Here is a 51,722-nt window from a genome sequence, read left to right as displayed (position 1 = left end):
CAACACAGGCGTGGGTTACATTTGAAAAAGCAAATAAAAGCAGCACGCTGTGATTTGTGGCTCTATTGACTCATCCAGAACTCAAAGTCGTTGAGGAAATCCAATTCCTCGTCAACTAAGCTGAATTTTGACTGAAACATCAAGTCAAAATGCTGCAATATAATCTCCACAATCTCCCGGGAGACACCACAGGAAGAGTGTGGGAGAGTTAAAAATTACACTCTTCCTGTTCCCGTCTAAACACAGACATATTAAGCTTTAATTATTCTCTCCAGTGGCTTTGTAATTAGAAGCCAATATCAGGTAGAGCAGCATTATTGGTTACTCAAGCCAAACAGATGAGTTCTACACATCACCCTTCCTGCTCTGCACAGCTATGAAGAACAGCAGGAGGTCAATTAAAAATCCAGCCCACAGGCCAAAGAGGGGCAGTCTGAAGTTAGCCAACTCACACTCAGGCTGCTCAAATTTCTGATGACTAAGAACCAATTCACAGAGTCGTCATATGACTGAGAACATGCACACAGCAAGACTTTTAGTGTTTGTAATGTGTCTGTGAACAGGAATCAATGAGGGAAGCCATAAACAGAATCAATAATGGTACTGGTACAATTTCATCGATATACTATTTAAAGAGCATATAAAGATCATTTTAGCTTGATTTATTACTACTAGTGTCAAAGGAAAAGCAGGTTCAGTGAAATATTGTTGAGTAGAAAAATGATTTTATTTCACAACTTTCAATCAATAAAATTACTTTATTCCAAACTATAAAACCATCTGCAATGTAATGTGAACAAAATAAAATTCAAAATACAAGTACATTTCTGCTAGAATTAGTGAAATACCTGCATATATAAAAGGATAAACTATGCACGCAGCATTTTCATTTCAAATACTTCAAATCTTACTACAGTTCCAGGTATTTGGTGATAAAAGGTTAACTCGATTAATTACTTTAACTTTTTTTCCTAGTTCTGTACCTACAGCTTATTGCAAACAGGGTTTATAAAAACAACAATAAACTCAGGACATGCAGTGTCTTGGATTTCTTTAAATAATATTTGCTTAATATGCTGCATTTTATACTTCAGCACCAAATAAAATGTCCTGCAAAAAATACAGACATGTGCTGAGAGGGAACCTCCAGCACAGGATCTCTGCCTAATGACTGCTTTCTGACCATCTCTCTGGCCTTTTCAAAACACACTGGGTGAGAATATCCTGAGGGAAGTATCATTATTGTTTCTCTAATGAGCGGAAAGGATGTAGAGAAGGAAAAAAGAGAACTTCTTCGACTCTGTGGAAGTCATTTCAAGGATGCTACCCTGAGAGAAGTGGGGAGAAGTATTTAAAAAAAGAGAGGCATGCATCTGCCTGCGAAGGTGTCCCAAACATATACAGTATGAGCTATATGAAACCAGATCAGACAGAAACAAAAATAAAAACCTGAATAAACGCAACCGCGTAACTGTTACCAACATTTCTGAGAACGTGAATGGATCAGTGTCTGTCCCTTGGTCTTGGGAGGTGTATCTGCAGCTCTTAAACTTCAGCTCTGGTAGTTCAGTCACCATTGTAGCAGAGTCCCTAACTGTTGAAGGGTCTGGTGTTTCTGCCAGGATAGTGTTCTGAGTACTGGGCCTCCATTTCCTCCATCCAGGCCATGCTCCAGTCCCACGCAGAAACAGGCTCCAGTTCGCCGAATGAGTCGCCTTCTGCATGGGAAGATGGGTACAAGGCGCTGAGGGGGGAGGCAGGCGGAGAGAAATCTAAACACAGGAGAGGACAACATGTTGACATTTCAATATCAAGCATGTGTCTGTGTGCGCGCGCGTGAAACTCTATTTGCCTTCGGAGAAGCAAGAGTAAACATTTCGAGCCCTCTGAGGAGCACCTTTCATGATGATTCTCAGAGGTGAAACGAACATTTTGAAGCTTCTTTGAAGCAGCAGTTTGTCCCTGAAAAATCAACTTTTCTAATTTGTTTGAGGCTCTGAAGCAAACCGAGCCAATTCACACCAACCACTTTGTGCAGTCCAGTGGTAGCAACAAATTTCAAAGAGCTCCGAGCTCACGTCCAGAAACAAAACACAAAAATGACGCTGAAGCCTTGAAGCTATACAGGCTCTGCCAATTAATGTGAGAGTGTGAAAGTGCACCAATCTGTGACAAGCCTCTTCCTGCTGTTTTCTTAGGATTAATCCACACTGTACCCTTCAAGCTAGGTCTCAGATAAGTACACTGAACCTGCGTGTGCACTTAACTGCACAGACCTTTTTTTTTTATTGGTAACTGTAAAGCAAAATATTTTAAATGTTACTGAAAAAACAACTGATAGGATGTCCTGAACACCCAGAAAATTTCACTTGACATACAATAAAAGGAACCAATGACCTGATTCCATCATTGCACAAATGTTAAAAACAGGTACGGTTTGGTGTCAGCTGGCTGCATGTGATCCACAGCTTGGTACTCAAAGTAACTCGGAGTAATTGCGAGGGAACATAATCAGCTGCAGAGAAGCCACTTCAAGAGTTTTCATACTCTGTGAGAGTGTGAAAATCAGCCAAGGCAGAACGTTGCCAAAAGTGAGTGTAGTGAGTGGAATAAAGCTGCACGGACCCCGAGGGAGGGCAGGGTGACTGATGAGTTGATAAAGAGGGAAGTAGATGACTCATCTGGAGGTTCAATCTGCTGAAAGGTCCCTAAGTAATTGCCTGGTGCCACTAGATATTAGACTGAATGAGTTTTTGTCTTTGCACAGGGGGCACATGGACCAAAACAGAAAGTCTGCTCAGACACGTTTCTGCACACAGTGAGACATCAGAAATATACGAAGAAGACCAGAGAGGCCAAGCTACTTCCACAAAGCATTTTCACAACATTGCAACCCTCCATACCAACTTAGGGCTGCTCTGCCTTACCATTGAGCATCTTTCATAGATGAAAGGCCCCATCTAGTGGGGGAAAGTGGTAAGTACAACAGCGTTAGTGGTTTTGCACTTGTTTGTTTTCATCCATTCCAATAGTGACTAAAAGCAGCAGCTCACAGCTTTGTTTATGTCACATGAAAAATCAGTGATTCTGCACATGGAACCTGAACTTTTGTGCTATGAGACAACAGCATGAGATAACTTTATCATTTCAAAGTTCAAAGTGTTTTTTTAGTAACTGAATCATTTGATCTTTGTTTATTTATCATTCATAAACAAATAATAATGCTCCAAAAGATAGAGCAGTTTATGAGGAGTCACTGGTAGGAATGAACTAAACCGAACCAACGAAGAGTTACACACTTGCTAACAACACTGCTCTGTATAAGTTCTGTGTGCTACAGGGCTCCACTGTGCCTCTATTATTTTGAAGGTCTGTGGTTTGATCCCCTGTTTCCTCGAGTCCACATGCTAAAATGAGACACACACTTGTTAGAGTGTGTGCGTCTAATAATTAGCAAAAGCTTAGGGCATAGACTAAAGTGCTAAATGAATGAATGAACTAAAAAGTACGACATAAATATGAGTCTGTTTATCCTTTAGTAAAAACTATGAGCCAGTTTATGCTGACTTAGGCTACGTTCACACTGCAGGTCTTGATGCTCAATTCCGAATTTTTGATCAAATCCGATTTTTTTGTCTGCTCGTTCACACTACAAATAAAATGCGACAGCAAACGCGCTCTAGTGTGAACACTCAAAGCGGCCGCATGCGCAAAAGAAGACGTCACACACAACGCGCTCTGTTTAGACCCAGAGCAAACAGTATTGTCTGACTGATGGCCGTTAATATAAAGACTTCGGACTTCACGTTTCCCAATTTTTGCTTTAAGTTATTTTGTTATTTACATAATAATGTAGATAACCTAATAATTATCCTTATTGCTGTTTTAGAGGAGCGCTGCTTCAAAGGATAGTTGCAGATTTCTGTCAGAATCTGCAGATTATACAGTACAAATAAAATGTTCACGTTTCTCCAACGTCGTCTTCCCAACAGTTTCACCGACATCTACGCTGGATGGCCAGGAAGCGTTCACGATGTCTTCTCGGGCGCTTCTCCGGCGCTGATAATTGGCGTCTGTCGTGTCAGTGACGTAAAAGACGGATTTAATGCGACATGACCGTTCAAACAGCAGTCGCTTTCTAAAACATCAGATTTGTAACGGATTCAGGACCACATACGAAAGTGACCCAGATCGGATTTGAAAATATCGGATTTGCGCCGTTCACACTGTCATACCATGATTGGATATGGGTCGCATAGGGTCAAAAAAATCGAATTTGATGCGCTTTCGCCTGCAGTGTGAACGTAGCCTTATTGGTATTTCTCCTTCTTAGGTATCTTTTGTCCTGATACTATAAAAACTAAAACAAATCCTTCGGAAAGCAGCCTCCAAATTGTTTTCTTAAAATATAAACTTTTTAAAAACAAATGTTTTCCTGAGTAAATGAGTTTAAAACACAGACAAAATATAGATGGGTGACAACACTGAACACACTGATGGTTCAGGACTACAATTTGTTGAAAGTAGCAGATTAAAAATAAAACTCCACAGGATCACTTGTGGGAGTTCTGTAGTTTTTTAAATAGTATTTTATAACTTAACCCCACCCACTAAGTGCCGTGGGGTTAGGTTAACTGGTCATTCGTAGTTAAATCTCATTCATTTCCACCATCATCTCATGAAAACGGTTTTTATAAATTTTTTTGCCGCAACTGATTTTCCTATTTCAAAAGTGACATTTCTTCTGTTTACCTGACAAAGAGGCTCCGCTCATGCTCTCCGCTGCCATGGCCAGGAGATGAGCAAAGTTGGCACTGTCATTAGTGTAGCAGCTGTCCACGGAGCTGATGAGGCTGGTTCGGGCACTGGACAGGTTGCTGTCCATGACTGAGCTGATCGTGTTCCACAGAGAGCTGTCCCATTCGCTGTAGCAGGAGGAAGGCGAGCTCTGACGGCAGGCATGACGGAGGCTATTTAATGGAGGTTCGGGCTCAGTGAAGGTGTCGTGCACCTGAGCAGAGCGAGTCGGCCCACAGATATAATTCAGCGTCGAGGCAAAATGATGGGACAGGGAAGGACGCTGCTCTGGCAGGGCACTGCTGACACAAAGGAGCAGAATGGTCAGCTACAGTAACTGTGCATGCACCTGTATGTAGGCTGCATACAGGAGAAACTAAGCCGATACGCAGAATAATATCATGGAATAGTCATTATAGTGTTCACCTCTGCTCAGTGCTGACTGTAAATGGATTCATTATCGCTTTACCTCCATCTCTCTGGTTTAGGAGTGAGCTCCAGGTACTCGGCAGCTTCCTGTGCTGTCAGCATGCTGCCCTGTTCATTACTCTGTGACACAGAAGATAATGCAGTGGACAGGTGGCTGTAGGATGGGAAGCTGTTCTTGTTGCTGGGTCCCAGTTGTCCATGGGGGCCTGATGCAGGACACACTGACTGAAGAGAGCCCATGTCCATTGTTAGCTTTGTGGAACGACTAGAGCTGAGGGAGACGTAAACAGACTGTAAGACTTGTGTCTTTTTTTTCTGTCAAACAACCTTTAGAAATACAGGAAACCACTGTATACATCACACTGTATAAATGGTATCACTGATTTTTATGCTTTCTTCTCACATTTTGTTAAACATAACGTAACACAAGCTTAACAAAATAATAATAATTTTTGTTTTATTTATTTTAATTTTAATTTTTCTTCTTGTTACTATGTGGAGTGGTATATTCTAATTGTAAATTTGTTGTTTGGTTTGGGTTAGGACCGGAGATAAATGTTAATGTTGGTTTGTTCCCTGATTTTTGGTGCCCACTTGTAATATAAATTGGATTGTAGATAGGGGGCAGAGTTTAATGAGAATATTTTCTTCTTCCTGCTCCTTTTCACACATGGTTGTAGTGCTTTTGATAGTGTGGTTGGTTTGTTTGATTTTTTTGTACCAAGTGTGAAATAAATAAATAAATGAAATGAAACTACAAAAATAAACAAGTAGTTGAAATGATCAAAATGTTCTGCATCAGGCAGCTTAATTACTGGAAGTACTGGGATCAGTAACAACCACAATTATAAATATACAAGGTGTCATCAGTTAATGACAACTTTACTGGTAACCCTTCCAAACTAGCAGTCTTCTTGTGTCCTGTGTTTTAAACTCAGTGTTACACATATCTGCAAATAGGATCCTTATCATTGTTCTCCTTAAGTGTTTCCACTAAAGTGGGCACTTTCTGGGACAGAAACATACTCAAAGGACGGAAGTCTATGTCATCGCTGGCCATTAATGGAAGGCTAAAAAAATAGAAGATACATGGCAGGAAGCAGGAAAACTTTGCTCGATTTTTTAACATTTCTTCTAGTTATTTGCATAAAACAACTGAAACACTGCATAGAAAGAAATATTAAAATACACACTACTGTAATGCTTTGCAACCAGAGGGGCAGGACATATCCAGGAGGTATGAGAGAAGGTGGGAGGATTTGTACTGTTGTAGGATATTTACAATATAAAGCGAATTGAGGAAATTGTTGTTGTCGTCTGGTGCTGTAAATAAAACTGAACTGAATTTCAGTCTTTCATTCTGGACTAGCTAGCTTACATTTTCAGATGGCTAAAAGTTCCCACTGTGACAAAACTAAAGCATATTACTGTCCAACTGAGTGAACCACAATCACATCTATTTAACATTTTCAGAGTTTGAACAGTGTGTCCCAAACTGACTTGAGGGTCATATTAACGTTAATCTCACATGGCTTTGTGACAGTGACAGCTAGTGTCTGCTACAGATGAGTAAATACATTCTGCTTTTATCAGTGGAATTGGAGAGGTTACAAAAACAGAGGTTTTACTGTTGAAGAGTTTACTGTTACTCTTCAAAAGTATCTGAACAAACAACCTCACAGCCTTAGAGTTAAAGGTAGTCTGCATTCTAGCTGCACTATAGGAAGGAAATATCCTGTATTATATTGATAATATACTACCTTTATGCCAACTAAACTATCCTGAAGGCTGACGTATACACTGGTTTTTATAGGGTTATCTGAAAACCTGCATTGTCAAGTCTAATTTTTCAGTTGCTGATGAGGAGTCAGAAACAACTAAATCTGTTGTTTTTTTTTTCATTATTCCCCTTCTACACAGCACCTGCATTTCCCAGAACAATATCTCCATTCAACCCTCTAACGCCCAGTCTGAGTGTTTATCTCACCCTCCATCTGAGGTGAGGCTTTGCGTGTCAGTGGCGTCCTCGGTGGGTACTGGGGGAGGGGGCAGCAACATGTCCAAAAGATGTAGTGATGCTGAGTAATGCAGCAGACGAGGACAACCCACAGGTTTACCACTGTCTGGATGTCCACCTGGATACACCATAGCAAACCATAGCAAAGTATAATTATCCAATAATTCCTTTTATTCCAGATTCTATAAGCATCATTTTAAATTTCAGGACTACAAAAAAGTTGGATCTGTGTACAAAATGTTTCTTACACATCCACTAGGTTTGTGGACAATAATGATTTAATTACACAGATTTAAAGTACCGTGCTGGAAAGCTGGTATGTGACTATGTCCCTGGGTTCTTGTTGAAAGTATAGGGACACTGCTCACTGCATGCAGCTCTGTGGAGAAAACCAATTGGCCAATTCACATTACTCAAGAAAGAAAGAAATTAACACTGCATTTACAGCTATCCACTGCTCCATATCTACCTTTCTTGCTGTGGTTCTTTTCCCATGATTCCCTTAGCACACCCATCTTGGGCTGGGGTCGTATGGCCTGTTTCCATGGCAGAGCCTCCCTGCTGATGATGGGTGAGGGCTTGCTGGCAGGGTGAGTAAATATCTGGATAGTTTCGGCTCCTTCTTTGTGGGGCAAACCATGAGACAGTTTAGTGACACGTCCCGGACTGTTGAAGGTCTTAAGACCACTGCCCATGAGGTCCACGTAAAAGGTGCCGTAGACACCGCAGCTATCGGTCACAATGGGAACGGTCGACTCCAGGCAGCTGCTGTCCTTCTTGGATGAGACTGGGAGGCCTAAGAAAACAGAGAGATTTATAAGAACACAAGTAGAACAAAAGGCTGCATCCAAAATTGCAAAATACTGTATCGGTTTAAAAGGTTTCTATGTTTCACACATTGGGCCACAAAGTCAAGCTCGGCAGTAATTCCAGGAATGAGTTGAACAAACACAGCTGTCAAATCTTATATACGACGAACTATCTGAGCGGCTTTAGCCTGCACACAGATGCCTAAGAATCTTACAGATGTAGCACCTTCAAGCTGTTCTACAACCATCACCACCCGGGCACTTCTTTTCAGGCTTTGTCTTTCTAATCACTGTAGTAGCTGTGGCCATTAAGGCCTGTTCTGTTCTACTCTGGGTCTTGCTGCTCCTTTCCCTTCTTGCAGCTTCATGTGGCACAGCCATAAGGTGGTTAGCAGTGTCACTTCCTGGTTTGAACCCCAACTGGAGTTTGCAACTCTGTGGAGTTTGCATGGTCTCTCTGTGCCTCTAGGTATTCTGGCTTCCTCCTATAGTGAAAAGGCATGCATACTGGGTTAACTGGATATTCTAAAATGACTGGATGTGAGGAAGCTAAAGATGGTCAATACAAGAAGCTCTACATAAATGTGTCTGTTCATCTCAAACAGTGCTGTCATAAAGCTCCGCCCATGTTTGGATCCAGTCTTTACATTACTGCCATCTTGTGGCTACATTTAGGTATTGTCACTGAAAGCTGTGCTTATGCTCACTGGAAACTGAGCACAAAGTATACCGGCTCAGCTGTCACTGCTCTGGAATCAGCTAGGATCTCCACTTTGTATGAAAACGCAGTTTGCATTAGCCAGTAAACATGCTTTGGTGATTCAGCATCAGAACAGTTTCAAATTAACATCCAATTAAATGTCTGCCCACCTGCTGTGCCAACACTCCACAGTCATTTTCATTAATATTTGGATTCCCCGCATAGATATTGACAGTTTACCATGTCACACACGACTCACACCTTTTAATTCATCTGATCTGTTGTTATTAATACATCTGGTCCTCAAAGGACAGCCATGATGCAAACATATGCATTAAAAAAAGGTGATGCTGAACATTAAACAGAATATAAAGTACTTAAAATGAGCTCAATATTAAACATATCCAGGATTAATAGTAATTCTTTTAACACCGATGGAGTGTTTACAGTGAAAATAGAATATCAATCATATATATTTCATTTTTGTTTGAGCAATTTGTATATATTAAAGCCATTTCTTATATTTTGTAAACTGTGTAATATATATTGTATTATTTAATTAGTTCAGTCTGTTACTGTTATTGTCTTGAAGCAAATGTAGCCAAATAATTTCCTCAGGGATTCATAAAGTATTCTGATTCTAAACTGCCTTTCTGTACCACAGTCACCACACACCTCTCGTGTACATACAATGTTACATACAGTGTAATGTCTATGTGAAAATAGCAGATGTTGTAGTCCAGTAAATTCAAGCCAGCAGCACAATTTCAGACAATGTCCTAACCTAATTCTCCAGATTGTTTTACATGATGTCTGAAAACAGTTTATGTAGCATCATCAGAATCATAGATTGATTTTTTTCGTTTCCTCAACAGTAAGCAAAAAATCTTTGGTGGATTTTAAGAGGTCACCACGAACCCAAACAAGTAAATCTAGTCAGGTCTGCTGTAGGACAGCAGTTTGAGAGAAAGAAGTCATCATCAGTCTACTGTTTTGCAGTCCATACTCACTGGTGCTTCGGATTCCTGGGTGATGCTGACCTTGGGCCCATAGGTCATGGTACTTTTGACTCAAAGAAGGTCTCCAGCCTCCGGGGATCCAAGGTGAATCTGGAGCTGCCATCCTGGAGAGAAACCAAATCAAACCAAAATGAACTCGCTGTAACCAAACGTCAAATATTAGAGACGTTTTTATGCTGTAACATAGATTCATTACCTCCATATAATATTTATAAGAATCTCACTTTGTGTTCTCTACCATGGATACTGTGGAATTCTTATTAACAAATGGTTTTTTACTTTTGAATAGTACAAAACACTCTGACAGTGGAGGGGAAGATGAAGCATGTTCGATCCCCGTCTGCTCCAGTCTGCATGCAAGCTACTAACCCCGAGCTGCTTTATATGAATACGTGTGAATGTTTGGTAGGAGAAGTGCTTGTGCGAGTTATGTAAAGCGTTATATAAGAAGCAGTGGTGCTCTAGTATTTACCTAACCATAGTCATGTCAGAGGCTGGCACATCCCGAGTTTGAATAAGAAGGCAGCAGTACTGCAAACCATGCAATGATGGAAGCAAGAGAAAAAAAATGAAGGTAACTTGGAACAATTTTGAACTTTTTTTTAGAGTGAATGCAGCCATCTATGAAGCGCCTCGAGGCGACTTTTGTTGTGATTTGGCGCTATATAAATAAAATTGAATTGAATTGAATTAAATTGAGGGGTTGGTGAGTTTATTTTCTACTAAAAGTTGTAACACCATTTGGTGGTTTCTGTTCAATATTTTGTGATGCTCATGTTTCGAAGGGTTAGGTCATTCAGTAATTCCTGTGTAAAGTATTGAGTCAGTAAAAGGAGTCTTTCCCTTTAAAGCTCACACAGATAGATTTAGGAAAGTGGAGGAAAAGTGAAGAGGACTGGTTCTTCCGTAGTGCTTTTCACTAACATTCACAGATGAACGCATTACAGAGAGTTCAGTATCCTGTCCAAAAATGCTTAGTCATTAAGTTAAGGATCTGACCATCAACCTTCCGATAGGCAGAAGACCTGTTCTACCTTGTACCTACACTACCCCCCCCCCCCCCCCCCCCCCCCCCACACACACACACACACACACACACACCTTTCCCAGGTGAATACTTTTAGGTGGTGAAAACAGATTTTGCTTCTGTTCAGCCTACTGCTTACTGCCTGTGCTTCTTCAACACGCCATCAACTAAAAGCAGGTGTTTTTTGTCTGTAAACAAACATCTAAGAGAATGAATGTAATACATTTAACCAGCTGTCTTACCAACACTTTAAAAGCTGACTTGCTGACTATAATTCAAAGTGGTTTGTATACATTCAATCCACACTTGGTTTTAGTGGGTTGAATGTATTCCTGTCACTTTATTGTCGCAACAGAATCGAATATGCATCTTCTTTTCATTTTACCTGTGTTTTATAATGAGATCTTCACCGGCTAGTCTTCGCAAACCTAAAAATAAAGGAAGATATAGTATCAACAAAATATGCATATTATTGTTTATCACAAAGCCTTTGTGGGTGTATTGAAGGTTCAGCTTTTTTCTTTTTACTATGGTGAACATTAAAGCCTTAAACTCATACCTTTAGCCTTGCCAGGTCTTGGTATCAGCTGACCGGTCCTGCTGTGGCGTCTGAAGAGACAGATCGCTGCACCCATCAGAACACACCACAAGACGGCGCCGATGCTGCCGAGCAACACAGGGTCCTGAAGAAAGGCCAGGACCGGGGACAAACGCCGCCTCTGGCTATCTGACTCGGGTAGTCCACCTAACTGTGAGTCTGAGCAGCAGAATGGAAGCACATTATGAATGAATACAACCCAGTCTGAGAACACACGCTGGTCTTTATCTGTCCTGATACAGAAATAAAAAGTTGACAGCTGTATTGCTCACTGATGACAAATCCATGAGGGTCACTCAGCATTCCTACTCCAGCCCCATTGACTGCTGCTATGGTGACCCAGTACTGCTTCCCTTGTTTGAGGCTAGAGATATGAAGGCTCAGTTGGCTACTATCCAAAGTCCAGTTTTGGTACTGCTGCTCTTCGGGCTCCACACACCACACCTGAAGAAAGTTTGCATCTTTAAGTGAGATTGAAGCTTGTATCCACCCCAAACATGATCAAAATCATTTGTGTGGATAAAGCTTTAATCACTAAACAATTCATCAGCTGCTCCACATGGACATACCAGTAACTGAGACTCCAGTTATACAGAATAAAACATTCCTACTAAGAACCACGTGCTCTTCTTTATTAAATATTTAATATGTCTACAATACAACACATTTCTTCCATCACAAAGTTTGCCTCAGAATCTTAGTGCACAGTGATTGGTTAATCTGTTTCTTGTTCCACTTGCTGATTAATTCTTCCATATATTTGTATGCAGGACTGTTTGTATCCCATGTTTCCCTCTTAAAATGACTCCAGCATGATTCGTTACAATCTGTAAGGATTTATGTTTCCCTGAGGGTTTCAACAGTCTGCTGAGCAGATAACTGTGTCGTGCTGTCCTACTATAATTACCTGGTATCCCTGTAAGATCCCATTGTGGGTTACAGGAGGAGGAGGCTCCCAGCTCAGATGGATGGTGTTATTCTGCTCATGATTGACTGTTACTGACACAGCCCGAGGAGAGGCACTGGGCACTGTAAACAGAGCACTTATAATTACCAGCAAAACACAATGAATATTCTCAGATCACAAAGATAAAGTAAAAACCTTTGTCACCTGTCTCAGAAACTCTCAGGTGCCGGGTGTTGCTCTCCCTCCCATATAAGCCACTGCCATAAGGCCGAACTTTGAAGTCATACTTGTAGCCTCTCTTTAGGGGGCCCACCTGAGCCTGGAAGCTGGGGAATGTCACCTTCTCTGCTGCCCAGTCTGAGCTGGCAGTGAGCAGAGAGCGATACAGAACCTCAAAGCCATCAAGGTAATGCGGCTGCGCTGGGAGTGACTGGAGCTGGTCAGGGAGAAAATACAATGTGGATCGTGTACGTGTCATACTCCTGCATTCTTTCTGACACGTGGTGCAACAGCTTTCCCTTACCTTCCACTGTACGAAGGACACGTTAGAATCAGGGGCCATGACGGTGACGTTCTCCAGAATCACACGCAGGGATGACAGCTCTTTGTGGAGGTCTTTCTGCTTAGTGTTGGCAGCCTCTGGAAACACAAGTGGTTTATTCAAACCCATTGCATTAACCACAGATGATTGCGCCAGATTGTGCAGTGAAAATTCACTAGCCAACGTAGCCTAGAGCATACTTGTTTCATGAATTCATTCACACAGCAAGAATCTACCGCTGACATAGAACTGCAAGGTTTCTTTGAACACAAACATGTTCCTAAAGACTCTAAACTTACATTACAGATTCATAAAGTCTTTCCACTGATACTTCAAATCCCTCAATTGCTAACCAAAGGATAAACATCATTCTTCATAGGGCTGGGTATCGTCACTGATTTCTAGAATCGATTCAATTCCGATTCACAAGGTCCCGAATCGATTCGATCCACGATTCAATTTAATTCGATTCAATTCAATTCGATTTGAATCCGTGAAATTTTGACAGTCAGATATATTATAATTCAGATCAGTACATTTACATATTTTTGTATCTATAAAAAGGAAGCTGACACTTTCCAGGCTTTATCAAAGGTGTGAGCGTCACAGCAGATGCCTTTGTGTCAAAGTAGCTGAAGATAAAACACAGAAAAACATGAAGGTGATTTTCCTGTTCTGGGATTTTATACAAATATTCTGCAGTACATCAAAAACGAAAGAAAACCATTAATCAACACATGAACATTCAATTCAATTCAATTCAATTTTATTTATATAGCGCCAAATCACAACAAATGTCGCCTCAAGGCGCTTCATAGATACAGAGAAAAGCCCAACAATCATATGACCCCCTATGAGCAAGCACTTTGGCGACAGTGGGAAGGAAAAACTCCCTTTTAACAGGAAGAAACCTCCGGCAGAACCAGGCTCAGGGAGGGGCGGCCATCTGCTGCGACCGGTTGGGGTGAGAGAAGGAAGACAGGATAAAGACATGCTGTGGAAGAGAGACAGAGATTAATAACAGATATGATTCAATACAGAGAGGTCTGTTAACACATAGTGAGTGAGAAAGGTGACTGGAAAGGAAAAACTCAATGCATCATGGGAATCCCCCGGCAGCCTACATCTATTGCAGCATAACTAAGGGAGGATTCAGGGTCACCTGGTCCAGCCCTAACTATATGCTTTAGCAAAAAGGAAGGTTTTAAGCCTAATCTTAAAAGTAGAGATAGTGTCTGTCTCCTGAATCCAAACTGGAAGCTGGTTCCACAGAAGAGGGGCCTGAAAACTGAAGGCTCTCCCTCCCATTCTACTTTTAAATACTCTAGGAACAACAAGTAGGCCTGCAGAGCGAGAGCGAAGTGCTCTAATAGGGTGATATGGTACTACAAGGTCATTAAGATAAGATGGGGCCTGATTATTTAAGACCTTGTATGTGAGGAGCAGGATTTTGAATTCAATTCTGGATTTAACAGGAAGCCAATGAAGGGAAGCCAAAACAGGAGAAATATGCTCTCTCTTTCTAGTCCCTGTCAGTACTCTTGCTGCAGCATTTTGGATTAACTGAAGGCTTTTCAGTGAGTTTTTTGGACATCCTGATAATAATGAATTGCAGTAGTGTAGCCTGGAAGTAATAAATGCATGAACTAGTTTTTCAGCGTCACTCTGAGACAGGATATTTCTAATTTTAGAGATGTTGCGCAAATGGAAGAACGCAGTCTTACATATTTGTTTAATATGTGCGTTGAAGGACATATCCTGGTCAAAAATGACTCCAAGGTTCCTCACAGTGTTACTGGAGGCCAAGGTAATGCCATCCAGAGTAAGAATCTGGTTAGATACCATATTTCTAAGCTTTTCAGCGCCGAGTACAATGACCTCAGTTTTATCTGAGTTAAGAAGCAGAAAGTTAGTGGCCATCCAAGTCTTTATGTCTTTAAGACATTCCTGCAGTTTAACTAATTGGTGTGTGTTATCTGGCTTCATGGACAGATAGAGCTGGGTGTCATCTGCATAGCAGTGAAAATGTATGCTATGTCTTCTAATGATGCTGCCTAGGGGAAGCATGTATAATGTAAACAGAATTGGTCCTAGCACCGAACCCTGTGGAACTCCATAATTAACCTCAGTGTGTGAAGAGGACTCTCCATTTACATGCACAAATTGGAGTCTATTAGATAGATATGATACAAACCACTGCAGTGCAATACCTGTAATACCTACAGCATGTTCTAATCGCTCTAATAGAATATTATGGTCAACAGTATCAAATGCTGCACTAAGGTCAAGAAGGACAAGCACAGAGATGAGTCCACTGTCAGAGGCCATAAGAAGATCATTTGTAACCTTCAATAAAGCTGTTTCTGTGCTGTGATGAACTCTGAAACCTGACTGAAACTCTTCAAATAAACCATTCCTCTGCAGATGATCTGTTAGCTGTTTGACAACTACTCTTTCAAGGATTTTTGATATGAAAGGAAGGTTGGAGATTGGCCTATAATTAGCTAAGACTGCTGGGTCTAGAGATGGCTTTTGAGTAAAGGTTTAACTGCAGCCACCTTGAAGGCCTGTGGTACATAGCCGATTATTAGAGATAGGTTGATCATATATAAGATCGAAGAATTAATCAATGGCAGGACTTCTTTGAGCAGTTTTGTAGGAATGGGGTCTAAAAGACACGTTGATGGTTTGGAGGAAGTAATTATTGAAGTTAACTCAGAAAGATCGATTGGAAAAAAAGAGTCTAACTTAACATCAATGGTACTAAGAGTAGCTGTAGATAATATTAGATCTGTGGGATGATTATTGGTAATTTTTTCTCTAATGATAAAAATTTTATTTGTGAAGAAGTTCATGAAGTCATCACTAGTTAACGTTAAAGGGATGGTTGGCTCAACAGAGCTCTGACTTTTTGTCAGCCTGGCTACAGTGCTGAAGAGAAACCTGGGGTTGTTCTTATTTTCTTCAATCAGTGATGAGTAGTAAGCTGTTCTGGCTTTGCGGAGGGCTTTCTTATAAAGCAACAAACTATTTCTCCAGGCTAAATGATGATCCTCTAAATTTGTGACACGCCATTTCCTCTCCAGATTACGAGTCATCTGCTTTAGGGTACGTGTTTGAGAATTATACCACGGGGTCAGGTACTTCTGATTAGAGACCTTAGTTTTCGCTGGAGCTACAGTATCCAGAGTCGTACGTAGTGAGGAGGTGAAATTATTAACAAGATAATCGACCTCTGTTGGGGTAGCGTTCAGATAGCTGCTCTGCTCTGTGTTGGTACAGGGCATTGACGATGATAACAGTGGCTGGATTATATTCTTAAACTTAGTTACAGCGCTTTCAGAAAGACATCTACTTTGATAAAGTCCACTCTCCACTGCTGCGTAATCAATTATTGTAAATGTAAATGTTATCAAGAAATGATCAGACAGGAGAGGGTTTTCAGGAAACACTGTTAAATGTTCAGTTTCTATGCCATATGTTAAAACAAGATCTAGAGTGTGATTAAAGTGGTGGGTGGGTTCTTTTACATTTTGAGAGAAACCAATTGAGTCTAACAACAGATTAAATGCCATGTTGAGGCTGTCATTTTTAGCATCTACATGGATGTTAAAATCACCCACAATAATTATTTTATCTGAGCTCAGAACTAAATTAGATATAAAGTCTGAGAAATCAGACAGAAACTCTGTGTAAGGCCCAGGTGGACGATAGATGATAACAAGTAAGACTGGTTTCTGAGTTTCACAGCTGGGGTGGACAATGTTAAGCATCAGGCTTTCAAATGAATTAAAAGTCTGTCTTGGTCTTTCATTAATTAATAGACTGTTGTGAAAAATTGCTGCCACACCGCCCCCTCGACCTGTGCTTCGAGATTTCTGGTAGTTAGAATGACTCGGGGGTGTTGATTCATTTAAACTAACATAATCATCCTGCTGCAACCAGGTTTCTGTAAGGCAGAGTAAATCAATTTGTTGATCAATTATTAAGTCATGTACTAACAGAGACTTGGAGGAGAGAGACCTAATATTTAATAATCCACATTTCACTGTTTTACTCTTTGGTTCAGATGTGGATACTGTATTATTCTTTCTTTGTAAATGTTTAAGTTGTTTGTTGCTGGTTTTTAGTTTGTTTTTTGTCTTTTTGGAAGCAGACACAGTCTCTATGGAGATGGGTTTTTGGGGGGGTAGCAGGAGGAGAGAAGCTGCAGAGAGGCGTGTAAGACTGCAACTCTGCTTCCTGGTCCCAACTCTGGATAGTCATGTTTTGAGGGGTTTAATAAATTTGTCGATATTTCTAGAAATGAGAGCTGCTCCATCCAAAGTGGGATGGATGCCGTCTCTCCTAACAAGACCAGGTTTCCTCCAGAAGGTTTGCCAATTATCTATGAAGCCCACATCGTTTCTGGGACACCACTCAGACAGCCAGCAATTTAAGGAGAACATGCGGCTAAACATGTCACTCCTGGTCTGATTGGGGAGGGGACCAGAGAAAACTACAGAGTCCGACATTGTTTTGGCAAAGTTACACACCGATTCAATATTGATTAGTAATTGACATTACCTCTGAAGTTACAGCGGTTTTATTACAGACACAGCTCAGCGTTTTGCATTTTGCATAATTTTAAAAAGTTTAAATTTGTTCAATATTGAAGAGCAGAAATTAGGTTTTCTTTTCGGAAGTATATAAAACGAAAAAGAAAAAACGTCGGCCGACAGCGCTGTAAACAACGGTAGACTTGTGGGTAACAAGCAAGCGAATAATGCAGAAAACAGACAGACAGGGAGAGACAGAGAGAGAGGGAGAGAGAGAGAGCTGTGCATGAAGTGTGATTTTATCGTGTGGTCGAAGCAAAACAGCAAAAGTCAGAGGGAATTCATGACGATGTTTATGTGAAGCGTAGTTTGGATCTTCTTTTGCTGCTGGTTAGGTCAGTATTGTTTGGAGAGAGATAAAACTAACAACTTTATGATCAGCGCAAAAAGGGAACAAAGCGTGGACCCGCCGACAGATCAGAATCAGCGAGATGTCGGCTTTCAGCCCCGACCGTGAGAAAGGCGACATCTCACTGATTCTGATCCGTGGGTCCGCGCTGTGTGTTTACGTCTTTGTGCAGAATCCATGTTCCTGCTCTCATTTACTGTCTTAGCGCTTTGGTGGTTGTTGAAATTTTGTGAGATTTCACCTGAGATTCTGGCATTTCGGGCAAAATAAATTTATATTAAAAAATCGATTCAGGATTTTAATGAATCGATTTTACGTTATCCAAGCCAGAATCGATTTTAATCGATAAATCGATTATAAAAACCCACCCCTAATTCTTCACCCTCATTTTGTCATGGTCCCCGCACCTCGCCAGCTGACAGCAGTCAGGCGCTATGTTTTGTGTTGTTTGTTCTCCTCTCTTGCCTCTGCTCTCTTTCTCTCTCGTCCTCTCCCACTCTCTTTCTCCTGCCGGGGCGGAGCTCAGTATGGGCTCCCGCCCCTGGCCCACGCACCTGGGGATGATCAGCACACCTGCTGCTGATTACGAATCAGAGTACTACTTAAGATGGCGAGTCTGCTCTACTCGTCGCTGGATCGTTGAGCCACCAGCGTCAGTCACCCTGCAAACCTGTTATTTTGAACTCGTGAGTACTTGTGAACCTGGAAGCTGACTGTCTCCTTTTATGTGTGTAGATCTCCCCTGGACCCTGAGCAACTGTGACTGAGTGTGTGCAAGACGAGTGGTGGTGAAGAGAGGAGCTGTCGTCTGTGTATGGAAAGCCCCCACCCTGGACTCCTTCCCCTGTCACTCCTGGACCCCGAACGCCGACCCTTTTCCCGCACACCTTTGTATATATATTGCACCTGTGGGAATCACTGTAAATAAATTCTCTTTTGTTTGAAGGAACTAGTGGTCTGCGCCTGAGTCCGCTTCACTAGCCGTGACAGAACGATCCAGCCACAACATGGACTCAGCAGACCAGAATACCGTCGGACAGGCACTGGCTGCCCAAGAAGCAGCGCTGACCCGCCACGAACAAATGTTACACCAGCTGCGAGGTGAGATCGCCGCACTAACCCAAGCTGTTTCCCGTTTGACTACACCAGGGGGCGTACAGCCGGGGAATCCCCAGCCAGCTCACCCTGCCCCGCAGGAAACACTCGCGGCGGCCACAGCAAGCCCCTCATCGGCAGTCACTCCCTCCTCTGACGGTCCTCTGCCTTCGCCTAAACCCTTTACGGGTGAGTCGGAGAAGTGCTCTGGTTTTCTGGCCCAGTGCGCATTGATTTTCCGCGAACAGCGGCGCTTCCATAACAATGACGGGGCGAAGATTGCTTTCTTTGTACAGATGCTAAGGGATCGTGCTTTGAAATGGGCCCAGGTGGTACTAAACTCCGACCCTGGGATTTCTTTTGAGGTGTTTGTGGCTAAATTTAAGACTGTGTTTAACAGAGGCTCTGGAGCCGAGGCTGCGGCGCTCCGCCTCCTTAACTTCAAGCAAGGTAAGCGGAGTATGGCAGACTATTCAATCGACTTTTGGATTTTGGCAGAAGAAACCGGCTGGGGACCGGAGGCGCTCAGGAGCACACTGTTAAACAACCTTCGAGAGGATCTGAAGGATGAATTGATTATGCGGGACCTTCCCACTGGTTTTGATGAACTGATGTCTTTGTGCATTAAGGTGGATGAGCGGCTACGGGCTCGTCGTCAAGCACGGAACTCCAGTTCCCAGGAGGCCGCGGGGCAACGAGGGGCGGAGGCCTCGGTCGATTACCGGTCCTCCCGGACACCAGAGGGTGCCGACGGAGAGGTACAGCCCATGCAAATTGGCAGCTCCCATCTTACTGCTGCGGAACGCCAGCGGCGCATCACGGCCGGTGAGTGCCTGTATTGTGGTAACAAGGGACACATGATCGCCTCCTGCCCATCGCGAGCAAAAGGCCGCGCCCGCCAGTGATGGTAGGAGTACTGGTGGGCGGTTTGAATCAGGATAAATCTCCTCCACGTTTAGCCCTGCCGGCTAAGCTTCTGGTCCACTCAGAGTGTCATTCTCTTTCTGTGCTCATTGATTCAGGAGCAGAACAAAATATCATTGACTCCGAACTAGCAAAACAACTCTGTGTAACTGTGGAGTCACTGCCTCACGCCTTACGTGTCACGGCTTTGTCAGGGCAGCACCTCCCCGACATCACGCACATCACTGAACCGCTCACCCTCACACTGTCTGGCAATCATTCGGAGGAGATTAGCTTTTTTGTTTTTCACGCCACCCAGACGCCGTTAGTTCTCGGGCATCCCTGGCTCCAGCAACACAACCCCACTATTAATTGGCGGAAAGGAGGCATCACTGGCTGGGGGGAGGAGTGTCATATGACCTGCCTTAAGGCTGCCTTACCTCCGAACACATCAGTCACCGGCCCAGAGCCACCACGGTCTTCCGACTTAGCGAATGCGCCGTCTGTTTACCACGATCTCGCTGAGGTGTTTCGGAAGGACCGAGCCCAGTCGCTGCCACCCCATCGGCCCTACGACTGCGCCATAGACCTGCTGCCGGGAGCTCCCTTACCGACCAGCCACCTTTATAGCCTCTCGCTGCCGGAACGGGAGGCTATGGAGAAATATATAACTGAATCCCTCGCTGCCGGCATCATCCGTGCCTCTTCCTCACCCGTCGCAGCGGGTTTTTTCTTTGTGGAAAAGAAGGATAAGACCCTCCGACCCTGTATTGACTATCGGGGACTCAATAACATTACGGTCAGGAATAAATATCCACTGCCTCTGCTCACCTCTGCTTTCGAACTTCTCCAGGGCACCACCATATTCAGCAAGCTGGACTTAAGAAACGCTTACCGCCTGGTTCGGATTCGAGATGGCGATGAATGGAAGACAGCGTTCAATACCCACCTTGGACATTTCGAGTATCTGGTCATGCCGTTCGGCCTCACTAACGCACCTGCAGTATTCCAGGCTCTGGTCAACGATGTTCTAAGGGACTTTATTAACAGATTTGTGTTTGTCTACCTAGACGACATTCTGATCTTCTCCTCCTCCCAGGCTGAACACGAGACCCAGGTCCGGCTGGTACTGCAACGCCTTCTGGAGAACCGGCTGTTCGTCAAAAGCGGGAAATGTGAGTTTCATGTGCCCACTGTTGCCTTCCTAGGGTACATAATCGAGCGTGGAGATCTCCGACCCGACCCTGTGAAAGTCAAGGCTGTTGTGAACTGGCCCGAGCCAAACAACCGTCGCCAGTTGCAACGCTTTCTTGGCTTCGCTAACTTCTACAGGAGATTCATACGGGACTTCAGCAGGATTGCCTTACCATTAACCCAGTTAACCTCTCCCAAGCTTGCTTTTCAGTAGAGTGACGCCGCCCAATCAGCCTTTCAGGAGCTAAAGAAACGGTTTGCCTCAGCACCCATCCTGGTCCAGCCTGACACCACTCTTCAGTTCGTGGTAGAGGTCGACGCATCCGACTAAGGAGTGGGGGCCGTCCTTTCCCAACAGAAGGAGGGTAAGCTGCACCCCTGTGCTTTTTTTTTCCCGTCGTCTCACCCCTGCAGAACGTAACTACGATGTGGGCGACCGGGAGCTGCTGGCGATTAAGCTCGCCCTGGAAGAATGGCGGCATTGGCTGGAAGGTACCACTCAACCCTTCGTGGTCTGGACCGATCACAAAAACCTGGCCTACCTTCAAACGGCGAAACGTCTCAACGCTCGACAGGCCAGATGGGCCCTGTTTTTCACCCGTTTCCACTTCTCAATCACCTACAGACCCGGTTCCCGGAACGTCAAACCGGACGCTCTCTCCCGTCAGTTCTCCGCGGCTGAAGAAAAGGCGGATCTGGATTCCATCCTGCCGGCAACCTGTACTATCGGGGCAATCACCTGGGAGATCGAGGCAGCCATCCGGGCGGCTCAGGAAGCCGAACCGGACCCGGGAGGGGGACCCACCCACAGACTCTATGTTCCGCGCTCTGTCAGATCCCAGGTCCTGCAATGGGCTCACACAGCCCGGTTCTCATGCCATCCAGGGATACATCGCACCATCAAGTTTCTCCAGCGGTACTTCTGGTGGCCCTCACTCACCCAAGATACTCGGGAATACATCACTGCTTGTACGGTCTGTGCCCGAAACAAACCATCAAACCAACCCCCGGCGGGTCAGCTCCATACATTATCCACTCCTTCCAGGCCATGGTCTCACATAGCACTGGACTTCATCACTGGGCTACCTCCTTCAGCAGGTAACACCGTCATACTCACCATAATCGATCGTTTCTCTAAAGCGGCTCATTTTATTGCTCTGCCTAAGCTTCCCACAGCTCTAGAGACCGCACGCCTACTCGCCACGCACGTCTTCCGCCTGCATGGGATCCCGGAAGACATAGTGTCCGACAGAGGGCCTCAATTCACTTCTCGGGTCTGGAAGGAGTTCTGCAACTCTCTGGGAGCAAAGGTCAGTCTATCCTCAGGCTATCACCCTCAGAGCAACGGCCAGTCCGAGCGGGCCAACCAGGAACTGGAGACCGCCCTGCGTTGCATTGCCTCCACCAATCAAACCATCTGGAGTGAGGAGTTGCCGTGGATCGAGTACGCCCGTAACAGCTTGACCGCCTCTACCACCGGCCGGTCTCCATTCGAAGCTTCCTTGGGATATCAGCCTCCTCTTTTTCCTGCTGTGGAAGGTGAGCACTCTGTACCCTCCGTCCAGGCTCATCTGCGCAGGTGCCGACGAGTTTGGCGGGCAACTCAGGCGGCCCTACTACGCACAAAGGAGAACAACAAACGCATCGCAGACCGGCACCGAACCCCAGCACCCGAATACTCTGTCGGCCAGAAGGTGTGGCTCTCTACCCGCTTTGTTCCTGTCAGGACCGAATCCAAAAAACTTACACCTAACTTCATCGGCCCTTTTGAAATCTCTGCCTTGGTCAACGCTGTCTCTGTAAAGTTAAAGCTCCCTCGCAATATGAAAATCCATAATGTCTTCCATGTTTCACAAATCAAACCCATCCGGTCCAGTCCTCTGTGCCCTCCTTCCAGGCCCCCTCCTCCCGCCCGGCTCGTGGACGGGTTGCCAGCTTACTCCATCACTCGCATTATGGACTCACGGCGCCGGGGGCGTGGCTGTCAGTACCTGGTCGACTGGGAGGGCTATGGCGTGGAGGAACGCTCCTGGGTCCCGCGAGCGGCCGTTCTGGACAAGCCCATGCTCCGGGAGTTCCACCGCCTGCATCCGGACAAGCCTGGTGGGTCGCCGGGAGGCTCCCGTTGAGGGGGGGGTACTGTCATGGTCCCCGCACCTCGCCAGCTGACAGCAGTCAGGCGCTATGTTTTGTGTTGTTTGTTCTCCTCTCTTGCCTCTGCTCTCTTTCTCTCTCGTCCTCTCCCACTCTCTTTCTCCTGCCGGGGCGGAGCTCAGTATGGGCTCCCGCCCCTGGCCCACGCACCTGGGGATGATCAGCACACCTGCTGCTGATTACGAATCAGAGTACTACTTAAGATGGCGAGTCTGCTCTACTCGTCGCTGGATCGTTGAGCCACCAGCGTCAGTCACCCTGCAAACCTGTTATTTTGAACTCGTGAGTACTTGTGAACCTGGAAGCTGACTGTCTCCCTTTATGTGTGTAGATCTCCCCTGGACCCTGAGCAACTGTGACTGAGTGTGTGCAAGACGAGTGGTGGTGAAGAGAGGAGCTGTCGTCTGTGTATGGAAAGCCCCCACCCTGGACTCCTTCCCCTGTCACTCCTGGACCCCGAACCCCGACCCTTTTCCCGCACACCTTTGTATATATATTGCACCTGTGGGAATCACTGTAAATAAATTCACTTTTGTTTGAAGGAACTAGTGGTCTGCGCCTGAGTCCGCTTCACTAGCCGTGACACATTTGGTACAATGATGATGGTAGGGAGATTGCTAAACCCTCACAGCTGTTCAGATGGACTGAGATTTCGCAGTTATGAAGACCATACCATATGATTCACATGGTTCCCTCTCTGTTATTTTTCATTAACTGCTCAAATCTATGAGTAAACATTTTAACATCATGTGCTTTGGACAGTGCAAAAATAAGGATTTTTTTTATGGAGAGGTGTTTAAGAAAGGTGTATGAGATAAATAGATATCTACAAATGTGGCATGCATAAGCACTTTAGTATCTGCAAGTGAGCATATTAAAATGTCTGAAGCTGAACTAAGGTATTTTTTGCATCATATTTTTGCATATACAATTGTGGTAAGTTATTTTTCAGTTAGACAACAGGTACTCCATGACAAAAACACAGTTGATTGTCATGGACAACTCCAACACGAGTTTCAAAAACTGCTTCAACTCATTCAAATGCAAATGTATGCAGCAAAGCACGCCCACAGCGTATAAGATCTTACTCCAGAATGAGCAGCTGTGCTTAACGTTTCTGCTATTCTTCAGCTATTTACTGACCAAATCAGCTAATCTATGAAAAACACCTCTGCTTTTGCATCCTGTATATAATGTCACTTTGTTTTAATAAAAAACCTACAGCACTTTCTGGGAAATTACTGTTCTCTCCTTCATGTGCAGACCTTTGCACAAAGACGAACAATAATCTAATCACAAACCTACTTCCCAAGTGTGGACTTACTACAATCACGTCTAAATTACAGAATTCAGAAGACTACAAGTAAAGTGGTAGACACCACATGATGAAATGAATTAGTTTCAGCATATCAAATCATAACAATCATTTCTAAACTGTGGCTCTGACTGCTGTAAAACAGAAATGTCACTGTGTGAAGGAAGCACTCATTTCCTACACTTAGAGTAATCGTAGGAAAACATTCTGATGGCCCACTCTGAAGCAGAGTGTTTTTAACATTCATCAAGTGATTGTAAAACACATGACACCAGATATATTTTAACAGCATTATCATGTAACCTCACCTTCAACTAGTAGCTGTGCACTGGCAGTGACCACACCCACATCATTGAGAGCAGTGCAGGTGTACTTCCCGGCATCCAGGGCTGTCACATAATGGATCTGAAGAGTCTGGTCTGGGTTTACGATGTACCTGTGCACACATGGATTTGAAATTTCACGTCCCCCTCATCTCGTCTAAAAGAATCAACATTTAGACATAGCATAGATTCAACTGATTTCATTTACAAGCCTCCATATAAGGAAAGTAACTTCCGTGAACAAACTTAACAGCTTGATGTAGGGTGTAATAGTAGATGAAAATTTGACGTGGAAATCACATATTGAGTATATTAGAAAGAAGATGGTTAAAAACATTTATATTTTGGGAAATGTAAGAGATTTATTAGACTATAAAACAATGCGCATTTTATATTTTTCATTGTTTTTCTCATATTTTAGTTACTGTATTGAAGTTTGGGGGAAAACATATGAGAATACTATAAAACCTATAAACTTATTACAGAAGAAAGTGATACGAATGATTCATAATGTTAAATATAGAGAACATACAAATAAATGATTTATAAAATCGAAATTATTAAAATTAGGAGATTTAGTGAAATTACGGACACTATTAATTATGTTTAAGGCTAAAAATAATATTTTGCCCTTTAAGTTACAAAGAGTATTTTTATTGTGTTCAGGGGGAGAAGATAGTAGAAGGAAATTTTATTTTAAGCATCAGTTAGCTCGGACTACGCAAAGATTAATGAGTCCAAGGGTTAGGGGTATACGACTGTGGAACTCACTTCATTATAATTTAAAGAATTGTATAAATTTACATTGTTTTAAAAAGTGTTACATGCTTAAAACAATAACTCAATATGAAGAATGTGAATGAAGTTCATTGAAAAAGGATCCATTATAATTTTTTGTTTTATTTATTTTAATTTTATTTTTCTCCTTGTTACTATGTGGAGTGGTATATTCTGATTGTAAATTTGTATATTCTGATTGTAAATTTGTTGTTTGGTTTGGGTTAGGACCGGAGATAAATTTTAATGTTGGTTTGTTCCCTGATTTTTGGTGCCCACTTGTAATATAAATTGGATTGTAGATAGGGGGCAGGGTTTAATAAGAATATTTTCTTCTTCCTGCTCCTTTTCACACATGGTTGTAGTGCTTTTGATAGAAAGTGTGGTTGGTTTGTTTGATTTTTTTGTACCAAGTGTGAAATAAATAAATAAATGAAATGAAATGTAGACAAAGATGAAGAATAATTTGGACTTTTGAATTTGAAAAACAAAGACTGCTCTGAAGCGCAGTGCTTTTTGGTGTTTTCTGTCTGTTTTACATAAAATGTTAACACTTAAAATTGCCACAGCCTGCAATGTTTCCACACCCATAAAGCATAAACGAATATTAGCCAGTGACCATATGAAAGGGTTCTATATTACCTGCCATTGGGCAGTGGTCCCTGCTCTCTGCTCCAGACCACAGCAGGCGGAGGGTCACCTTTAGCTTGGCAGTAAAACTGGGCAGACTCTCCCGCTCTTACTGATACGTTTTCTGGCTTCAGCACCAGTACGGGCTTGGCTGCAGTACAACAGAAGAGAAACTCAGAACTATGCTTTGCATGTATCAAAGTGTTTCGTTTGCAGAAGGAAAACTTGCACAGGGTAATCTTACAGAGGGTAATATTGCTTTGGAATCCTGACATTGCATTGGAAACTAGCGATGCTAACACAGTGATGAGTTGTTTTCAGTTCCTGTCTCACCCAGCACAGAGAGCCGAGCTGCCCTGCTCTCCCTCTCCCCCACAGTGTTGATGGCCGCACACACGTAAGCACCAGAGTGACTTTTCTCTGCAGGACCGATGATAAGCTTCCCATTCAGCTCCTGCAGCAGAAGCACAATGCAGACAGGATGTGGAAATCGCACAGGATCTATATATATATATGTACACTTGAAACTGGTGACTTGAGACCATAAACTCATTAGTAGAGGTCACACAACAAAACGGCCAGACGATTTTCCATCAGACTTCTTTGTGGAACCAGGAGTAACTCCCTGCTGGAAATGTAAAAGCATGCACTTTTTAGACCTCAAAGCTAAATTGATTTGTACTGACCTGCTTTCACAGGCAAACCTCTGCAAATGCATTTATCGAGAATTTATAGTCTGACTTTTTTCCATTTTTTTAATACAATGGTGATTTTTAGTGAATGAATTCAATCCAGTACTATGCTCTTATCAATGCAAACAGTGTTACCTTAAGAACCATGCATTTACCTCCTGCTGCTGTTGTTATGTTAATCTGACAGCGATGTCTGCACCTGCATCTACAAGGCTGATTTCAGTGCCAGTATTCCTTATCTGATCCGTTTCTACCCTCTAGAGCGTTACTGTCAAACAAATGTAATATTGTTGTCAATTTGATGAGAATTCCTCCAAGAACTGGCTGCTGTGTTGCTGTTTGTTGGTTTAGCCGACATGACAAATTTCACACTGATACTGGATTGTTTTGACATTCACCTATTTGGATCCAGCTTTTTACTACCATAGAAACTGCCCTGAAAGAGGTCCTGCAGGGTCATTAAAAGGGTTGGAACATGCACAAAGGTGTGGATGCTAAAAGTCAGAGTGCAAGTTCTTAAGAGGAAGCATCATGTGACGGTGCCCTTTGCATTTGTTAATAGTTGTGAAGTTCCATTTCAAACAGTTGTAAGAATCTATTTTACACAGGTTATATAGCTGTAATAGATTTATTAGGGGCAGACAGCTCACAGTGTAATGATGATCAGCACTGCTGATGGGCAGCCCATCCTTCTTCCAGACAACATTAGGTTCCGGATGTCCCACTGGGGGGCTGCAGGTTAAAACAGCCATTTCCCCCTCTGCCACTTCCACATCAGTAGGCTGCATACTGAACTCCTCCTTCAACACTGCAAAATCAGAGAGTTCAAGTTAAGCTTACCTGAGACCTATAACCATAAAGGATCTTTGAATGCACTGAGAGATAAACTGTCTGCATGAGATAAAATGTCGATTTCTGCACCTGTCCAACCCTCAGCTGGGCTAAAGTGACATTTCCTCATACTCAACCACAGAACAGCCTTGACTCACTCGCATGTAAGAAAGATATGCAACAAGCATGCAGTGTATTTTCTCTCAGTTTGAGCTGAATGTGTCGGAAACCTTTATGAGAGGCATTCCTCTCTGTACTGCAACTTTTCCAGCAAGACAAATTCATGTGTCTCACTGCTCCCATCAACTCCAATTCATCTTTTCTGTGGGCTTTACTCATCATTACTGAACCTTTTTTTTTCCAAGTAAAATAAATGACCATCCTCTGAATGGGGAAATATCCTCTTCAATGTTATTGCTTTTTACTTTATAATAAAACTTGTTTGATCTCAACATTTTTAACATTTTCTCATTAACACTGTCAGTCTGCCCCAGGGCAGCTGTGGCTACAACTGTAGCTTGCATCCACCAGTGTGTGAATGTGAGAGTGAATGGGTGGATGACTAGACGTGTAAAAGCGCTTTGGGGTCCCTAGGCGGGACTAGTAAAAGCGCTATACAAATGCAGGCCATTTACCATTTAACACAATTTATTTTGAAATTTTTTTAATTTAAACAGAAATCATATTAGTCTGTTTATTTATTCAGACAGTTGACCCACATGACATTTTGCAGTTTTAGACGCCAGAATATGAAGGCTATTATCTATTATATTAATCATATCATTACATATTATATCTATTCTATGAACATAGTGAAAAGCTATACAAACATAGAAGGTTTTATAAAATAAACTCCAAAAAGGAATACATTATTTTAACTACAAATAATGTATTAATGAACATTAACCATCAATCTGACTGCGACTCATGATATAAAGGCTGATGAGTCAGATCTAGCATGTGATGCTATATACAGGAGACTGGAGTAAGATGAATAGGTAACAGGCTGATCCGAAGGGCCAGCTCTGTTCTAGGATGCCCTCTGGACCCAGTGGAGGTGGTGAGTGACAGGAGAATGGCGGCTAAGCTGTCATCCCTGTTGGACAACATCTCCCACCCCATGCAGGACACTCTGACAGCACTGAGCAGCTCCTTCAGTGGGAGACTGCGGCACCCACGGTATGGGACGGAGAGATTTCGCAGGTCTTTCCTCGACACTGCTGTCAGACTCCACAACAAAGACTTTAACTGATCAAACACACACATCCACAAATGTGCAATAACACTAATGTGCAATAATCTTTTCTGGCATCGTTGTATTTTTACTCAGTTGTATATAGCATTTGTATTCTATTTTTATCTTATTGTATATTTTATTCTATTTTATTCTACTGTATATAGTATTTTATTTTATTCTATTCTGTAAAGTTGTGTACTGTATTTATTCTTATTGTATTCTAATTTTTGCTTCATAACTTTTGCACTGTCCACTTCCTGCTGTGACAAAACAAATTTCCCACGTGTGGGACTAATAAAGGTTATCTTATCTTATCTTATCTTATCTTATCTTATCTTATCTTAACAGGACGGCTTAGGGAGTGATATTGAGCCAGGTGGTTTGAAATGTTGGGAGTTCTGGTCTTCATACTGTAGGGACTATTGTTGTGAAGTGGTGCTGTATAAATCCAGCTGAGCTGAATTTACCTGAAGTGAACTGAATTAAATCAACAGCTCACTGGGACACTGTTTGACTCCAGCAAACACTGACACTGTCTCTCTGTGACTGTAACCACGCACGTCTTCATCACCTGTACAAGTATCTGTGTGATGTCTTTATTGCCCCACCTCTGTTCTCTGATTAGGGTTTCATCTATTGTCTTTTTAAGAGAAAAAAAAAATTATAAGCACATCTAGAAACAATTTTTAAGATGCATGCATCCAGCCAAACACTTGTCTGTACTCAGGCGAGACTTGAAAATGGATGCTTAAAAAGCATTCCGATGTTCAAAGACCCAGAATTCTCCTGTGGAAATAAGGCTGATGTGCTTCGAAGGAATTCTACTGTCAATTAACTGCTTTAGCAACTGAGCATATCAAATATCTCAGCTGCTAAAGCACTTCGTTACTGATTACTATTTTTGCTAAAAATTGAGTTGGAAATAAGTCTAGAGACAAACCAGAACAGGAGACAGGAAATGTGTTTTGATTGGTTCAGTAATGAAACTATGTGAAAAATATAGACATAAACCCCCTAGATCAAATTAATTTTACACATACCGCCCAAAAGTGGGCCAGACCTGTGAAAATCCCATTTCTTGGAGTGTGAAGCAGTTTGTCTGCACATTTAGTCCCTGACATATCTCAATATAAGAAGGACACAAAAGTGCAATTTCAACAGCGTCTCTCACTATGTCGTTTTTCTACGTGATAAAGAAATGATGCTGTAGTAAATGAAAGGACTCTGTCCACATGACTGTTGGGCTTGAATTGTTTGAAATAAATGTGTAACATTAGAGAAAAGTTTAGTTAATTTCGTTAATTCAAAGAATATTTCCTATTTCATTTATTTATTTATGTCTTTAACTGGATACATTGTAAAAAACAGACACTGATAAAGTAGAGACTGAAACAAAAGGAACTAATTGCTTATCTGTTACTTCATTACTCTAATGTGAATGACTGTGTGCGAGGTGCTTATCAGTAGTAAAATCCTGATGGAGTCCAAAATGTATGCCCTCCTTCACATTTTCCAACGGTGTCCATTGGCCCAGATAGGAGCCTTTGCTGGCACCTACTGTTTGACCGTTTGACTCCTGCTAAACCGGTGAAAATAGATTTACGAACGACAGGACTCAGTGCCGAGTCTTTGATTTTATTTATTTTCTGCTGTGTTTTACTTGCATCTATTTGAAAGAGTGAGTGTAAACAAACAAAACAAAACATTATTTTATTTTATATGCTGGACCATGCAGAAAATAGGTTTAAATGTCAAACGAATTTCTTCAAGTCAAAGACTGTTGCATATAATTACATTTTTGCTTGATGCAATGTGCATAAAGTTAAAGGATTAAAACTAATAAAACAAGTTTTAAAAAGAGACTTTTTCATTTGATTATATTTTATATGATGGAAAATGAAAGGTGTATTGTTTTATCACCTATTGAAGTTGTGTATCATGTTTTTTAAAAGTAACTAAGTAACTAATTACTTTTGAAAATAAGTAATCAGTATCAACTGGATTACTTTTTTGGAGAAGTAATCAGTTTACTTTTTTCAAGTAACTTGACCAACACATTCATGAACATTGGAACTCGGTGCCTCTGGGAGGCCGATGTTCCCACAGAAGAAAACATGATTGGACCTTAAAACAGACTGCTTATAAAGAACAAGTTTGTTTCTGAGTGTGCATTTTTAAAACTAATGCAAAAAACTTGACTCCAGTTTTTATACTTTGAGTGGTTATTTTTTATTATTACTCTCAGTTTTTTGCAGTATTTGTATATTTGAACATTCAGTGTCATTTTGGTTTTCATTTCACTTTATGTTGCTTTTAATTCGGTGTTTCTATGCTGTGTGGTGTCTTGTAATGCACTTCATAGGTCTTGTATTTTAAATGTATTATATAAATTATTAAGGTTGTTACTACTCATGTTTAAGGCAAAGAACTATTGATACGTTGTAAAAATATAAAATAAATACGAAATATGACTACAGTGTAGTTGCACTATGATATGATTATTTAAGGACTACATCTTTGCATGATTCATACATACACGCAGACACCAGATGTTCTTGCAGACCCTCATTTATCTATAAGGCCAACCACCCTTTAAGCCAACTTTCTTCTGATTGGTTACCTCGTGCACATCATGTTTCTGTGGAGCCTTGTATATGAAAAGACTAATCTAATCAAAGTGTTTTAGTTGTCAGTTAGACTTTTTATCCCTGTAGGTAAATATTTTCTGTGGTACAGCAGGTCCTATGAGTAGCCACACATGTCCCAGTCTCACCTGCGATAAACAGTGATGCATTACGGCTGGTGTCCTTCCCCGCACTGTTCCTAGCCACACAGGTATAGACACCCTCATGCGACTGCCCCTGTCTTCCCCCTTCCACGCTCAGAAAGAAGAGGCTCCCGTCTGAAAGGATCATCGGCTGTAGCTGGCCATCTCTCTTTGCGGTCTCTAGTGGCTGATTGTTGCGTAGCCACTCAATAGTTGGCTTCGGGCTTCCGTCGGCGCGACAGGAGAGGGTGGCGGGATTGCCAACTTTCACCACCACATCAGAGGGGTGGTGGACAATGCGGGGAGGTCTCTCTTCTGCTCGAACCTTGGAACCTGAAGAGGATAAAGAGAGAATTGGTTAAGCAATGCTGCTCATGTTAGCTTTGATTTCCTGATTTTGTTTCTGTGTGTTTCACAACAGGAGATTTGGTGTACAGCACTTTTCTCTGTAAGAAGCAAACCTCAGCCCTACACATCGCCACCCCTGAGTTCCAGCCACTAACAAAACCCACAACAAACAAACGTATGCTCTGCTACCAACAAACAATGTGTATTTGCAGCCAGTCGCAATGGAATGCCATTGTTTGAGCTTCCCATGGGACTGGATACCCAAAGATGGTGCACAGATGGTGATCAGCTTCCTGACAGGAGCGGAAGTCAGAGGTTCTCAGGAACATCCAGGCCAACAAAAGCTGACGGGAACTCCCTCATCAACGGGACATCCGCCACAGAACAAAAGACAGTCTTCAAGAGACACCACTCACTTTTGAAAACTTAAAATGTGGGAAGAAACAAAGTCCTACAGGCGTGTTAAATTACATCATTAAATCATCTTAGGTTAGCAAGGTTTGGGAAGGCAAGTTACAGCACAGACGCTGCTTCTTATTTAATTTATACTATGAAAAACACATGCTTTCAATGTAATTTATACCAGCTGTGTTTAAAGAAAATAATCAGAAAAACAGGAAACATCTAAACTGAATATATCTGATATATATATATATATCTGACCCAACATTTTGGGAGTCTGAAATGGGAAAGGACAATCAACAAAACAGCTCTTGTCCCTCTTGAGCTGTTCTTTCATTTACTATAGGCGGAAATGCCTTCCCATTGCAGCTAACAATAAGCTGTCCAACCTCATTGTCACTGTGTCCTTTCACATTCAGAGCAAAGGGAGGATGCAGTCAAAATACCAGCATGTCATGATCAAAACACTCTCAGGACATTTCTAAAATGCTTTATTCTTGGGAGGTAGGTTGTAATCAGGACGCTCCTGAACGTCACCAACATTTCCATTCAAACAAGCTGCACAAGCTGGGGAACAAATTATGAATTTATAAACTGTTAGAGGTTTACCTAAAGATCAGCTGGCAACAGATTCATTATAATTGTAACTTTATTTAAAAAACAAATCCATTCGGCTCATGCGGCAGAAGCACAATGCAGACAGGATGTGGAAATTACACAACATCCATACATATATGTACACTTCCAACTGGTGAGTAACTTGAGACCATAAACTCATCACGAGAGGTCACACAACAAATCGGCCGAAAGATCATTTTCCGTTACACTTCTTTGTGGAACTGGTCTGTGTGGCCTGTTAGTGACTTTGACACATTAATTGTCTTACAGTTTTTTACAGTTTATCTGTGCATTGGTGAAGCTGCTAGGATAAAAGCAAGTGGAACCCTGAACACAGACCCCGCAGCAGTATTACAAACATCCCCCTCAAAACTCTACGTTAGGTCTTTTTAGTCTTTTCATTTCATGTCAAGGATTCAAAGTAACACATTACAGTTAAAAGGCATGTTCATCTTTTCTAACACAGGTTGTTTAGTTGACAGGAAGAGTTCCAGCAGTACTTACCGAGGAGGAGAACTCCAAACACGGGTAGAAATATGTTCTCCAAATAACTTCTGCTCATCATTCTGAGCAGCCAAGTCAACAACCAGGATACTTTCCTCTGATATTTAATTTAAAGCTAACCTGTTACGTAGCATTTACGCCTCATTTTCACAAAATTGCCATTTGAGGGGTTTTTTTTTGTTGTTGTTGTTTGTTTTAAAGTTACCGCAACTATCTATATATCTATCTTAAACTTAATTACTGCTCTATAACGATTACTCCCTCGCAGTCCCAACTCCACACAGCTGGGAGGTGCAGTGAAATTTAGCTTCCTGATGGAATGGTTTTCAAAATAAAACCACGAAAGGTCTCGAGGCACGCTCCATCGTCCCTGAAAGTTGATTCTGTTCACCGGGACATTCCGTTTTCGGTGAACAGAATCAACTTCCTGGGAAGACCACGAAAAAAACCCGCAATGTTAGTATAGAAATTATTATTAGTGTAGAAATAAATATTATTATTATTGTTGTTGTTATTATTATTATTTGGAAATAAATAATACATTTATTTGCTTTATTCCATAAAACTGCACTCTATTAGTGATTTTAATTGATGTGATTTTAATTTGTAGTCAAAATGGCAAGGTTTGTTTCCGCTTTTCTGACCACAGAAAGTTAAACGCTACATTATATGAAGCAAACTACTATCTAGATTAATGAATCTGTGTCCCCTGTGTTTATGTTATAGTAAGCTCTTTTCTCTCGTTGTATCTATTGCAGATACTTTGCAAGAAATTCAGGGTAAAAAGAAGTCAGGGCCACATGTCATCGTGGAAGAAACGTTTCATTACTACAACCAAATGTAAATCGCATAACACTATCAGAAATACCTGAGACCAGCAACGCTCTTTGGATTTTTACATGCCACAATATTACAGAATATAACCAGCTATTGAACAAAAAAAAGTAATGAATAAATGAAAAGCATGTCGAATTAAAATATGTTTGCCAGTGATTCTCACAGCACTAATTTATATTCTGTGGAGTCAGTTATAAAAGAAATAGAATAAAAGAAAATACATTTCTGATGACCACTGTAAACACTGCTATAAACAAACAAGCAAAACTTCACACTAATATTAATATAAATTTCAACAGTAGAGTTTGGTTTTGCCAAATATTGTATTTTATGTTTAATCAAAGGAACGGAGGAGGAAGTATTACATTTTCTATTTAATCATGAGCTCCATTTTCGGCTTTTGTGCTAGCACTCCTATGAGGCAGGAAGTTCCGAATCTCTCCATGTTTTTATTTAACAATAGAAGGAAACTGTACATCTGCTCCTCATTCATTGTGTCCAGCAATTCAGCTTGAAGGCTTTGTCACAGTAGGTTTTACTATAGCTTTTTGTAGATATCTTAAATTACTGAACTAAAAACAGGTTAGAGATTTTGTACAAATATACAAAAAAATTGAGTTTTTGATTATAAAAAAAAAACCCATGTCATATAAGAATAAGTTCTACTACATCTCCTAAAGACAGAAAACAGTCCTGATGCTGAGTTACTTCCAAGTTTCCACAGTGAGGACAACTCCCAAATAAATGGACTACCACTAGTTCATTCTTTCTAATGGCGCACATAAATAAAGCATTGTGTAGTGAACTGTGCATTGTGAAGGTCAGAAAGGCCCGGGGCTAAGTGATGGATGTTTATATTGATCCAACAACTTAGGCTGGATGGCCTCGGCATCGGCAAGCTTTCAGCCTACAACAAAGGCTTTAGAGAGGATGAAGGATGAGTCGCCCTGCAAAAACACAGCCCATGGGAATGGTGCTGGGACCAAGATGTGCCGAGGGAAGGGACCTCTTTCAGGCTGTAGACCAAAAGGTCAGAAAAGGTGTTGGAAATGAGGAAAAGAGGGTGGGAAGGCATTAGAAAAAAGAAAGAATGTGTCAGCTGTAGTGAGGAATGTGACAAAATGTGACTTCAGAGTAAATTCGCTTGTAAAGGAATTAACAATCACTGTCAACACAAAAGGCTGAATTAACTTAATTTAACCCAAAATAGGTTGTCTTTTTTGGCGGCTTAAGATAATAATTAAAGACCGAAGACAACAACGAAATGCCGATCTTAATACACTTAATAAATCTGAGCTGATGTAACTACTATGAAGAAAAAATACAGATAAGACTTTATTACATACAGCCAATGTGTTTTCTCTTTGATGAGACTTACTTTTAAACATAATTGTGAACTGACTTTTTTGCTGTGACATATATAGTACACATCACAAATTTTAAATGTGTTTTGTTTAGTAAAACAGTTAGATTTAAGTAAACATTTGGATTACATTTACAGTTACATTACTTTATCTGGTCATTAACTTAATGCATTTATAGATCTAGAGTTTAAAATGTAAAAAAAAAGAGTAAAAAAAGTAAACATTTTGAAGAAAAGTTATGATGACTTTTGATTTTCAATACTTACACTCTATGTAACAAGGATGCAAAAGGCAATGTTAGTAACATAGAAGACATTTATCTGTTTTAAAATCACAAATTTAGTTGCAGCTCTAAGCTTGTCAGATGCGCTACATGCCAGCCTATAAGGTGCTGTCATCTACCTTCTCACTTAAAGGTCTTGCACGAAAAGTTTCAGCTCTTCTGCAGCAGAGTGCTGTCTGTCAGCTCTGTGAGTTTAGCACTCACCTTTTCTCCGGTGTGCCCTGTTCCTGTGAGGTGTGTGCTGGTGTCTCCCACTGTGATGAGCACGCTCCTTGAACAGGGTCTTTGACCTCTTGTCTAAACCTGGCTCTGCCGGCACGATGCCATGGCACTTGCACCACTTGGAGTACTCTGCACAGGTGCAGAACCAGGACACCCAGAGGAGCCACACACAGACACGCATCTTCATGCTACGGGTCCAGGATGCTATTCCCCAACTCCTTACTGTGGTTCGGCTATATCAACCATCCCCTCAGTCTACTCTCTACCGTTGCACTCCACAGACATTCAACATGTGACCTATCTTACGCCCCACTTCTTATTTGGAGATTTATGTTTCTCCATATTCCTCAGCTCCTCTTCCCTCCCTTCTTACTCTGGTTGCTCTCACTCTCTCCCTCCTCTTTGGTCTCCACCCCCCCACCCCCACCCCCTCTGAGTAGTAAGAAATTGGGAGATGTGGGGTTGGGTTGGGGGCAAACAATGATAAAAAAAAAACAAGTTTCAGACCTCATGCTGAGCACATAGTGAGGAGAAGGGGACTAGGGGGTACTGTCTTGGGATAAAGAGGGAACAGAAAACAGGGCTCAGTGTAGGGCAGGAAGGAGGGGAGAGAAAGATGAAATAAGTGGGAGGTAACAGAGTGAGGCCTGTGTTCGCTAAGTCAGGTCACTTTCATTAATCAAATGTCTACCTACTGACTGATGAAATGCAGCGTAACAGTGTCTAAATATGGAGATCATCTCATAAACAGAATAACTGGACCTATTTTGATCATTCTGAAGCTGAGGCTTATAACTTTCAGAAAATGCACAAGAACAGACAGAAAGGTATTTCATTTTGTCAGATATTAGAGGAACCTTTATTTGGACTGCTCAAAGGCACATCTGAAATATTATTATTATTATTTTAAGTTCACATGCTCAATTGTGAATTATAACACCAGAGGAATGCTGCGTCGCTTGACAAACAATAGCTTAAAAAAGGACAAAATGGGTACAAAGGCTCCTTTTTCTCTCACTGCTTTGCTTTAAAGTGACACCCCCCCCCCTCCCAAACACACACACACATCCCATACCACCATCAACACCACCGTACACTCCCTACCCAACCTCCCACCAGCCAAGTAGCCAAGCAAATTTGTAGCTGCCTGTCTGCACAGTATGAGTCTCATACATCATCTTGGCTCGCCCACAAGAGGCAAACAAAAGTACCAAGTCAACCTTGTCAGAATGTTCTGCTTGCAATTCAAACGCAGTCAGTTCGCCTGCTTTGAGTGGCCTCCCAGAGTGCACAAAGAATACACTCCTGATTTGATTTGCATTACATCAACCTATCAACAAAAACAAATGGGCTTCCAAACAGAGAAGCATAGATAGGTAGCAGCTTGGGCCATTTTTTCCTGCTCTGTACCAGTTCCTTTCAGTATGTCTGTAATTTGTGACAAACAAATCTCAAATTGTGACCAAACTCAGACATATTCAGTGTATTTATCTAATGCCTGTAATGGGCCTTTCACTGCCTATGCACAAGTCAAAAAATACTGCGTGAATAAAAATAAAGAATTTTGCCAGAAGGCTGGTTATAATTAATTTCAAGTTGACTGGAAACTCTGCTCTCCGTCAGATCCAGACTGCACAGTACAAGTGCACTTGTCACTTGTGTTTCCTACAGAAAAAAGTTATCTTTATACTTCTGTTACGACCAATCATACATTGTATAGAAACACCAGAATTACTGGGAATTGCAACATCTTTCTGATGTGTGTTTTGTTGGCCTTCACATCAATCACCACCTCTATCCTGACAAATATGTTCATTTCTGGCTTTACAAAACATCCCAAAAAGTCAAGTTGAAGGATCAAAGGTTGTTTTGTGACTAAAACTTGTTCCTATATTACAAAAAATATATATTTTTAAATCCCACAAACCCTGGAATATCGGAATATGTGTGCCACAAGGCAGTTAAAAACTTAAAGCTGGCTATATATAGCCAACAGAATGGAGACTGAAGAAGTCACTCAGATGAGTGATGAAACATTTCTCCCACTGAAAACACCAAGTCCAGATGAACACAATCAACTTTTTGGGATCGCTTCTAAAGATCTAGATAAATTCAAACATAGGTGACTTTGGTAACAGCTAAGCATGTTCTGTGCAATACCAAGGCCACCCATGTGGTCTTTGATCTCTGTAGCCATTGCCTTTCTACACCCAGCTAATATTCAATAAGGTCTTCAGCACTGTCAGAATGGAAAATAGGCCAAGCTTTGGCCCTCAATGAGATGTCATGTCCAAACAGCAGAGGGCTGTTCGTGGGCAACCTGACCCCCAATTTGGGCCACCATCCTCTTACCAAAGGAAAGAGCTATGCATTAATTCATTCCTGAGCAAGAGGTAAAAGGCTAAGTCCACACTAGGATCTCAGTTTGAGGATTTTGCCCCCCTAGTGTGTATTGCAATTATAGCATCCCCTAGCGATATACAAAAGTGCACAATAGAGCACAACCAGGCAGTGCTGAGAAAAAAAAAGCCCTCTTCTTGGCCCCAAAACGGCATAGTTTGTTGCTTGGGCGACAAGGCTTTGGTTCATTTTCACATTCTATCACAAACTCTCTCATACCTCAGTGAAAGCCTCAGACAGTGAACTCTAGTGTCTTCAACAGACACTGCCAGACACCCATGTTGGCTAATCAGTCCTTATCTAATTCAAGACTTTATAAGGACTTAAAATGACCCTGCTCGTGTTTCCCTTCGAAAGACTCATCAGGTTTTATTTACCAAACTTGCTGAAAGGATAGCAAACATTGCCACCTGCTTGATTTAACACGAACTGAATGTCATTCTTTTGGGATAAGTGCATCAACTTTGCCTGAAATCTTTAATGGATTGTGAGTGTTGTGGGAGCTAGGTGGGGTGGTGACAGTGTCCATATCACAAACAAAGATGGCTAAGGATGTGAAGGGCAAGCCAGAAGTTCTGCTTGAGTGCATCTAAATGCAGGATCTACCCTAAGGAGAGCGACCAGCCCCTCTGCAGTTTCAAAACCATGCTCACACCTCTTTGCCCTTGCATAGCTTTCTCTTTCTGTATCTCTCCCACCCCCCATCTCTTTATATGTCCAGCTGGCTGCGCCACAAAGACTGCATCTCCCAGCTCCAAATGATCCTTAAACCCCCACATCCTTTGTTCTGCTCATTTTCCCACTCCCCAGAGATGGAGTTTAACAGCAAAAATTAAAATGAGGAAAGGATAGAGGATAGAGAAAGATTAAAAAGGTGAGGTAGAGTGAGAGGGTGTGTGAAAATGAGAGCCAGGGAATACTGGCTTCTTCAAGGCCCAGACTTCAGGGAATGTAAAACCTTGAGCGTGGAGGCTGCAAAGGCAGTGAGGAATTGGTGCAAATACCTTTTGCATTATGACCTTGAAACAGAAACTGCAGCGGAATATTCTCAAAAAGACCATTCTGTTGATAAGTAAAAGGAACAGATCCAAAAAGTTTTCAATCAAGTTAAAGTGAAGGTCTTTGCCAGCTAAGCCTCTTCTTCAATTTCACTGCTTTTAAAGACACTCAGTGGCACTTTCTACCAGGGCTAAGATCATGTTTTGCGGTATTCATGCGGTCAATTACAGCCAACAAGTCCCTCCAGGTTGAAAAGATTTCGGATCCCTTACCCCACCGTGATGAAATCCCCCCAGTTCCCCAGGTTGTGCGAAATCATGCAGTGGATTGTCATGCAGAAAAAGGACCATAGTATGGAGATGTGGGCTGGAACTAATAGGATTGGTTTTGATTCATTAGATTCTCTTTCATCGGCCTGGTTGGAATTCCACTCCACGTCTCCTCAGGCTTCACACTTTTAAAATGGAGGCGGGAGGGGGGTAAGTGTTTATAATTGAGCCTCTGGACTGCAAAAGCTCATTACTCTATGGAATCATCCGCTTATTGCGACCCTGTGGAATTGTGTGAATGCATCCCCCTGTTCTTCAATGTACTGACAACACTTTACATGATATGATATGATTGACTTATCCAACACTTACATTTAAATGGGTATTTAGAAAATCTTAGTCTAGAAGAGTATCATTGCTATCCTCAACAGCTAATCTCCAAGAGCGTGTCTGGAGTCTTTTTTTCCTAACCCAACTTTCTTTAATGTTTGTTCGACATCAGAGCACTCAGTCCACGTCTGTGGTTACTAGACACTGCTGCAGCAAAATCCTCCAACAACCAGCCTGTATCACGATCAGTCCTTCACTGCAAAAAACGATTTTCAATAAAGTAAAAAAAACCTTGTTTATGGACATTTTTTCTTATTTTTTGCCTAAAAAGAAAATATATTCTTAACAAGCAAGTTTTGGACAAGAAAATAAAGCTTATTCAAGGAAAATATGTCTAACTTTTCCTTAAAAGGATATTTCAGCTCATCTTGAGCTTTATTTACCAGTTACAAGGCATGACAATGGTTTGGTTGAATTTCCAGAATAAAAAATAAGATTATTTTTCTCATTCCAAGAGTAAGGGCACTTAAACAGCTGCTCAGTTTAAGAAATGTATTTATTGACACTAAAGTTTAATATAATTGCTGTCGAGTTTGACACAATATGGTGTTCCCTGATAGCTGGGCAAGCTTATGTTCAGCAACTGGTGCTATGTTAAAGTAAACCCAACTGGCCTGTTTTACAGGCAAAAAAAGCTCCGCCTAATATAGTTACAAGTTTATGTTTTGCATTGCAAAGTCTAATTATAGTTTGCCTTGTCCTATTTAAGCTTTTTCAACTGTCCAATTTAGGAACGCTTCTCTGGAAAACACAAGTCATATTACGCCAGTATACATTTGAGCTTTAAAGCAAAAGAACAAAAGGCAAAAATAATCCACACAGTGCTTTTTCGATTGCCAAATATATACATGAAACTGTCTTTGTGTTTTCATGACAGTGTCAGACCATGAGACTGGGATAAATTCAGTGGAACTAAATTAACCAAGAAGATGTAGGCTACAAAAATGGTCGATGCATCGAACTAAAAATGTATCCGGTCCAGAAATATTATTGACAATACAAAACAAAGGCATACTGAATAATTTCATGACAAATCCATGTCTTCTTTTCTGGTTATCAGTCAAATTATTGACTTTTTTTTACTGGCACCACATGAATCAGATTCTGTAAAAACAAGCTAAATAATGTGGTATATCAACAGTCGGTCTGTTTGAAGAACTTGCAGCTTCAGGCAGCTGTAAATGGCAGATTGTGTAAAATATGTCGAGAAGTTTAATGAGCACATTTAGCACTCTGGGCTAAATGTGCATCATGTACCATCACAATTATCAGTTACGGTAACTGATAATTGGGTGTAAAGAGGTGTAAATAAAAAATCTTTGAGAATACTGCAGAAATTAATCAGAAGCAAAAACTTGAGTCATTATCACATACTTAATTATTTATTTATTGTTGGATGAAAAAGTTGAATGACAAAGAAATACTGGCTTGTTCCATACATGCATCAAAATTTAACGGATGTGGTCATTACTTGTGCTAAGTGATACAAAATATGAAAACTTGACCCAAACATATCAATTTATATTGTTGTATACAAAATCATGAAGACACAAACAGCAGTGCTAAGACAAAACTGGATCTTCCATTCACATGTGTTCCGCAATCTATTGTGAAGGCAGGCTGGGGTCTTCAGGACTTGTCAGACTGGGTAAATCAGTCTGTGATTCAGGCGCCAACTCTAGTGTGTTTTTAAGGGCTTGGCATACACTGGTTCCAGGAAATGAAAGGGAAGCAGCACAAAGAATGCCACCAGGAAGATGGTGCTCACCACAGCCAGAAGCACGTAGCGGCCGATGAACAAGGTGTCCACTATCTACAGAGCAAAAGAAAGTAAATCCATTAGAAGTTTGTAGTTTCTAGTGTATGGAAAACACAGGGTTATACATAAAGTTCCTCTATTAGCCACTAGATGTCATGACAGGGCTTTCATAAAGGCTCAAGTGCAAATAGCTCAGTGAGAAATCAAATTTAGAAGGTCACTCATTTAACATTTCTTAAATTGTTCTATGGATAGTAGAGTGAGTAGACTGAGTTTTTTACTATCTATGGATAGTAAAAAGTTATCTGGATTTCTTTTTGTAGAGTTAAGCTTAATCTGGCCTTCTTTACCAACAACCTCATGACTGCTGTCAGCTATCGAGGCAGAGCAAAATTGAGCATTTGACAGGAAACACAGTTTGATTTGGCTTCAGGTGGCCGGAAATCGCTGAATTCCCCTGAATTCCCTGGATTTATTTATTTTTTGCAATTTTCACATTTTTTCCCCCCCAAATTCAGATTGCATTGCATATTCTGGCACAATCTGTGCTTTCACCTACTTCAGACAAGTTTGATGAGTGTTGTAAGCAGTGACACGAAGAACGATGAGCAATAATCAAGAGCCCCTGTATCTCTACCAAAGAAGTGGGATGGACTAGCATTTGTATGGTGCTTTTCTAGTCTTAACAAGCACAAACCACTGCTCCATATGCTATACATTTTCCCTTCATATACAGAGCAAATATGGCTCCACAATAGCTTTTAGTCTCTCTTTATGAAGAAGTGCTGAAAAAATGACTTTTTTATTAGTATCTGTCAAGCCCTATTTGTTTAAAGCATCCATGGAAACAACAATGAGATCCTTGAACAGTAAAGCCTTTTCTGACAACTACATCACTCCATAACTCAGACAAGCCTGAAACATTTGGTTAACTGTGATGCTATAAATACATATAGTATTCAAAGATCTATTTCTAGTTAATTTGGTGTTGGTGAAAATTCAGTTTAGTTTGTTATATGGCAGATGGGAGAAAACCATGATGCAGGCTGTGACTCGCAGGCATAGAGACAGATCTATTTCTTGCTGGCTCTGGCCTACGCTCACTCACAGTGGTGAACACTTTGTGTGTTCACAGTGTTCACCACTGGCCTGCTATTAAAGGCAGCAGGTAGTACAGTATTCAGTATATAGTGTGATATAGTGTGACCTTCTATGGGTTCAGCCACTTTTGGGTTCAAACAGTAGACAAAAAATCCCTGCTGTACTCTTGTTTCTCTTTGCATTTGGAAACGATCATTTCCCCCATACCAATAGTTCCCTATCTGACACTTTTACTGCAGTAATTAATTTGATGTAATGCACGGGTGTCTGTGGTAAATTGACCTTCTTTAACAGACTGCACAACAACCAGCTGCACTTTTTCATATTAAATGCTGTCTCTGAGTCCCTGCTGTTACAAAGCTGTCATTATATAAGCTTAGAGACTCTCATTAAAAGAAGTCCTGTGCACATTTAGAACTTATCCAGCCACACAGCCTGTTATTGTCTTACACATAGAAAAAGGATCCCAGATAGCATAACAAGAAAATCAGTTCACTAGGTGGAATAGGTTGAACATGCTGGAAGGGTCATGTCACTTTAAACTACTGGCCGAGAATTGGTCATCAAACCTCTGACGCTATGTTTGTTCTCGGAATAAGCTGTGATTGAAAACATGTTTGTTGTTTCGCTCTCACACAACTTAATGCTGATTCGGGCTTCTCTTTATTTTGGAATCCTGCTGTTGCCTATCTAGACAGATGATCAGCAGGGACACCAACAACACAGCACTGCAGCTCACCCAAGCAACATGTCAATTAAGAGATGTGAAGCGAGCAAGATGCAAGGCTCAGAAAAACAACACATCTGCCACACTGATGATGCTGTTTTATGGATAAGGGGAAGTTTGGACTTTTAAAATTTGCCATCAAAAAGATTAATCAGCACGTCATTAATGGCTGCATGTTATAATTTGGATCATGAATACAAGAAGACAAACGGAGAAAACGCCCTTAAGCTAAATAATGGGAGGAGAGCTGCAATTCTACTGCAGTCTTAAGCAGGATTTCACAGAGTCTGCTGTGAAATGAGAGAAGGTGTGTGCGTGTGTGTGTGTGCACGCGTGTAAACCCACTGGTGTGCATGAGGTGGGGTTGATGTATGCTGTTTCTTATAGGTGCATTTAACACATCTCACTTTTTAATTTGCCAATTACGCAGCAAGCAGGAGCCCAAAGTGCGGCCCATGTTTTATTAATGTGCCACAGGACGCACAGTGTGAGCATGCAGGCGGTGGGGGAGGTGGGAGAACTATGGGGTGTGGTACAAACCACCCCCACTCCTGCTCTAAGACTGGTCTAATTGGCACTATGATATTTTACTTTTCTTTAACAGGAGGCTAGACATTCTTTTCTCTCACTTATCTTCCTGCTTGCAGATAGGTTACAAAGTTTTGTGTGTGTTTGTGTGTATTAGCTAAAAATGAGTGTACATCACAACATGACACAAACACAAAAAGTCACTAACTGTGCCCAGTAGATCAATTTATTACCTTAACATGCATATCTGCCTTCATTTAAATACCGTTTTGGATCCTATGGGGGAGGGTAGATGATCTGTTTTCTACAGGTGTTACTACATCCTCCAAAGAACAGAGATGAAGACGTTCTTCACGCCTCTTTTTCTTCTTTTCTTTTCTTTAAGCAATTTGCGTCTTGCTATTATAATATTTGAATTCTGGTGGCATCTTTCTGTTTTGAGGTTTTTGTAAAAATGAGGATGACAGAACCCTTTTTAGGACTTGATTTTTTAAAAATCTTTATCTCAAATCATGGGAAATAATGTGCGTCTCAATAATGACTTGAGAAGTAAGCAAACCTGTGTGTGATAATTAGTCAGCATAGGTTCATTTTATTTGGAAACCTTGTACAGAAATCCAGGAAGTCTGATTTCGCTGCCTCCCCCTCTCTCTGTTGTTGGTCTGGTATCTGCCTTTGCACAAAGGATATAAAACATGAGCTGGCCAGAATGCTGCTCCGCTCTGCTATTTCTATGGGGTGGCAGCTTGCTTGGCAGATCTAGCCGGCTTATTGGCACGACCCCGAGGCAGCATGGGGGAGTGTTTGTTCTGTGTTGCTGCTGGTCTAAGATAAAGCAGACCAGGCCTTTTACGACAAGCACATGCACAGAAGTGCACACACTGACACTATTTACAGGCATACACTGTTGTGCAGATACTGCCTTACATTACAGTAAAATTAAGCTTTCATTCTGGATCGGCTGTTTATATACACTCACTTAAAGCTAAGTAGAATGTAGATCTTTAATTAGTACAAATGAATGTAGCGAATGCTTTACTTTACAACCCTGCATAATCAGAGCTTTGCCATTTAAAACTAAATATAACTCACCTTTCTACATAATAACACCGTCTATGATAAAATTGTCTTTGAGAATTAGGATTGCAGGCACTATAATTAACTGAATAATTAACATAGTGTATTGAACATTGATAAACATTCAGCTAAAGCTTGCTGTTAATTTGTGGGCTCTAAATCCTCATTTTTCCCTCTGCACCCAAAAATGTTGGCTGGAAATGAATGCCACATGGCCTTACATCAAGACTGATGACATCGCAGACCCCCAGCATTTCTAAATGAACTACATTATGTTGTCATTAAGCAGGAAACACAAGTAGGGACACACCAATTGTAAAGTTCTGGGACCTTGTTTATTTTAAAAAAGAAGTACATCTGATTTCTACAACACATGTACACATACCTGCATGCATTGTTCTCTTAATAAATCCGACTCCGACTGGACCAGGTGTGGATGAACCTACTGATCAGGGGCTCTTTTAGTCACATTGCCCTCTGTCTGTGACAGTGCAGGCATTATGCAGTATTACGTATGAGTGTCACCTCACTACTTGTATTGCTTACAGCAATCAGACTCTCTGAGCCACAACTTTCTATTATGATTAACTAAAACTAAAATAAAAATAAAACTAGATGTTGAAAAAAAAAGGATTTTAAATAACTAAAATAAAAAAATTGATTCTTAAAAAAATTAAAACAAAAAAATTCTGTGAACTTGGAAAAGGAAGTAAAATAAAAAAAATTAAAAAAGGAATTGATGGATGTGTTTATTTCGACTGCTGATGTCTATAAGACTGTGAGTCAACTGCTATGAAAAAAGCCATTATACAGAGTTTTTTGTAATAACTGTACTGATTTTCTGAACTGAATTGTACTGAACTATTAAAACCAAACCAGAAGCAAACATTTTTTAATAACAAAAACTAAACTAAAACAAGCAAACCCTACTCTGGCAGGCTAACTGAAACTGAGCAGCCTCCTAGTAGATCTACCTCTGTTATTAGTTTGAAAATCCTACGTCACTTTGTTCTCAAGTTATCAAATTTACAAATTTGCTTGTCCACACTGCCCACCTAGCAGGGTGACAGCAGTATCAGCCTTTTACAGTTGAAGGATACTAAAAAAAAAATCAAAATTAAAAAATACAGAACTATTGAATGTCTAGCCTAGCCCACAATATCATAAGCACTCAAAGATATATGGTGTAGTGTAAAGAGTGCTGTCAGTGGCTTTATTGCCAAACTATAAATTTATAGTGCATAAGTGTGGGTTATAACAACATAAGCTGTTCATTTAAACCATTTGTCATAGCCAACAATGACCGGCTCTTTCTTCTTTGCTCTAGGGCAATGTGATTCACCTCTTCACCATCTTTGTTACCAGTTTACTTGTCTGCAAAATATTCTTACATGTGTGTCACTCTTTCCATACCACGTGTTTTCAAAAACTGCAATCTCTGTGTGAGAAGACATGCACGTTTTTATACGACATTACAGTGGCCAGCTGAAATACATCAATGTGAACACATCTGGATACCTCAGTGAACATTCAGCGCTTTATTTAAAAAGGTTTACATATTAATATCTAATCTTGTTTTTATTTATCTCTGGGAAAAAAGTGCTTTAATTGCAGCTAAACACAAAAAATGAACCTTGTTTTATGTTCTAACTGAGGAAAAGGTTACCCCAACACTTAATAGCAAGTTTTTCCCCTTTGACTTGGGCTAAAATAACTTCAGAGACGCTTTTTGTAGTCATCCAGCAGTCTCTGACATCAGTCTGCAATATAGCAGAATGTGATGGCAGACTCTCAATAGTCATCTCAACAATTAATAGGATGCCACCCCAGGACTCTCAATTTCTTAGTTTTCAACCAGTTCTTGGTGGATTTACTGGTATGTTTTAGGTCAGTGTCATGTTGCGGGATTCAATTCTGCTTAAACTCTTTAAAGATGCCCTCAAGTCATAGCCTCAAATTCAGCTACTGGTGAAATATTATTGGTGAAAATCAGCAATATTCACCTCACGGGAAGCCACTGAGATGAATATTGTTCAGTATGGTGGATAACTTCAGTATTGATCTGTGACTGATCAATCAATGCATCCCTAGCTAGGTTTTATAATAATAGCAAATGTGTTTTTGTTTTAATGAATACATCTTCAATAAATGGTATCGTGTTCTGTGTTTTCCTGACATCGATTTTGCAGCAGTAATGAGTAAAATCATACTAATTATTATTCCGGACGGCACATGAGACTTGAAGTTGAGTTACCCAATAAACAAAGATACAGACACTGACACACTCTTTAATATTATGTTAATGTGTCTGTGATTAGTGAATTAAGCTCACCTCTATATCTTTGAAAGGCAGAGGTGTCTCTGGGCTGCGGGGGAAAAACACCAACACCAAAGTGATCGTGAGAGCCAAGAGGAAAACAGGAAGAACTCCTAACCTGAGAAGACACATAGGATTCAAAGACAGAGGATTGAGGATGAGGTCTCCACTACTGAGTTAATGATCTGTAAGACATGCAGGGTTACCTGAGGCTAATGTCATCATAGCCAATAGCAATCAAAACAATGGCAGCCTTTATTGTGGTTTTCAAAAGTTGTTAACTTTCCAATCAAGTAAATAGCACCATGTTTCACACATTTAAACTTTACTGTAATTGCACAGTGTTTGGTGTTACAGGAGTTCAAATTTTACTGACTTCAGTGGTATAATGGTCCAATGTTGAGTAATTGCACAAATGTTAATCAGCAGGGAGTGCAAGGTGTATCGCTGCAGCACTCAACCAGTGAAGCAGCGTGTGTTTTGTTAAAACTTTGATGGAAAAGTTGATTTTTGCTGGTCTCACTGAGTAGCCTATAAAGCTAAACAATGTCTCAGCATGCCTCATGGTGACTGTGCAAAAATCCCTTCCCTTGGTATTAATTAGATTGTTTTTGAGCACTTAATACCTCCTCTGTCCCTCGCCTCCTCTCAAACACCCAACTGCAGCCCTCAATGATATTTGACACATTATAATTTTTGTAATTTTAACCCAGCTGATGGGGGTGGGACGTGGCCGCAAGTCAGTGAACGAATACTGGCATTAAGGCATGAAGTCAACATTATCATACGGTGCCTTTCTCCAGGGACCAAAAAGCAGGTATAATAGGGCACTTAGGAGGCAGAAAAAGGAAAGACAGAAATCTGGAAATGACTCTACAAACTATAAATTTGGGGACAATGACTGGTAAAGTGGCTAACAGAATAGAGAGACGTAAGGTAGATATATTGTGTGTGCAAGAGACCAGGTGAAAGCAATGCAAGGCCGAGAGTATATTGAAGTAGGAGTAGTCATGAAGGATGAGCTGCTTCATTGAAGGGGGGGGGGGGGGGGGGGGGGGTAAATGTATAGAGACAATCAGTTGCACCGTGTTTTTTTTTTATTTTTAGATCTATAGAAACGATATCATAGGGTTCCAAGAGAGGAACTGTGGTACTGCATGAGGACATCAAGAGTGACAGAGAGGTATGTGAGTGTGGTGCAGGACATATATTACAGGTATTACAGGTATTACAGATGGGTTCAAAGTCTGAGCCCCTTCTTGTCTGCATTGGTGTAGGACAAGCCGACAGACGAGGTCAGGCAGGGGTTTCTATGGACTATGATGTTTACAGAAGACATTGTAATCTGAAGTGAGTAGAGAACAGGTGGAAAAGAGCCTGGAGGGTGTAGGTGTGCTCTAGAAATTAGAAGCAAGGTGTAAGGAGTCCAGGTAGTAAAGGCAAATGAGTTTAAATACCGGATGTTTACTATCGAAAGCAAAAGTGAATACACAAAGAGGTGAAGAAACAAGAGCAAGAAGGGTGGACTGAGTGGATACAAGTTTCAGCAGTGATTTGTGACAGAAGGATAGCAGCGAGATTGAAGGGAAGGTTTCCAAGATGGAAGTGAGACCTGCTATACATCATATACATCTGGCTGTAGAGACGCCAGTGCTAACAAAATGACAGGAGGCAGAAAAGAAGGTGAAAGAGTTGAAGATGCTGAGGTTTTTGTTAGGAGTGACCAGGACGGACAAAGTTAGAAAGGCACGCCTGACAATGTTGGGACATGTACAGTGGAGGGACAGTGGATAAACTGGACGAAGGATGTTTCAGATGGAGCTGTCAGGCAGGAGAAAAAAAAGATCTTCGGCTTCATGCATGTAGTGAAAGAGGACTGAAAGACAGAGGAGGATGCTAGGGAAAGGGTGAAATGGAGCCAGATAACCTGCTGCAGGTCCCTAAAGGGAGCAGCGGAAAGCAGAAGACATTTTTTGGGATTACACTGTGGTTACTGTGTGATGCAAAAGTATGCCGAATTTACAAGGAAGCCTCATTAGTGGTTACAACGTGTTATCTTCTAGGTGCACTTAAGCCCACCTATGAGACAAGTGGCGCACATTTCAAGGAAATGTTGTCCCGGCTTTTCGTTATAAATATTCCTATATTCCATCAGAGTTAAGCCTGTGTGTGTGCTGTTATGCCACTCACTTTGCGGACCCTGACGCTCTCAGCAGCAAAATCCCAAACACAAGAGCAACAATCCAGACCGCCACAATAACGAAAACGCCGGTACCGACTTCAAGGACAGTATTTGCCATTTTAAAGCAACGTTTTTAAGGGAGCTAACTCATCACACCGAACGCCCAATCCTTTGTATTTATGAAAAATGCTAATTGTACACTGTGCGGTATCGAACTACCGACAGCTGCAGCAGCTAAAGGTAGTCGAGTCACTGCTTTACAAGTAAGTTCGCTGTCTCTACTAGCGCTGAGACAGACGGCTTTAAAATATCAGGCCGACACAGTTGCGAACTAATGTTGCCAGATAACTCGCCATTTGTCATATAAAACGAGCCACGAGCCGAGCATCGGTTAAGCCTTCTCTATGGCTTCATCTGCTTCCTGGTAACAACAAACTGTAATGTAATTGGATAAATGAGCCAGAGGACTAACCAATCAAATGCGTCGTTACTTAAGCGTTAAGCCCCACTGTGAAGCTGCCACACAACACCAGAGAAGAAGAAGCAGAGCCTTCTTATGCGAATGTCGAACTTTACCCCATTTATTCCGAGGAAGGGTCCCATTTTACAGCCGTTTCAGCACCTTATGTTAGGTTCTGCTCACTGAGGTAGATTTCCTTAAAGTTTATGAACCGGCGGTGTTTGAAACACTCATAAAGTCTTGTATGAATACTTATCTGAAGGTATCCCCAGAGTAAGCCCAAAAGAGTATTAGTATTATTCAGTCTTGCACAAAACACATTTAATTCAAGGGATTATCACACGTGTTCATAAAGTATCCCGCCGTATTTTAAACTCCTGTTTTTATTCATAACAATATTCTGCTCCTTGATCTACAAAGTGTATTAATAGTAGTGACTGAATGTCTCACGTGCACGAGCTAAGATTTATTATGGGTAATATTCATGGTGACCAACAGGGGGCTGGCCAGGTCCGCGATTCAAAGGCATGTGCATTCTAGCGCGCGCGTGTGAGAGAAATTATGAATATGTCGCCTTATTAGATATTTACATTTTTTAGAGCAGTTTAAACCGTTCTTTGTGTTTTGCCTGTGCCTGCCTGACTTTCCATCGGGCGATTTGATCTTTTCTACACTTTCACTGCAATCAAACAGATTAAAGTGCACACAAACGTCTCACTTTCAATGTTGTATCAAAGTGTCCAGGAAGGGGCGATTCTGGGATTAGACCTTGAAGGGGGCTCAGCCCCCTATCATAATGACATGCATAGACTTCCTTGCAATTAATATTAACGGAATATTCTGCTTGTAAACGTGCGCTGCTGTCCTTTTCCCCTTTACAACCCTCAGTTCAAAGGAATGCACATTACAATATTACCTTCAAAGCAACCCAATTAGTTGGAATGAATAATCACAGTTTTCCATATGAAACACCAGTCTTATAGCAGGCAAACTGAAGGCAAAGACTCAATTGTGTTCAATTGTTGACCAGAAATTACCACAGTACGTTAAAGAACTATTTGTAACAAAGCAGATATGAGAAGAAACATGCACAGCCTTTTGTCACTCCCTTTTTTCAGTCTCTTAACCACGTACAGGCAGTTCAGTTTACTTCAATTAAATTGCAATTAAAATTAAAACATTAAAAAAAAACATCACTCTGCCACCCCATACACCTGGAGTTGGTA

The 51,722-nt window shown here is 41.4% G+C and overlaps 2 protein-coding genes across 4 annotated transcripts; both read right to left on the bottom strand.

Annotated features, from left to right (window-relative positions):
• Window positions 1–763: 763 nt before the first annotated feature.
• robo4 (roundabout, axon guidance receptor, homolog 4 (Drosophila)) lies at window positions 764–37,414 on the bottom strand. Of its 3 annotated transcripts, none has more exons than XM_085174915.1 (19): window positions 36,270–37,414; window positions 31,716–32,042; window positions 27,525–27,682; window positions 26,516–26,636; window positions 26,195–26,333; window positions 24,761–24,888; window positions 12,827–12,942; window positions 12,508–12,739; window positions 12,304–12,425; window positions 11,669–11,840; window positions 11,358–11,555; window positions 11,184–11,226; window positions 9,763–9,875; window positions 7,713–8,039; window positions 7,545–7,622; window positions 7,214–7,361; window positions 5,267–5,497; window positions 4,753–5,096; window positions 764–1,772 (listed from the first exon to the last, which is right to left on the bottom strand). In XM_085174915.1, the coding sequence occupies exons 1-19, from the start codon at window positions 36,472–36,474 to the stop codon at window positions 1,591–1,593; spliced, it is 3,384 nt and encodes a 1,127-aa protein (XP_085031041.1). In that variant the 5' UTR covers window positions 36,475–37,414; the 3' UTR covers window positions 764–1,590. The 3 variants fall into 3 exon arrangements, with proteins under 3 accessions (XP_085031041.1, XP_085031043.1, XP_085031042.1); XM_085174916.1 differs by lacking the exon at window positions 36,270–37,414 and adding an exon at window positions 33,582–34,016 and having other exon boundaries at window positions 766–1,772; XM_085174917.1 differs by lacking the exons at window positions 27,525–27,682; window positions 36,270–37,414 and having other exon boundaries at window positions 31,716–31,836.
• A 1,947-nt stretch (window positions 37,415–39,361) lies between these two features.
• tmem218 (transmembrane protein 218) lies at window positions 39,362–50,474 on the bottom strand. The gene is made up of 3 exons (XM_085174918.1): window positions 50,045–50,474; window positions 47,870–47,972; window positions 39,362–42,158 (listed from the first exon to the last, which is right to left on the bottom strand). The coding sequence occupies exons 1-3, from the start codon at window positions 50,152–50,154 to the stop codon at window positions 42,024–42,026; spliced, it is 348 nt and encodes a 115-aa protein (XP_085031044.1). The 5' UTR covers window positions 50,155–50,474; the 3' UTR covers window positions 39,362–42,023.
• Between the last annotated feature and the right edge of the window lie 1,248 nt (window positions 50,475–51,722).

Source organism: Neolamprologus multifasciatus, chromosome 10 (assembly GCF_963576455.1).
Source record: "Neolamprologus multifasciatus chromosome 10, fNeoMul1.2, whole genome shotgun sequence".
NCBI classification, from domain to species: domain Eukaryota; kingdom Metazoa; phylum Chordata; class Actinopteri; order Cichliformes; family Cichlidae; genus Neolamprologus; species Neolamprologus multifasciatus.
The sequence above is the reverse complement of the archived record's forward strand: the minus strand, read 5'-3'. Positions and strand labels throughout refer to the sequence as shown.

Bases quoted from the DNA above. Each gene is read 5' to 3' on its own strand.
- robo4 (XM_085174915.1), bottom strand. From the start codon at position 36,474: ATGAAGATGCGTGTCTGTGTGTGGCTCCTCTGGGTGTCCTGGTTCTGC. The intron at 24,889-26,194 runs GTAATATAGAAC...ATGTGTGCACAG, and splicing joins GGACCACTGCCCAATGGCAG to GTACATCGTAAACCCAGACC. The intron at 12,426-12,507 runs GTGACAAAGGTT...CTCTGTTTACAG, and splicing joins CCTGAGAGTTTCTGAGACAG to TGCCCAGTGCCTCTCCTCGG.
- tmem218 (XM_085174918.1), bottom strand. From the start codon at position 50,154: ATGGCAAATACTGTCCTTGAAGTCGGTACCGGCGTTTTCGTTATTGTG. The intron at 47,973-50,044 runs GTGAGTGGCATA...GTGTCTTCTCAG, and splicing joins AGAGCGTCAGGGTCCGCAAA to GTTAGGAGTTCTTCCTGTTT. The intron at 42,159-47,869 runs GTGAGCTTAATT...TTTGCTCTGTAG, and splicing joins TGCCTTTCAAAGATATAGAG to ATAGTGGACACCTTGTTCAT.